We start from the raw sequence: 72089 nt of genomic DNA on the forward strand, positions 1-72089 counted from the left end.
CCTTTCGGCAGGCCTGGTATCAGCTGCCATCATTCTCCAGGATCTCTCCCAGATCATCCATTAGTGAACTGGGAGCGCCGAGACAGCCTCTGCAGCACCAAGAAACACATGCTGGACACAAATGGCCAGCCATGGCCAACCCTGCCGTAGGTGTCATGGAAGGAATCGCCTGGAATGATGTAGCAAAAGTCTCTTCAAGGTATGGGTGGTTTTCAATTTCAGTTCAGTCTTTTTTCATTTGTGTAAAACTTCTGTGATCTTCTTTTGGGCTTTTCTTGGCAAAAATACTAGAGTGCTTTGCTATTTCCTCCTCCAGCTCCTTTCACAGAAGAAGAAACTAAGGCAAGCATAGGTAAGTGGTTTGCCCAGTGTCACACGCATATACATGGAAGTGTCTCGTGTCTTATAACAGCCTCCTAATTGGTCTGCCCAATTCTAGCTTCTGTCTTCTACCTATCATTCATACGTCAGGCAAAGCGCTTTTCTAAGGTAAAGGCCTTCTCAGACCATTAACAAAGCCTTTAGTGACCATTTAATATGTGCCGGACTACAGACAGAACAATAAGACAATCCCTGCCTCGGAGGAGCTTGCAACCTAAAAGATGAAGATAATAGACTGGGAGGTCTCGGTGGCACGTCAGATTTCAGCATCCTCTGCGTGCAGCAGCAGAAGAGACACGAATGCCTCTTCTCTGATATTACTTCCTCTGATAAACTCATACCAGCTTCTGCTGTTGCCCCATTTGGTAGTGCCAAAGGCTTTGGTCCCAGGGTTTCTTTCCTAGGTAGAACTCTCAGGAGTTGTCAGGTTGCATCTCCACAGGGGATGCCTCCCAGGATTTTGGCTGTGGGCACTGGGCTGCAAGCATTGCCATTCTCAAGGCTCTTGGACTTTCTCTGACCAGGATTTGAGTGGAGATGGTGGTGATGGGTAGCCTGATCTGCACAGGGCATGCTGCTTGCACCTTTTCACTCTTCCAGGGTGCCCTGCTGCTTCAGTGAAGTTGGCTTTCCTACCCTGTGGGTGGGTAGCAGTTGGTTGGCAATTGATGGGGAAGTCTGGTCCATTCTTCACAGGGATTTGCTCCATGAATGAATGATGGCTCTGAGGGCTGTTCTGGAAGCAAGATTGGTGATTAGGAGGTGCTGCCACTGCTAGGGCTCCTGTGTTTGTCGAGTGGCACCCCAATGCCTGTCAAATATATATTTACATAAATGTGCACCATACGTAAATTACATACATATATTTCACATACATTTATGTATCTTGGGCTACCATATTTGATATACAGAAGTAGGTACAGTGGAAAGAATGTTGCTTTGGGAATCAGAAGCCCTTCATTCAAATTCCAGGTCTACTACTTAATATTTGAGTGACCTTGGGCCACAGTTTCCTTAGCTTTAAAGCACTGTAATAAATAATCTTGTATATACTTCTGCCTCTAAATCTATGATCCCTGGTTCAATACACTTAATCATTCCTTAATTTATCTTATTATTTGTGAACATGTCGCCCTTTCCCCAACCCTGCTGATCTGTAAGATCTTTGGAAACAAGGGGCTTTGTTTCTCCAAGATCTATCATGGTGCTTTGCAGGTAGGTAGCAGGCATGCAATCGATGTTTGGCCATTTAAATTAAGATATTATTCTGAGCTATTCCTTTCTTCTGTACCGTCCTGTGGTTGCTCCCTAACTCCCTTGCTCCAAGTTGTTCCAGGTCTTCAGTGCTCTATAGCCAAAGGCACCCCAGCTGCAGCTGTCATGATCCTTAATCCTTCCCTGAGAGCTCCTCGCCAACTTTTTACAGTACTAGCTCATTTTAGTGCTGCTCTCTCAGGGGTAATCAGTGGTCTCATCAGGAAAAAAAAGAAGAAGAAGAAGCCCTGGATGACCCTCTATGCCTTCAGGAAAACACAACTGATGCATTTGGGTATGTTTAGACTTACCACCAGATCAATAAGCAGTAGACTTAATGCAAATTTACAGTAAGTGGAGACCACTTTGTTTACTGGAAAGAACCCTGAACAGGGAACTAGGACTCCCAGTTCTGCCACTGATTAACTGTGTAATCCTAGATATGTCTGTAATTTTACCACACTTGTTTCCTTGAACTATAGGGAAGATAATTCCTGTCTCCAACTTAGCCTACAGGGATGCTGTGAACAGGAAGGTGGCTGTGTGGATGGAGTAGTGTGAAGTCTTGAGAAGAAAGGTGCCATTATATCTATGCAAGGTAATATAATCCAAACTTGTTAAAGCCAAGATTGACAATAAGCCCTGAAGGGTTACAATATTGCATTTGTTCACATTTTATGCTAGATTTAAGAAACAAAAAATATTTTTGGTTCTCAAGTCTAGACCAGAGAGAGAAATACAGACAGACAGAGACAGAGACAAAGAGACATAGGGAGAGAGGGAGAGAGAGGAAGAGGAAGAAAGGGAGAAGAAGAGGGGGTGGGAGAGAGATGGAGACAGAAAGAGAGAGAGAGACAGAAAGACAGACAAACAGAAAGACAGACAGACAAAGACAGGGACAAAGAGAGATAGGGAGAGAGGGAGAGAGGAAGAGGAAGAAAGAGGAAGAGGGGTGGGAGAGAGACAGATAGATAGACAAAGAAAGAAAGAAAGACAGAGACAAAGAGAGATAGGGAGAGAGGGTGCGAGAGGAAGAGGAAGAAAGGGAGAGGAAGAGGGAGAGAGACAGAAACAGACAGAGGGAGACAGAAAGACAGACAGACAGACAGGCAGAGACAGAGACAAAGAGACATAGGGAGAGAGGGAGAGAGAAGAAGAAGAAGAGAGGGAGATGAAGAATGGGAGAGAGAGAGGAAGGGGGAGAGAGAAAGAGGAAGGAACTAGAGATAGAGAGAAAGGAAGGAGAGAGACATAGATGGATAGATAGATACATTATGAGAAAGAGTGAGAGGGAAAGAGGGAGGGAGAGAAAGAAGGGAGGGAGGAGACTTGAAGTAAGTAAATGCTACTAAATGGAATATTTGAATATTGAGCTATTTTCTAACAAAACAATTGGCAGGAAATGAACAAGTAGAGGTAAAGGATAGTTTTGTTTGACTATCATAAAAGAAACCCATGTTGAAGCTGACACCATGGTTTCACTAATCTGAAAACCACCACCCTCTCTCTATTGACTTTTTATTGCTGCTAAATTTATCAGGTTTTTATTTTACTAGTCAACACAGAGATGATAACTCCCTGTGGAGGTCTGTTGTGAATGATGTGTTTGTTAACCCTCTCACCAAGAACATCAAAAATGTCTAGGTTTGTTGACTCCTCTTTTTTAAAAGTCATATTTCTATAGGGCAAAATCTATTTGTATTTGGTTTTTTTCTGTTTAGATTTTTAAAAAATTCTTTCCAGATAATAATTTAAAATTTTAATTTAGCCTCATTGTTTGTGCATTATACCAGAATAAGAGGATTTTGAATAAAATTAAGTGTTAAGTATTAATTTTCAATGACTTGCTATTTTAGTAAACTCATTGTATGCCATCTTGTTTAGTCTGTAGAATGGAAATGAAATCACAATGCGTTAATTTATTAACTGATGAAATAATGGAACCAGAAGTTCAGCAAGGTAAATAATGCTTCTCTTTCATTCTATTCCTCTTTAAAAATTCAATTTTATTTTGTTTTCAGTTCCAAATTCTCTCCCTTCAATTTTCTCCTCCCTCATCCATTAAGGAAAGAAAAATAAAATCTTTATATTTCATTATATTTCTTAATCACTCCTAACAAGAGAGTAATTGGAAGTATATACATTTTATCTTTATAATATTTACTAATTTTATTGATGACAAAGAGCCAGCATTTACTAAGTACCAACCACTGCCAATTAGTCAGCCATGGGGGGGGGGGCATAGATGGCAGAAGGGAAGAGACATTTATATAGCCACTACTATGTACCAAGAGCTTTACACATATTATCTCATTTCATCTTCAAAAGAACTCTGGGTAAGTGGTGTCACTCCATTTCTTTTATAGTTGAAGAAACTGAGGCAAACAGGTTAAGCGACTTGCCCAGAGGCAACTAGTAAGTCTCTGAGGCTTCATTCAAACTTAGGTCTTCCTGACTGGAGGCCCAACATTCTATCTACTGTGCCACCCAGCTGCCTCTATTTACGGCTTAGTAAGGGTGTATTAAGGGCTTAGGGTCTGAGCTAAGCTCTGGGAAGGCATTCTGCTAGACGCAGGGGACCCAAATACAAAAACTGAGATAAGCACTCTTCTCAATGACCTTATATTCTATCTAGGGAGGTAAAAAGTGCATCTAGGCATATATATATATATATATATATATATATGTATATATATACATATATAAAGAATATATTATCTATACATACAGATTATATATATACACATAAATATACATGAGCATATATACATATATAAATATACAGGAAAACATCAAGAGAATAAATACAAATAAATATGAGGTAGTTAGGGAGGAAGGACACTCTGCTGTGGGGATCAGGAAAAAATAGAAGGTAGTGCTTGAGCTGTGCCTTGAAGGAAGAGGGAGTTCATGAGGCTAACGTGAAGGCAGAGTGCTTTGAAAGCACTGGAGAAAGCCAGTGCAAAATCATGGAAGCAAGAGTTGGAATGTTGTATATAAGGAGAGAGAGAGAGACAGAGACAGAGACAGAGAGACAGAGAGACAGAGAGAGAGACAGAGAGAGAGACAGAGAGACAGAGACAGAGACAGAGAGAGAGAGAGAGAGAGAGAGAGAGAGAGAGGGAGAGAGACAGAGACAGAGAGAGACAGGGACAGAGAGAAAGAGAGAGAGACAGAGACAGAGACAGAGACAGAGACAGAGAGAGAGAGAGAGAGAGAGAGAGAGTGAGAGAGAGAGAGACAGAGACAGAGACAGAGACAGAGACAGAGAGACAGAGACAGAGACAGAGAGAGACAGAGACAGAGAGAGACAGAGACAGAGAGAGAGAGAGAGAGAGAGAGTGAGAGAGAGAGAGAGAGAGAGAGAGAGAGAGAGACAGAGACAGAGACAGAGAGAGACAGAGGGCCCAGGGCAGAGCCTTAGGGAATATTCATAGTTAGGGGATATGATATGGAATGAAATGATGAAAATACAGCTGCAGATCCTGAGAAGAAACAAATAGAAAGGAGAAGAATCAAGAAAAATCCATGAAATCCCAAATAGCATCTAGTAGGAGTGATCAAACGGTGTCAAAAGCAGTGAAGAGGTCAAGAAGGATGGAATTGAGGGAAAACCGTCAGATTAGCAATGAAGTGATGGTAGTCTCCTCAGAGCTGTTTCAGGTGAGCGATGACACTGGAAGCCAGAAGGCTTTCCGCATACATATCATCTGTCTAGCATCACTACAGTTAACTTTAGATTTAATGCTTGTTTAAGTCTATTTCCATAGCACCCATGATACTGATATCATATACCAATATGTAGTATGATTGGAAAACAAGCTATAAATATAAACAAATAAATATATAAAGAGTACATAGAAATGCCCTCTGTTAAATGTGTAAGTCGTTTGAATATTTTGTTACTTTAAGCCATTGAAAATCTTTCTGGACTGGAGGTCTAAATAATACATTCATGTCTATGAATTACAAAAGTAAATTAAGTTTTGATAAAAGATTGGGATTAAATCATCATTCAAAGAAAACTGCTTATGTAAATATATATAAACATCAGCATGAAAATACATTTATATTAAAATATAAAAAATTATTCATTTGGCATCAAGAAGCACATGTTAGAGAGTTTCCCCTCTTTCTTAGCTCTGTGAATCTCAGAACGTAAGGGACAAATAGCAGAGGTAATGTGGTGTTAATATATTAAACTAAGTGTGAAAGTGTGTCAATACCCCGTTATCCCTGTATAAAATTAAAAAAAGAATTCCCTGGTTGAATGGAGAGGGAAGCTTGGAGTTGGCTAGGTGAAGAGTGCCCGTGTGTATTTGTGGGAGGGCATGCTCCAGGGTTTGGGGGGGCAGGGAATTTTATGTTGTTATTTTGCTCATGCCACCTTAGTAATGGTCCCTTCTTTGTGCTCATTGTATCTACTGGTTGACTTTTAAAGAAAAGCTCACCCTTGTGGGGCTCATGAGCTAGAGTTTTAGGTGTCCAGACATACTCTTGATACCTAGGTTAGTAATTATCCCCCTGGGGACTGAGCCCACCAGTGTGAATGGGAATGGGAAGGAATAACCTCAGAGACTGCTACACAAATATATTTATATATTATATGTGCATTTTATAATAAATATATAATATAGTAAATATATATTTAGTAGATGAGAGGCTTTGTGACCATGGCCAACTAACAACAACAACAAACACTTAAATAATACCTACTCTGTGACAGGCTAAGCATTTTTACAATTATGATCTCATTTGATCCTCACAACAGCCTTAAGAGGTAGGTGCTATTATTATGCCTATTTTACAGACAAGGAAATTGAAGCAAATAGAAGTTAAGTGACTTGCTCAGGGTCACACAGCTAGTCAATGCCTGAGACTGGATTCAAATCCAGATCTTCTTGATTCCTGACCTGACATTTTTCAGTGCCCTGGGGCAAAATCTTCTAAATTGAAAAGCAGTTGTAGAAATACACTGATTGAGAGGATTTTCTCACTAGGAGTTCAGTGAAATCCCATACCACCCTACTCATGTGTGTACATGCTAATGAGTGTTGACTTCTCTTTTAGACTGATTCATGGCAAATACGTATGGAAGAGGTATAAAGAGAGAAAGGTTTTGAAGGACAAGACAAGATGCAAGAGACTAAGCTTTAGAATCTTGGTCTTGATTGACAAAACATGTCCCCAGATTAGTCTCTTGCATCTTGTAGTGTCCTTCAAAACCTTTCTCTTTTCATGCCTCTTCCACATATGCAATATGTTAGTATAGCAGGAAATAGAATTGACTGGATTCAGAGACTGAATTTCACATTTTACCTAAGATGCTTATTACGTGTATGACATGGGATAAGGTGCATATCCTTCATTGGCCTCTGTTTCCCCAACTGTAAAGTGAGGGAGGAGGACTCGATAAAAGCCTGAGCCCCTTCTCAGCTCCAGATCGGTGCTCTTGGGATCCTATGACTTGCCTTCCAGAAGCCGTGAGAATTTTAATTTTGAATTCTATTCTCAGTCTTTGGATCTCACGTTTGGTGAAAATCTTGACTGCGCCTTCACAGAAACACCTGATTGTGCTCTGCCTCTATCTTCCTCCTCAACATGTGGAGATTAAAAGGACAATCATGAATAGCGATGAAGCACAGTGCTGTGAGTGACCCAGAATAATCACAGCAAGCCTGTCATTGATGGGAATGATAAGTGTGAATGATCCGTTCTCCCCGTTTACTGTGTTCAATACTTCTAAGAAAGGGAACTTTTTCTTTCTTCTTTGGTTTCTCTTTTACATCTGGTGGATCTGCTTTGCTCAGGAGGTCTCTTCTGGCCAGTGTAGGAGATTATATGTTTCATGCTGACTTGCCTTGGTTACTCTAATGTGTTTTGGGGCTCCCTGGTTGGAAACTTCCAACAACTTCAGGAAATCTCCCATTGAACTAGCTGTATTATCCCACAGTTCTGTGGAAATTATGAATATCATTAAATGATCAACATCATCCTCTTTGCCATTAGTGGTGGTTAGAGAGCAGTGTGTATAATATCACTTGCAAAGGAAATATAAAAGAATCTAAGTTTGAGACAGGGAATCAATATGAATAAAGATGTTTTAAAAATACTCATATATGTGTCAAATGTAGTTGTAAAAATAGATATATAAGGGAGCAGCTAGGTGACTCATGGATTGAGAACAAGACCTATAAATGGGAGGTCCTGGGTTCAAATCTTATCTCAGACACTTCCTAGCTATGTGACCAGGGCAAATCACTTTACCCTTGTTGCCTAGCCCTCACTACTCTTCTGCCTTGGAGCCTATACTTAGTACTGATTTTAAGATGGAAAGTAAGAGTTAAGAAAAAGTGGGCATATAAGCACCAAACCAAGAGTTTAGGTTTTTTTAAATCAATTTTATTTTTTCTATGAACCAAAATCTATCATTTCCCTTTCCACCTCTCCCACCTATTGAAAAAGAAAAACAGAACCCTCATAACAAATATGCATGGCCAACAAATTACTGTACTGTCCATCTTTGGAAATATTTGTCTCAATTTGCACCCTGAGTGTATCATCTTTCTATCTGGGTAATAGTGTGTTTGATCTTGAGGTCTCTTAGAATCATGATTGATCACTGCATTGATCAGGGTTCTTAAGTCTTTCAAAGTTGTTTGTATTTACCATATTGCTGTCTATGTATCAGTTTATCTCCTGGTTCTTCTCACTTCACTCTGTATCAGTTCATACAAATCTGTCCAGGTTTCTCTGAGACTCTCCTCTTCACAATTTCTTACAGAACAATAGTCTTCCATTTAACTATCCTACAGTAGACAGGCATCATTTCAATTTCAGTTAGAATGACTGTAGCCAGATGGAATTAGTCTGGAAAGGCTTTTACTTACAGGAACATGAAGTACTTTTAAGTACTAAAGCCTGATGACTTTTCCTGCCCCAGTTCTGTTACACTTAATATCTTGTTTTTGGACAGGGATCAGCAAAATCTTTAGCACTGTGTGCCACCAGGACTCATGTTTCATTCTCACTTAGAGCCACCCATGAGCCAAGTGATCTTACAAAACACGGCTGTTCTGCACGTATCAAAGATGTGCCCCGTGTTAGATGCTATGTACTTTCTTTTCTTAAAAAATAATTTTTCCAATTAACTAAAATGTATTTAGGTCCTTTACACAACAAACCAAAAACTATATAACAAATATGGATAGTCAAACAAAAGAAATTTGTGCTATTCACTTTCTGATTTCTCTCTTTCTGGAACCATATCATAGATGTTTCTTGCGTATTAATGCTCATTTGTGACCCTGTCAAGTTTCTCATGCTCCTTCCTTGCCAACATCCAAAGTTCTCCATTCAGCCCTGTGTTCAGCACATCTAATAGGGCATTATGATGAAACCAGCTATATCTGAGTGTCCTCTAACTCAATGCCATCACTGACCCCATATTTACTCAGTATGACCCACCTGGTGAGTTTCTGGGTTCCCCATGCCTTTGAATAATTATAGCTAACTTACAGACATGACCTGCAATAATTAATTTTTTTCTCTTAAATGTAAATCCTTTCTTTCTCTTTTAAAATTGAGATTAAGAATCATTTCCAAGGCAGAAGAGTGGTAAGACCAGCAACTGGGGCTAAGTGATTTGTCCAGGGTCACACCCAGCTAGGGCTTAGTGTCTGAGGCTAGATTTGAACCCAGGACCTCCTGTTTCCAGGCCTGACTCTATCTACTGACCTATGGAAGCTGCCTTTCAAGAAACATTTGTTAAACACTTACTTTGTGCCAAACACAGTGCTTTAGTTTTGTTAAATTAGAACTATGGCAACTGAGTAATTTATGAAGCTGACCAGAACGAAAGGGCAGACAATGTTCATAGATCATTTCAGGAATTGAGCAGGGAAGGAGGGCCTGAGACTTGGACATTGCTAAGTCATTCAGTTTTCTCTTTTCGGTTGGCCGGTGATCTTAAAGGCTGACTTTTTATCTCCAGATGTTTTCAAGAGGCACATGACGTTCATCCTCACACAGACGTCCCCATTGGATGACAGCCTCTTTCATCACCTGGAGGGGTTTCACTCTGAATTTTGCACAGACCCAGATTTCCCTGAGAGCCTCCCCATGGAAGCTTGAATTCACTGGTGATGGCCTTTCAAGTCTCACACCGAGGCTTGAGGGAAAGTAGGGAGCCTTCTGTAAGTCCATGTTTTTGTTGGCTCCACTAGAAACAGGAAGCAGCAGGCAGTGCCCTCCAACATGCATGCTTGCTGAAACCAAACAAAGGAAGTAGGTTCACTATCGAACACGCTTTAATTTTCTACTCAAGGAAATCATCTTCATAACGTGGTAAAACCTGCTAATTTTCACTTCATGTACAAACCCCCTCAAATTCTCAGGAAAACAGGCACACCTGGTAGTCTTTCCTCACCTCTGGGAAAGATTTCATAGCAGAGCGCTGGCGGAAAGTCTCAGGTTTCTAAGACTTCATTACATTAATAAAATGTGCTATCACAAATAATTAAAATGCATTCACCAAAGAAATCCACGAAGAGCGTGCTGTAATGCCTTGATCGTGCGATATTTTAGCTCCTTTATCTGCCCTTTCCAGTATTCCCATGTAAGGGAGAGATTGTTTCTGAGATGATGACATGGAATTTCAGACTCACAAAAACATCTTTCACTTAGGTGTCAGAAATAAGGAAGATTCTAGTCTGGAGGATATTGAAGGCAATGTGACAGAACTGAGGCAACAGATTTAGCGTGGAAGCTGGATTTATAATCCCAATTTGCCTATTTCCACAGGCCTAACTACTAGTTAACAAAAGGATAGTCTGAGTGGAAAAGTAATTTTCCCCACAAAATTAGAGTAGAACTCAATTCATTTAATACTATTCATTGTCAAAAGAAAATATTTGTATTTGCATTGAAAGCAGAAGAAAAATGAATTCATGAAGGAGTTATTTGCCTTGCCAGAGGGCCAAAGAGGTGATTGATCATTCAAATGTCAGAGAGTGGGTTTTGCATGCTGCTTTGGGAGGAAAAAGTTCAACTTCCCATTTGTAGATTATTTTTTAAAATCATGAATTTTTAGAAATTCCCATCTGCTAGGATTGTCTGTTTTGGGCTTCAATTGGGATGAAAGAATATTCACTAAAATACTGCCCTTATAAGAAAGAAAACAAACCTTAAAAACCCCAGTGTTGCAGAATATAGGAAAATGAAGGCTTAAAACCTTTATCAGAAGAGAGACAAGGGCTTTATCATTTTCTAATCCCATAAGTAATTCTAAGACACATTGTAGTAAAGAACTAAAGACCAATCCACTTCGGTCTCATGCTGTTAATAGGCTAATTATTTTTACAAGGATGGCTTCTTATGGGATGTCTATAGTATTCATGATAGTATTTAAATGCAGAAAGGAACATGAATATGAACCATTGTCAATTAAGTTTTATTCAACCTGCCTATAGCTTATGAATTCCAAGTATTACAACATTTTCCATATAAAACATACCGTCCCTCCTGCTTGTAAAAGTTATTCTGCATCACTATATGTGGTAAGCAGATTTGGCTTGCTAATACACACGTATCCTGTATCTGATTTGGGGGAAAACAAATATATGGATCCTAGATTTTGTGAGTATATAGGGCTTAGCTATAATATTGCATCCACATGGGAAAGGTCCCACTCATGTCCCCTCCCCACCCCCAAAGGCAAAGGAGAACAATATAGACATGCTTGGAAAGAAATTATTAGTTATATTTATTAAAAAGAAGTTTTTACCAGTGGAATTGTGTGTTGGATATGGGAGGGGGTCAGGGGGAAAGGGAGGGAAAGAACATGATTTTTGTAATTCTGGAAAAATGCTCTAAATAAAATTTTAAATATTAAAAAAAAGAGATTTTTAGGTGAAAAATAGTGAAAGTTTTGGCAATCATCCCTCTAGCTATTAGTGTAGCTGCACTGCTTTATCCCATGGACCCCCACAGGAAAGTACATTGGCAGAGATGTGAGGTTATCTTGTCAAATGCTCATTGGCAACTTTTTTATATCAAAGACAGACTCGGAATGTAGTGCGACACTTGGGATTTTGTGTGCTCTAACTTCTATCAGTCCCTAAAACCTTGGGCGACATGTCAAACCCTGCTCCCACCTAGGAGTGTGTGTGCACAGGGCCCCAGGAGGACAAGTTCGGATAAAGGTCAGGGAAGCAATTAATGCTCTCTCTCCCCCTAAAGAACTGGAAGAGCAGAAGGTGCCAGAAACATCTTAGCGAAGATGAGTTAATATGGTGAAATGAAAGCCAAAGGTCAAATAAGGCCCTTCAGTGATGCTATCTGTTGCCTGCCAGAGCTGCTTCCCGAAGGTGGATATGGCCAATTATATGGGGGAAATGGAGCCAGATTTAATGGACGAGTTCCCATGGTGATGATGGGGTTTCCATGGGGAACTGTTGGTTCTCTAGACTTTTACAACAGTACCATACTAGGTTTATAAAGGTTGGCCAATTTACCAAATTGGCAGGAAGTGCCCACTAGGGTTCTGCCTTTGGGAAAGCTCATACCAACAATGCTTACTTCTTTTCCCCAACCTTTTGCTACTTTCTGATATCAGAGATGCACTTTTTCACATCAGTCTTCTCCTAGGAATTTTGTATGGTGACAAGTCTTGTAATGTCATTGTCTCTGAAGAAAAGAAGTTGAATTGCCCCAAAGGCAATGGGGACATCAGTGGTGAGGGTGATACAAGCCCTTTCTGAACCTGCAACTTATATCCTTAGAGAGTTGCTCAGATCACTGAGAACTGAAGTGACTTGCTCAGGGTCACACAACCAATATATATAAGAAGCAGATTTGAAGATCATTAATCTAGCCATCATTCCATGTTGGTTCTCCATATATAGTCACATACCATCAATGGATTAATGTACGTATGCATGCAGGAATGAAGTGAGCCATTTTGTTTGCCATGGGCCAGGCAGTGTGCTACATACCAAGGCTGCAAATACTAGGAAGAGTCACTGTCCCTAACCTCAAGGAGCTCATTTTAATAGGGAAAGAGCACCCTCATGGGAGGAGTGATTGAGGAGTGTTTTAGTTAGGGAATGAAAGGGAAGGATGGTATTTGGAAAAAATGGGGTAATTGATTGACAGGCTAATTCTAGAATTGTGGTGTTGATTGGATTGTTCTCTCAGAGCTAAAGTTGGAAATTGGGGGTGTGTAAGTTGAAAGAGAGAGAGACACAGATGATTGACAAGTGATGTGGAGAGTTTGCAGTCTGGGCAACAACAGGGGAATGTGCACTAGTCAGAACCTCAAGGTTTCTAAGGTGGGAGCTTGTGTTTCATGTTAGCTGTGGAAGCCAAAGCACAAGTGTCATGGGATGGATAGGGCCTTTTAAATTGATATTCAATTGATATCTTTTGTTTAAATACAACTTTATTTCCAAATATTGCACTCCCATCCCTCTCTACTCATGAGCCATTCTTGTTAACAAATAAAAGTTAAAAATAATTATAAAACTAAGCAATATCAATCAGGTCTTACAGACATGCATCTAAATCATCTCATTTTATAATGAAGGGGGTAAATTGAATTTTTTCATCTCTTTTTTTGAGGGAATTTTTTGGGAGGTAATTACATAGAATTTAATTTTTATTTTTTTGTGATTTTTTTCAAGTAACGTTGTTTTAGTCAGTGGGAATTGTTTTGTTAGTTATTCTTACTTTACATTGTCTCAGTTCATATTTTTGCATGCTTTTCAGTTTTCTTCATGTTCATATAGACAATAATAGTCCACTTACTTCACATAACACATTTTTTTTTCCACCACATCTCAGTCAGAATGTATCTGTTTTGTTTCTAGTTCTTTGCTACTACCAAAATTGTTGCTATAAATATTTTGGTGTATAAGGGGGCTTTCCTTTTATGTTTGACTCCCACCCAGGAGTGGGATCTTTGGGCTAAAGGGTATAGATATTTTAGTTGCTTTTTTCGCACAGTTCCAAATTGGTTTCTCTAATGGTTGAGTCAATTTGTAGCTCTATCAATAGTGTGTTAAATTTGCCCATCTTTATTTAGCCCCTCCAACTCTGACTATTTCTATCTTATAATCTTTGCTGGATGTGAGGTGAAACCTCAAAGTTGTTTTGATTTGTGTTTCTCTAGTTACCAATGATTTGCAGCAATCTTTCATATAGTTATTAATAGTTTTTATTTCTTATTTGGAGATTTCTTTGTTCATCTCCCTTTACCATTTGAGTGCAATATACCTAGGATTTCAGACCCTCTTTAAAGATATTTGATAGAAATATTTTTCTCTATCAGTGCTTTCTTTTCTTACCCTTCACGCAATTGTTTTTAATTTCAGGAAAACAATTTTTTAATCTTTTATGATTGTTTCTATTCCTTATTTGGTTCCCAATAAAACCAGGAGTGAAGCAAGGATGCTCATTATCATCACCATTATTTAATATTGTAGTAGAAATGTTAGCTTTAGCAAAAAGAGAAAGAAAAGAAATTGAAGGAGTTAAAGTAAGAAATGAGGAAACTAAACTATCACTCTTTATGGATGACATGATGCTATACCTAGAGAATCCACTAAAATTAATTGAAATAATCAACAACTTTAGCAAAGTTGCAGGATACAAAATAAACCCACATAAGTCATCAGCTTTTCTATATATTTCCAACAGACAGCAGCAAGAGTTAGAAAGAGAAATTCCATTTAAAACCACTCAACAACATAAAATACTTGGGAATCTATCTGCCAAGACAAACACAGGAACTATATGAACACAACTACAAAACACTCTCCACACAAATAAAGTTAGATCTAAAGAACTGGAAAACCTTTAATTGCTTATGGGTTGGTTAACCTAATGTAAGGGTTAAAGGAAGAGTTTTGACAAAATAAGAGAGCAGCTTTTAATAACTCAAGTTTTAATGACAATATAGTCTAGTTGTAAATTAATATTATCCCTTTAAGCTCAAGAAAAGAAACCTTCTAGCACTTTTTAGCAATTAACAATTTAGTTTACTGCCTAAAAATGCCTATATCTACCTATAATTGCCATTAATCACTGCTTATATATATATATATATATATATATATATATATATATCTCCCAGCCACCAACTAATCAACAATCTACACCACCAGCAACCAATCCCCAATGACCAACTCATGCCCAGCAGACAACTTCCCCACAATTCCCAGCCCTCATTCTCAGCAACTGACAGACCTAACTATCAACAACTGATCCCCCCTAATTGTCAGCAACTGACAGCCCCACAAACTGCCACTGGCCAACAGGGGGCTCCCTGGTTCCTGCTTCCCGTCGCTGTGGGCTGGTTAATGCCTACACATCTCTATGGTAAGAGGACCTCCAGGTCCCCCATTAAATTAAAAAGGAATAAAGAATTCCTTTTTATACCAATATAATAAAAATGACAATACTACTTAAATTAATTTACTTATTCAGTTCCAAATCAACAAAACTATCAAAAACTTTTCTAGAACTAGAAAAATATCAAAATTCATCTGGAAGAACAAAAGCTCAAGAATATCAAGGGAATTAATTAAGGGAAAAAATATGAAGGATGATGGTCTAACAGTACCGGACCTAAAACCATACTATAAAGCAGTAAAACAATCTGGTATTGGCTAAGAATTGATTAAGAAGCCAAAAACTAAATTTAGCAATCTAGTATTTAATAAACCCAAAGATCCCAGCTTTTGGGACAAGAACTTACTATTTGACAAAAGCTGCTGGGAAAATTGGAAAAAAGTATGGCAAAAATTAAGTATAGATACAATATCTCATACCCTATACCAAAATAAGGTCAAACTGGGTACAAGATTTAGACATTAAGGATATTATAAGTAAATCAGGGGAACATAGAATAGTTAATCTGTCAGATCTATGGAGAAGGGAAGAATTTATGACCAAACAAGAGACAGAGAAAATTACAAGATGTAAAATGAATATTGACTATATTAAATTAGAAAGTGTTTCCACAAATAAAACCAAGGCAACCAAGATTAGAAGAGAAAAAACAAACTGGGAAATTCTTTGAAATATCTCTGATAAAAGACTCGTTTCTCAAATATATAGAGAACTAAGTCAAATTTATAAGAATACAAGTCATTCCCCATTGACATATGATCAAAGGATATGAATAAGCAGTTTTCAGATGAAGAAACCAAAGCTATCAATAATTATATGGAAATATGTTCTAAATCCCTCTTGCTTAGAGAAATGTGAAATAAAAAAACTCTGAGGTACCACCCCACACCTATCACATTGGCCAATATGACAGGAAAGGAAAGTGATAAATGTTAGAGGGATGTTGCAAAACTGGAACACTAATACATTGCTGGTGGAGTTGTGAACTGATCCAACTCTTCTAGAGGGCAATTTGGAACTTTGCTCAAAGGACTATAGAACACTGGACACCAGTAGTACTGGGTCTGTATTCCAAGAACATCTATGGAAAAGGGAAAGGACCTACTTGTACAAAATTTTTATAGCAGCTCTTTTTGTGGTGGCAAAGAATTGGAAATTGAAGGAATGTCCATCAATTATGGAATGACTGAACAAATTGTGGCATGTGATAGTGATGGAATACTATTGTGCTGAAAGGAATGATGAGCAGGATGACTTTAGAAAGAGCTGGGAAGACCTACATAAACTGAAGCAAAGTGAAATAAGCAGAACCAGAACATTGTATGCTAACAGGAATAATGTGGAATGAAAACTGTGATAGACTTAGCTACTCTCAGCAGTCCCATGATCCAGGACAATTTTGAAGGATTTATGACAAAGAATACTATCTACCTCCAGAGAAAAAAATGTTGGAGTCAGAATGTAGATGAAAGTAAATGAATTTTCACTTGTTTATTTGGGTTTTTGTTTTCAGATTTTGGTTTTATATGATTATTCACTTACAAAAATGAACAATATGGAAACATGTTTTGCATGATAATACATGTATAACCCAGATAAAATTGCTTGCTAGCTCTGGGAGGGAGACAACTTGAATCATATAACTTTGAAAGATTTATGTGGAAATTTGTTATTACACATAATTGGTAAAAAAGATTGCTTGTGTGGTTAAGAATTCATGAATGTGAATATCTGATAGTGTTCTCTTCTGATTTTAAAAAGTGGCATGACTTTAATATTTAGGTTGCATATTAATTATGAGCTTATTTTGGCAGGACATATTAGACATTAATCTAGTCCTAAAGGCTTCAAGTATTTGAAGACATGTCATATAGAAAAGGGATTAAAATTATTCCATTTGGCCCTAGAAAGCAAAATCAGGAGCAATAGGCAGAAGTATTAAAGAGGGAAATTTAGATATCAGGGAAAAAAGCTCAACAGCTTCCTATCAGAACTGCCCACAAGTGAAATGGGTTACTTTAGGAGTTGATGAGATTCCCTTCATCTGTGGATGATCAATCACTTATTGGATATTTTATGGTAAGAGTCCTTTTTTGTATATGTCTTAGAGTTAATAGCTAGTGAGATCCTTCATAGTAAAAAATTCTATATGATTCCATCCTTCTTATCTTCTAAATTTTGTACTCTATTTTTTTGGTTAAACTTCTGCACTGAGCTCTGATCTCTGATCTAATGAAACCCCTTGCCTTCTTTTGAAGTGTCTTTTCTCCTGTACCATCCTAGAATTTCTTGTTGTTACTTTGTGATATCAGTCTAGAAAGTTTTCATTTATAGCATACTTCTTTAATACTTATTCCTGTATTCTGACCTGAGTTTGTGTTTTTACTCATTCTTTCTTCTGCCTTTGCCTTTTTCTCCTTGTTACATAGGTTTTTATTTAGGTTTTTCTCACCTGGACATTTGGTTTTCCAACTTATTTCTTGCAATCCTACCCACTTTTCTCTAACTTCCCTTCTCATTCTTTGGCTCCTCCCCTTCTACCAGGGGTACCTGACCCCTGTGAGCTGGGCATCCTCAACTTCGTTGGACAGGGACTTTGGGGGCTGAAGCGAGTTCATGGAGGAGATGCCTCGTCTGGCTAGAGTCCCAATATTCCCCCCCTCAGGAACAGAAGTTCTTCTTATATGCATTCTATGTTGCTTGTACTCCATGTTTCCTTTAGTTTGGAGAGGTTTGTGGAAAACAAGTGTTCCATCCATTTGATCATCACAAGATCTAATCATTTCTATTTTAAAACCAGCATCATGTCCTGGAAAGAAATTATTGGATTTTCCAGTGGATTAAGGCAAGTAGAGGTTAAGCAACATGCCCCAGGGTTATACAGTAATAAGTGTGTGAGACTGGATTTGAACTCATGTCTTTGTGACTTCAGGCTGTGGTAGAGGCATGGAGAGAGAGAGAACTTGTAAACCAAGATGCAAGAAACTGGGGACCTAACCTGCCTATCAATCAAGAAGGAGTTTCCAAAACGTAATATTCCCAGGAGTTGTCAGTTGAGCTGACCAGGGGGAGGGGACTTGGAGTCACTCTTACTGGAGGTGGAACCTGGCTGAAAAACCCTGGTGAGGCTGACTTGGTTTTGGGGTTCTCTGGCTTTGGACAGTTGAAGTTGACAAGGAGAAACTTGGCTTTTGAGTTGGTGGTCTATTTAAGAGTTGAGCTGGCCAGGAGAAACTGAGAGACTGAACTTTGCTTTTCTCTCTGGGGTTGAAGCTGAGAAAGGAGACAAGCCAGGCTGAAGGAGAGATTTTGAACTTTGTTTCTCTCTGGGGTTAAGCTGAGAGACCTTGCTGATTTTGTGAAGAAGAAGAAAGAAGATTTAAAAGCTGTTGTCCTCCATCTCTCTAATTGTCTTAGAGTCACAGTTTGTGACTGGACTACTTTCTCAAACCCTCAGTTTCTCCTCATTTAGGTTAGGAACATCCTCATCCCTCTAACCTCAGTTTCCCATCCTGTTATTCCAATAAACCCCTTGACTTGAAAAAGGAAAAGAAAAGAGTACCTTTATAGTTGTAGCAGTCCAGCCCATAGGTATTGTGGAGAGACAAGGATTGTGAGTGAGCACATGGCCACCCTGCGCATGGCAATGAGCTCTATTCCCAGCGTGGCTGAAGTTTAGGCACGAAACCTTGCTTCCCTTTGTCTCACTCGCCCGAGGATAATAACCCCACCTTCACCTTGTCATAAGTTGCAATTATCCAACAGCAATACACTATGTAACTCATCCATATGTATTGAGGCATCATGTAACTGATCAATATTGAGCTCACTTGTATATCAAAGAGAATAAATGAAGGAGACACAGCCAGCCCACCCACTGGGAGGACACCGACAGGTTTGCAATGGAGCAACTTCTCCCTTTTCTCTCTCCTCTCTATCTTTCTCCCTGAGGCCTGGCCTTGTGGCCAGGCCTCCCTGTTTCTCTCTCTTTTCTAATGCTAATACCTAGCATTATCTACCGCCTTTAGTTTCTGATCTCCTTTCCTTCTGAGCTAGCTTTATCCTCTGACCAGTGCAGTGTTAAATTGAGATCATTGGGTAGGAATAGCCTGAATTAGTAACCACCAGTGGTCGGAGCAGGCTGTGGCTCCTGAAAATCAATAATTGATTACTGACTCGATTATTTACATCTCTAAAGTTGGCTCGTTCACGCCTTTTGCGGGATCCAAAACTTCTATCCTGTTTCTATCTTCTCTCCTTGTAACCTCTCGAGGGTCGGGAGGTTGCAATAGTCCACTCAGTGGGGAGGGAAGAAGCCAAAGGCTTTAAGAAGAACTGGGAAGAGAGGGTTGGAGAAGGGAGGGAGTGAAGGGGGGGAGGGGTTTAAAAACATAGATTGATCCATCAGTCATCAGTAGGGATTAGTTGGCAAACCCCAGAGCATTCCCCAGAGCAGTTCTCTTGTGTAGCAGTTCCCCTGTGTATCAGCATCTCTGTGTATCAAAATCCCTCATTCCTACCTCCATTACAAATAAGCAGCATCCTGTTCCCTTAGTAGTTCTCTAGTCATAGCCAGCCAGAGAATAGCAGTCATTGCAAAAGAAACAGTTTCCATCAATTTACTTCTCTATTTCAAGGTCCAGGACTCTATCCATAGAGCCACTTAACTGCCATATACATACCTATTCTATCTCAAATGGACTGTTGAATTCTTGACAAGAGTGACCATACTATATTTGTAAAGAGTGTTAGATTAGATTTGGAGTCAGAGGATCTAGGTTCAAGTCCTGAATCTGCTTCTTGTGGAATGATGAGCAAGTCACTTTAGCTCACTGAACCATTGCTCAAGTATAAAATGTGGGAGCTGTACTAGATGGATGACCTTAAAGGTCCCTCTAGAACCTAATAAAAATTAATTTATAATTATATGTATCTTTATTGTTCAATGTTTGGGAAGTCAGATGTCCTTAAAGAGCATGAGATGATCATGGTGGCACTAAAGACAAATGTTATTCACTTAATAATTGATTATGACTGGTGTTGGCAGGGCAGGGCTTCCTTTTCACATCTCCCCAAACCTATTCTTCACAGAACCAACTACTCTGCCTATTTACAGTGTAGCATTTTATGACCAATTTTGTCCCATGCTATAGAAAAAGGATACATAATACACATACAAACCCAGTCCTTATTCATCATTCATCTTTTGAGGGAAATGATCCAGTTGAAAATTGTTAATCACAGGATGGAACATCCATGCCCGGGTGATCCTTCCAATTAAAACGAGAAATCAGAAGAGAATACTAAGTCCTATCCCTAAGGGGGGCAGATTTAACATGTCCAATAGAGTGCAGGATACTCTTCAGCATATTTTCATGTGCTTATTTACAGGAAAGATGGCAGTTTATTCCAGGTGTAAGAGCAGCATGCAAAGGTAAGGATGGAACGTTGGAAGAACACGTGATTGGTGGACGAAGACTGTTGGAAGAGGAGGACCATGGGAGAAGAACGGTGACCTGGGAGAGTTCCCAGTGGAAGTCCCGGCTTTTGAGAGTGGATCTTAAGGAAGCTACCACTTGTGAATAGATGAGTGAGTGAGGAAAGATAGGAGTAGAAGTGGAGTGACTCCTCTTGGGTTCTCTCACTCTCTCTTCTTGGGCTGTGGTACAGAGGACATATCTCAGGAAAATGTGGATCCCCCGTGGAAAGCCGGTGTTGGTGAGTTGCAGGGGGTCTTTCCTAATAGATGATGGAGGGGGTACCCCAAAATACCGGAGCACGAACCACCCGGGAAGACAAGGCCCTCCCTTGTCCGCTGCCTCGGCGCGGGAGTCCTGACCAGCACTCAACAATGGCGGATCAGTAACCTCACCGAGTTGGACTTCTTGAATAAATCCCCTTTTCCTATCTGATTGCGATTTGAATAGTTTAATAACATAAAATATCTGGAAATGAGGGGGTTGGTTGGAGGTTATCGGTTTCCCCATTAATAAGTCCCAACGAGGTCCTTCGTTCTGATTGCTTCAGAGCAAAATCAGAATTTCCCCTCCCCTCCCTGCTATCTCTCAAACTAAATTAAAACATTTGGGATTAAGGCAAGGGTAAGGCAGATGCTAATGGACTGGGGCAGGGCGGGAGCTGGGCGCTCCACTACCGTGGAGTCTGCGGCCCCCTCAAGTCCGGCGGACCTGAAATCCCTCTTCAGATGCTGTCAGAGATATCTATCTGCATGTTGTAAAACTTTTTAAGAGAAGTCCCAAGGCTGTTTCTTTTAGATATCTATCAACTGGCTCCTGGCTGATCTCTAGCAAGGCAAGAAGCTTCCTCCCACTCAAAAGCCCAGACTTCCACTGGGAACTCTCCCAGGTGTTCTTCTCCCATGGTCCTTCTAATGGTCTTCGTCTGTCAAACACGTCTTCTTCCACCCTTTCATCCTTACCTTTGCATGCTGCTCTTACACAGGTGAATACATTTCATTTTCAAGTGTGATAAGATTATTCATTTTACTATTTGTTCAGTTGTTTGAATCATGTTCCATTCTTTGTGACCCCATTTGAAGTATTCTTGGCAAAGATAATTCAGTGGTTTGTCATTTCCTGTTCCATCTCATTTTACAGATGGAGAAACTGAGGTACACAGGATTAAGTGACTTGCCCAGAGTCACACAACTAGTAAGTGTTGGAGGCCAGTTATGAACCCAGGTCAGGCTTGATACTTTATCCACTGTGCCATCTAACTGCTTTTTTTTTTTATCTTTTTTATCTTTTTATTTCAATCTTTGGAATGGATTGACAAGGCTACAATAGGGATAGATAATTTTATCATCAGAGTGACTCTATAACTTCCATGATCCTTTTTCATAAACTGTATTGCCACATAGGTGAATTCAAGCTTGAGGATCAGGATTTATTGCACTTAAACATCAAGGAGGTAACTTTAGGTTAAATGATATCTAGTATCTCTATGTACTTTCCAATTTCCTATTGAATCCTAGTCAACCAAAAAATGTATATAAATTTCCTTTTCTTATGGAACAAAAAAAAAAGAAGAAAAAGGAGAAGCAGCTATATCTAACATATTACTTTGATGAAAATCAATTTTCCTTGTTATTTTACTTTCAGGCAAAAATGGAGAAAAGGAAGATGAACAGGTGGTCTCAGAGATCATGGCAAGATGTTTTTTTCCATCTGTGATAACTACCACATCCTGGGAAGGTTTTCATTTTGCTGGACATGAGATAAGAATTACAGAAGCCACTGATTGCTATGGTGCTGTTGTCTGGCCATCGGTATTATTCTCAATATTTAAATATTTTTTCAGGAATTGTTTGTTATGTAATAGAACATGCAGTGGAAAATAATGGGTACCATGATTCCCTACTTTGTCTTGGTAACTGAAACAACACTAAAGGATAAATACCACACAATGGGGAAATTGCTTTTATCGGTCCCATTTCTGGCTTTTGCAAGATTATTGTTGAACATCTGGCAGAAGGCACTGTTTAGATATTTAGTTTTTCATGACTCCAGGTGTTTGGTAGAAAATTAAAGTTTCTCCTTTCATACTAAACTAGCTATGTTCATTTCAAATAAATGAAAATAAATTCATTCATAGTCTTTTAAAAAAGGCATCATAACTTCAAGGAAATGATATTGGGCAATCGCTAATCTGCCTCTTATGAAAGCTAACCAACAGTTAACTCCTTATTCACATGCGAAAGAACCCTTGTTCATAAAAGTTATTCCCTGCCCTTTCTGCTCTACCTTTGAGAACTGATTTTGAACCTAAATGACTGAATTTCAGATTTTTTGATTATTCCAGGTTTTTGCTTAGTTTCCTTTAATGTGATTGGTTCATTTCATTGGATTTTTTTTTTCTGAAGCAATGCATATATGCTTGGGTGGAGAGTCCATGCAAAGCACATTTTCTAGGTCAATAAAAGGAGAAATTTAATTTTCAGTTATGATTGTCTAGCACAATATTTCCTTTTTTTTTTCACTCTGCAGGCTCTCGTTCTCTGTCATTTTCTGGAAACAAATTCAAAGGAGTATAATCTGGCTGACAAAAATGTAATTGAAATTGGAGCTGGGACAGGACTAGTCTCAATAGTGGCAAGTTTACTGGGTAAGTGGGTACTTTTGATTGTCTGGAGTGAGGGGATCTAATGAAAAATAACATGAATGAGCATCACCATCTGGTGAAATATGTTGTGTACCTAATTTTAACTTTTCAAACACTTTTGATAGGTTTCATCAGGAAGATCTGCCAACTTCAAAGTTAAATGTTAATAGCTCCTTCAGATTGTTTTGGGAATGTAAAGTTATATGCCATTTAGTGCAAAGTCACAGAAATTATAAGCCAACAGTGAGTGGGCAGCACCCCCTAAAATATCTGCCAAGAGGAAGGATGGGGAAGGAATTAGGGCCAGGCATAATCTCTACCTGCTAATGATTTTAACATGAAGTGGATAGTAGCCAAATTCCGATGTCTTCTATAGCTCTGCATTCTTTTTGGGGGACTGCATTCCTCATACTTTCTGAAAAAATATTTGTTTCAAAAACCGTGCAAAAGGGTTAAGAATGAAGCTTGTCTTGGGGGCAGCTGGGTGGCTCAGTGGATTGAGAGCCAAGCCTAGAGATGGGGGGGGAGTGTCCTAGGTTCAAATCTGGCCTCAGATACTTCCCAGCTGTGTGATCCTGGGCAAGTCACTTAACCCCCATTGCCCAGCCCTTACCACTCTTCTGCCTGTATTGACTCCAAGATGGAAGGTAAGGGTTTAAAAAAAAAAGAATGAAGCTTGTCTTCTCATAATTTGCTTTTACTTCTACTGTTTGCACTTGGAATTGTTTCCTTAGTTCATTTTCACTTTGCCTTTGTTAGTAACCTATTCTCTTGATTCCTCTCCTTTCTCATCTAGCTGTGTGTACTGTGCTATAGACATGCTTAAGTCTGCTTCAAATTTTCTCTTTAGATTAGAAAAAAATGGTCACCTTAAGTTATTCTTTTATGCATAGGTATTAATCTGTCTTGATTTTGGTGGACTTCTGAAGTAAATACCTGGCACTATAAAAACTTGAGAGGGCCCCAGGTTTTAGTGATTTGTACCTTTCCAACTGGCCAAATGGCACTCTTAAAGTCACATCCAACACTAAAGAAGTTATTGTGCACTAAAATTCTTTGCACAAAACTGAACCGCTAAAGTAGAAATAATAGTAATAGCTAATATTTATAGGGCAGATTACATTTTACCAAGTGCTTTACATTCATTGTCCCTTTTAATCCACGTAACAATTTTGTGAAGAAGTTGCTATTACTATCTCCATTTTATAGAAGAGGAAACTGAAGCTGAGAAAAATAAGGTGGCTCAGGAAGGATTACACAGCTAGTAGAAGCTTTTGAACACAGGTCTTCCTGATCCCCAAGTCCAATCGTCTATGTACTCTGCTATCTAACTCCCAAACATTTGATTTGTACCCATAAGTCGCTGACTTTGGAGGTAGCTTTAGCAAATTGGATATCCATTATTTTCACAAAGTTGGAAGTGAAAATACAAGCCGTGGATCCCTTAGTATGAGCTCATTTTGGTAAGATCTGGCAGTCTTTGCTTAGGCAGGTAATTAGTAAAGAATCTATGCCCCCGTAACTGTTAGTAACTCTCACCATTTCCATAGAAGAACTGCCACTGTTTAACACCATTCATTGTAAAGATCTTTTCCCCCAGCCTATAGTAGACACATATGTGTTAAGTAGGTATTTTTGAATCTGTCTTTCAGTACTATGGAAGTCCAACATTTTGAACTGTCAGATGGCTACTTGAATGGGCTTTCATTGCAGTGTATGTTGCTGGAGTTCTTGGGTCTTTGGGGAATGAAAGCTATTGAGTCTTTTTGGATATTTCTGGCTGTGGGTATGATGACTACTTTACCCCATACTTAAGGGGTGACTTTCACCGCTGTTCCTTTGTGTTATAGGTGCTCGAGTGATTGCCACAGACTTGCCCAATTTACTTGGAAACCTTCAGTATAATATTTCCCGAAATACCAAAATGAAATGTAGACATCGACCTCAGGTGAAGGAATTATCTTGGGGAATGGCTTTGGAGAAGAACTTCCCCAAATCTTCAAACCATTTCGACTATATCCTAGCCACAGATGTTGTATATGCCCACCCCTTCCTGGATGAGCTCCTGACCACCTTTGACCACCTATGTCAAGACACCACTATTATCCTCTGGGTCATGAAATTTAGGCTTGATAAGGAAAATAAATTTGTGGATAGGTTTCAGGAGCTGTTTAACCTGGAGGAAATTTCCAATTTCCCTAGTTTGAACATAAAATTGTATAAAGCTATGAAGAAAAATTGTAAGAGGGCATAATACTCTCAGATAACGATCTGAAAACACTGCCAAGATATACCCAGGTAGGTAAAGGAGGGGGCAAAGGCCATTTTTCATTTGCCTATAATCTGTGCCTCTATTTTATCGTCTTTCATTTGCTTTGAAACCCTCTGCAATCTGACTTCTGACCTCATCATTTAACTGAAATTGCTCTCTGCAAAGTTTCCAGTGATCTCTTAATTGCCAAATCTAATGGTCTTTTCTCAGTCCTGACTCCTGACTTCACTGTAGCATTTGACATTATTGATCACTTTTTCTAGGTACTGTCTTCTCTAGGTTTTTGTGATACTGCTTTCTGTCTCTTTTCTGGCTGACCTCATATCTATTTAACTATACTTCTCAGTCTCCTTTGCCACTTCCTTAACCATGTCATGCCACACTGACACTGACTAAGTGTCCCCCAAAGCTATGTCCTGGGTCCCTTTTTTCTCTATATGCCAATGGGTCTTAACCCAGGGTCCATAAAGTTTTTTTTTAAATACCTTGACAACTTTTTAATATAATTGGTTTTCTTTGTAATACTATATATTTATTTCATTGAAATAAATGTTTGATAAATTGAAAAACATTATTCTGAGAAGTGGTCCATAGGTTTTTTTTTTTAATAACCCTTACCTTCCGTCTTGGAGTCAATACTGTGTATTGGCTCCAAGGCAGAAGAGTGGTAAGGGCTAGGCAATGGGGGTCAAGTGACTTGCCCAGGGTCACACAGCTGGAAAGTGTCTGAGGCCAGATTTGAACCTAGGACCTCCCGTCTCTAGGCCTGGGTCCATAGGTTTTTAAATTGTCAAAGGGGTCCAATAATCTGGGGAAAAAAGATTAATACCCTCTTCTCCATACTATCTCATTTTGTTATTTCAATTCAATTACTATATTCAGATGATTCCTGGCTTCCTTAATGACATAGCTCCTTCCAGATTTCCCTGGTTTCCTTAAGGACACAGTTCAAATCTTACCTTTCTTTAGGAGATCTTGGTCTTTCTAGTCTCCCCAGACATTTATACCCCCTCCTTTCAAATTTCCTTCATCTACTCTGTGGATATCTGGTATATGCCTTATTATTTACATATGATATCCCTCCCTACAATGTAATCTCTGAGAGCAAGGAATTTTTTTTTGTCTTTCTTTGTTTCTCCATAACTGATTACAGTGTGTAGCATATAAAAAACCCTTGTCTGAATCCTTGTTGACTGCTTCTCTGAGCGAACCTTATGAACACACAGAAAACCATGTTAATGTCACAAGAATCCTGACGTTAAAACCCAAATTGAAATACCAAACTTGTATACTATCACAGAACCCCTCAAGGAAGCAATATGGCTCTTTTCTTTTTTTTTCCCCCTTTTAAATATTATTTTATTTGGTCATTTTCAAATATTATTCATTGGAAACAAAGATCATTTTCTTTTCCTCCCCCCCCCCCCAACACCCTTTCCATAGCCAACATACGATTCCGCTGGGTATCACATGTGTCCTTGATTCGAACCCATTTCCCTGTTGTTGGTATTTGCACTAGGATATTCATTTAGAGTCTCTCCTCAGGCGTATCCCCTTCCCCCTTTTAGTCAAGCAGCTGCTTTTCCTCGCTGTTTTTACTCCCACAGTTTTTCCTCTGTGGATAGTATTTTTTCTCCTAGATTCCTGCAGATTGTTTAGGGACATTGCATTGACACCAGTGGAGAAGTCCATTCCCTTTGATTGTACCACAGTGTAACAGTATCTGTGTACAATGTTTTCCTGGTTCTGTTCCTCTCACTCTGCATCACTTCCTGGAGGTTGTTCCAGTCTCCATGGAATTCCTCCACTTTATTATTCCTTTTAGCACAATAGTATTCCATCACCAACATATGCCACAATTTGTTCAGCCATTCCCCAATTGAAGGGCATTCCCTCATTTTCCAATTTTTTGCCACCACAAATAGCGCAGCTATGAATATTCTTGTACAAGTCTTTTTCCTTATTATCTCTTTGGGGTACAAACTCAGCAGTGCTATGGCTGGATCAAAGGGCAGACAGTCTTTTTTGGCTCTTTTCAAATGTTATAGATTGTTATCAGCTACAGAGTCTGATAGCTCAGAAGACAGCTTTTCCCATGGCGGCAATTCTCATAGTTCTAGTACTTAAGTCTGAAAGTTAAGGAGAGCTTGCCTTATTTGAGATACCCACCTTACAAACTGAACTCGGAGCCTCTTTCTAGTTAAAGGATAATACAAAGAAGTCAGACCCAATAGGACATGGTTATTTGGGTAAGGAGAATATACTTTCCCAGCACTCAATGTTTTTACTAAAATGAAAGCTGAATATTTCATACTTCCATGGAATAGTCTAAAATAATTATGGCTTTAAAATAGACATAATTTCCAGTTGATTATATTCAGAAAGACAAGAATATGCTATTCTTTTGGGAGAAATGTTTGACTATATAGTGTTATTGCCACATTGACTAAGGAAGGGGAAACTCATATTTATTTCTCTATTAGATAGATGAAACTTTCTGGTAATCTACTGGAGTAGTCGAGTAAGTCTTTGCATTGCAAGGTGGGCATTCCACTAAGCTCTGGAATGGATCAAACCTGTAGGATTCAGGTTATAAATAAGGACATTTCATAAGTTTCTTGTTAAATAAAACTAGAACTCAAATGTATGGAAAAGTATTTATAATATTGAGGGTTGCTGTATCTTAGGTCCAAATAATTTATTTTATACAGAAACAGAAATAAATATTTTAAAAGATAGGTTAAAGATATTTAAAAGGTAGATTAAAGAGATAGGTGGCACAGTAGATAAAGTGCCTGGCCTAGAGTAAGGAAGATTCATCTTCATGAGTTCAAATCTGGCCTCAGACACTTAGTAGCTATGTGACCCTGGGCCAGCCACATAACTATTTGCCTTAGTTTCTTCATTGATAAAATAAGGTAGAGAAACTCCCCCTGTATCTTTGCCAAGAAAACCCTAAATGGAGTCAAGAAGAATTGTACATGACTGAAACAAATGAATAACAATAAGGTTAAAGATATAGATGGAAATATATAGAATTTCTAATTCTAATCTTCAGTCAGAACACATATGGCTGAACACATTTTAAAGCTTTTCTGTTGAACAAATATAGTCATAGATGTTTGAAGTTCTATGAGAATATGTATTTGTGTCTTAAAAATTAGACTAAAGCCCAAGACAAAAAATACAAAACCCAAACCAAAAATGCTCAGTAATGGTTAAGATGGTACTTGGTGTTAATTGTTGTTTCTAGGTGTTTCTAGCTCCTTCCTTTCTTTGATAATACCATAATTGTTTGTTGATACTTTGACTTTTCCTATTGTTGATAATCATGGTTTCACTGAAGATGGGGATTCTTTAATCAATCCACAAATGGAAATGATGGAAGACTGTTCCAAGATGTCCTCAGCTCTAATATCCTTTGTAAAGTCATAATCAAAAAAATACTTCTTAGATATTAAAAATGGGGGAGGAGCAAAATAGATAAGATTTCACCTCCTCCACCTAGCTTCTTCTAGTACAGAAATAGTGTCCACTTGCATATATAGGAAGGAGTAAAAACCTTATACTATACCTAAGGCACTCTGCTTTTGATTCAGTTTTGTGGACTCTGTGGAGAAAAATGGATCTCTATTCACTTATGGGAGTGAGCCTCCAAACCAACATCTGTTGGCAGGTTTCAGTGTGGACAGGCATTGAGACATCTCCAAGATTCTAATATGGACAGGTATTAAGCCTCTAAGGAGGATGACTCAAGGCTCGACTTCCTTAGGCTGAGCAGATAATCTGTGAGGGATTGTGTTTTTATTTTATAGATCTTGTTATTGATAAATGTATATGCTGTCAAGCTAAGGATTACTCTGATTGCCTATGGTGCATGGTCTAGGTCAGTGATGGTGAATCTATGGCATGAGTGCCAAAGATGGCACACAGAGTGCTCTCTGTGGGCACTTGGCCACCCTCCCTCCCCAGCCCTCAGACCCAGAGTTTGTTACTGGAAAGGCAGAGGGTCTCGGGTGGATTGGCTCCTCTCCCCCTTTCCACCATACCTGATACATTTTTTCACATCCCTGCCCCGCCCCTCTGCCCAGCACTCCAATGGGAGTTCACAGAGGGGTAAGGTGGGTGGCTCATAGGTGGCAGAGCTGGAGGGAAGCAGAGTGCTTGGGCCATTCTCCTCCCCCTCTCTATACTTGCTAAGGATATTCTTCACTTCACCTACCTCTCTGCCCAGCAGTTCAATGGGAGTGCTTCCTCCCTCCCCTGTGTGGGGCAAGGTAGGGGGTGTACCCAGCATGTGGTGGGAGGGAGGGGCATGACACTCCATCTCTAAAAGGTTTGCTATCACTATTCTAGAAAATTCAATTTAGACTGGAATGCTTATTATTGAGCTAAGACTTCCCTCGTAGTCTCTATTCTGATAATTCACATTAAACACTTCTTTCTAGAGCAAAACTGTAGTTATTTTCTGAGTTAAGCTTTGATAGTATGCTTAAAGACCAGTCCTAGCACCCTGATAGATTTAGGAGTTCAGCAACCTTAATAGCTAATTGAAATTGGGGGTTGCCTTTAAGATTTCAAATTTTAGGTTTATTAAAACTGTCTTCTTTCAAAATTAATCATTAGGAATCTTTTTTCCACATGGTGCAATGGGAGAAAATTGCTGAAAGGACCTGGATTCAAATGCTTTCTCTTCTGCTTACTAAAAGAAATATCAAAATGGGTTCCTTTTTCTGAAAGGAAAGATACAATTGGATGAACTAGTAACAATGAAACAGGTATAATGTTTCTCGAGGGCTTTGAAAATCCTAGTTAAGCATCTCACATATTCTCTGAAGTCATCACTGCTCATGAATCAAAAGGAAAATTAAACTTAAAGGAGTCCGATTGCCATTACTTAACAAAGGTGGCATAGTTCATCTTTACTAATTCATTTTCACCCGATAATTTTGGCCACAATATATTCCAACCAACTCAGTTCTCCTACCCTTGGTTATAACTGACATATGCAGCAGTCTCTACTTGAGATCCATCAAGCAGACATTGATGATAGTGAGAAATTTCTTACATGTGAATGGAAAGCTGAAAATTGGGCAGTGGAAGCCTCGGATTCTATGTCCACACTGATTGCCATAATGAAGCCAACCTCTCTGAGCTCAAGGCCCTTAATCACTCTAGCCCTCAGTTTTCTCTTCAGGAAAGTAAGGGCTTTGGACTGAGGTGATCACCAAGGTCCATTTATTTCAGCTCTAAATCTATGTTCCTATTATCCTGTGGTTGCTTGGACAGATTCCTATTTTTATTTGTGCCTTTTGTTTTTGCATCAGATTCATTTCTGAATATGTCCATAGAGTCTCCTTTATACAATGAATCATACCTAGAAACCAAGTTTAAAAAAGAAAGAGAAGAAAAATAGTTCAATAAAATTAACCAAGACATCAACATTAGATGCAATATTCCACCTCTCCAATCTCCCACATGGAATGAAGGAATGACGGTGCATTTTCTCAGCTTTTGTCTGTTACTAAGCTTGGTCATTATAATTAGGGTCATATAGTTAGTTTAGGAAGGGACCCCAGAGGTCCTCTATTGATTGATCAATCAATAGATAAAAAAAATGGAGGCTTAGAGAAATAAAGTGACTTATGCAAAAATCACACTGGGAGTTGATAGTATAGGTGAGATTTGAACCCATTTCTCCTAACTCCAACCCCAATAATGTGTCATTCTCCTTTCCTCACCCCCTTCTTTCCATTTACGATGGTGTATTCAGGATACCAATTAGTTTACAGGTTGATATCTAGCACAGAAACCAATCTTTTGTACCCTGTGGAGACATTTACTGACAATTCTTACAAGGTGACCTAATTTAAATTTACAGTGGGGATCCTGTACCAAGAGGACTGATTCTTCTTTAGTTACTGAGGTACAATGGAAATATTCTGAAAGCCAAAGATCTGAATTCTTTCTCTCTAGAAATGGGACCTTGCCCAATTTGCCCAATAATTTGAACCTCAGTTTCTTCATCTATAAAATGGAGACAACATTTCTAATAGGATTTTTTTTCTTTTAGGAGAAGCAAATTAGCCAATATATACAAAAACATTTTGGAGTGCTCTACAAAAGTAATGTGGTATATTGGTGTCATTTCTCCCTACTCTTGGTACAAGAAACTGAATTTAGACCAGAAAGTTGCTTGGTGGATATAGAGTCAGAGATGAAGGTTTTAGAAATATCTTAAGGGTTTTGTTTTGTTTTTGTTTTGTGTGTTTTTTAAAAAAAACAATACAGGTTGTATAAGAACCAGTTGGAAGCTAACATGTTAATCCTGCAGGGGACTTGTCTGCCTGATAGACTGCTTTCCTGAAAGAGAGACAGGACATCCCTCCCTCTCCCAAGGACAGCCAGGATCACATTGGCTGTGTCACCTTTCAAAATTCACCTTTTTCTGTATTCCAAAGCTGTCACCCCAAACTCAAGATCTCCATTGTTTCATCCTGTTTATAGCATTCTTTTTTTTTCAAATTGCAACACCCACACACTCCTTCTGTTTTCAGTGTGTCACCTAATTTCTGGGTACACATCTGTTCTTTATCTTCAGGTTGTTACAGTCTCTTCCCCCTTTCCTGAATTCTAATTTGCATTGATTTAATTTCACCAGCCTCTATTTCGAGAAGCTCTCAACAGGTTTCTCTTAAGCCACATTGTTTTCACCTGCATCAAAGTCATGGACTGGTTTATATTTACGTCATCCCAAGGGAGTTGTCGTTGTGTGGGATTTCCTTTTTTGGCAAGCTAGGTTTGAGTGAATCTCTCCAAGCCTCGGTTTAATTCTTACAGTCTCTCTCTGAGGCTATAGTACTATGAACATTGTTCATTGTCGAGGTTTCAATAGAGATTGTTACCTGATTTTTGCTTTTTTGTGTTCGTAGCAGACAGGATTCATCGGTGTGCTGGCAAATGTTTTGATGAACGTTTAACAACCGACTGAAAAAAATATGCCTGACACACTTTCATATATAAAACTGTGTCTTGCTCGTTTCTATTAATTGATTATTTCTCTGGAAGCAGACAGACCAAGTCATCCTTCAGTGTTTCTGATGCTGTTTATAATGTTCTCTTGGTTCTGCATGTGAAAGAGTATTCCATCACCGACATGTACCACAATTTGCTTAGCCATTCTCCAACTGATGGGCATCCCCTCAATTTCCAGTTCTTTGCCACAACAAAGGGTGCTGCTATAAATATTTTAGAATGTACAGGTGCTTTTTAATGTTTTCTCTATCACTTTCTTAATTATAGACCATCAACAAAATAATAACTTAAGCCCTAATCTGTAGCACTCTAATGTTCTTGAGCATTACACTTTCTACCTCCTACTTTTAGCTGTGAAGGACGCAGGCTGTATTAACAATCCCTGTTGTGCCAACTAAACCACAAGAAACAACGTACTGGAACCAAAACCTTTGTTACAGAATTGACTAGTTTCTTTTGTTTTATGTATTGCTATTTTTGTCTCCTGGAATTTTTTTTTAACGCTTCCCTCATTTCATACATAGTCCCAAGCCCTAGCTTCTTGCTATATGAGGAGTTGATGGACCTGTGAAATCTCATAACAGACTAAGCAGCTGGTTGAGTGAGTTCATTAAAAGTTGAACAGAAGAACCTACAACAACGGATGCTTTATTTTTGTCCTCACAGTCCATATTTCAGGAATTCGGTCTCTAGTCTCTTGATTGTTCTCTGATTGTGGTCCAGAGAGTCTTGGCGGTCCCTGAGACTCCCTCAATGTCAAAACTATTTTTGTAATAATTCTACGATGCCTCAATTTCGGATATGGTGAACACTGATAGATATAACCCACATAAAAGTTCTTTGGGGAGTTAGTAACTTATAACTACTAGTTTAGAGCATCACTGGGAACTTCTGGACCAGAGATTCCTAACTTGAACCTATGGATTTATTTTTAGAATTAAATATATTTTGATAATGACATCTGGTTTTCTTTACAATCCTATGTGCTTTATTTTATGCAGTTTTAAACATTATTCTCAAATGAAGTCCATAGGCTTCACCAGATTGCCGAAGAGGTCCAAGACAAAGAAGAGTTTAAGAAACCCTGATGTAGGTGTATTGGTGATGGCATCATAATATTGAGAACCAGTATGGACCTTGAAGATCATTTGAGCACAATTCACTTGTTTAGTAAAGTTATACATGTATTTTAGTTGCCAAACCACGATAAAAGCCCATGTCTAGTTAATTTACTTTCAGCAGCATTAGTTCACAAGGGCATTTAAAAAAACAACTGATAACATAAAGCAAAAAAGCATCGCTAATGAATTCAGTTTGGTTGCCGGACACCTTGCTGTGAAAGAAAAGCCTTGCCTATATCCATTATGAAAATAAAAAGTGGCTACTGGGTTCCATCTAATTATCCTTGGCACTTCAGTGGATCTGTGATCTCTTTGGTATGGATGTTCCCTCCATTGTGCAGACTGCAACTCTTGTGGAATAAAGACTGTTCTTCAGGTGGTCAGATTTCATCTAGTTTCTATCAGACAACCAGACAGTTATCTCACTTTGAAGCAGACAACTGCCTCAAAGGGTTTCAGTGCCATAGATTTTTAAGGAGAATGAGAATGTCTGCAAGTTAGACTTCCTCAGTATAGAAACTGGAACATCTTGAAGCTACTGAAACAAAGGAAAAAGGGCAGGAATTTGCTGAAGAAAAGGGTAAGGGTTGCCTAAATGGTGCTAAGCTGGTTTTTATAGAGGGTAACCCTCTTTTGCAGAGAAAGGCAGCTGGGGCTCAGTGGGCCTGGAGTAGGAAGATCTGAGTTCAAATCTAGTCTTAGGCACTTCCTAGTTGTGTGACCCTGGGCAAGATGTCTCAGTCTTTGCTTGGCAAAAGGATCCACTGGAGAAGGAAATAATAAACCACTCTAGTATTCTTTGCCAAGAAAATCTCATGGATAATTATGGTCCATGCTGTCAGGGAGAATTCGACATGATGGAACAACAACAACAAACTCCTCTTGAACACTTTATGGTGTTCCTTTAATAGTCACTACAGAAAAATTGAACACACTGAGGTTACCAAGATATGAATAAGAACCTCTACTTTGTGCTCCTTCACTTCAAGTCTGATGGATGCAAATTTTTCAAAAAGTGGAATTTATTTTTAGTTCAGCTGGCTTCTACAAAGCCCATATATTCCTTCTTCTCCTGTGTGATTTTTATGTCTTTCTAGAAATCCTCCACGGTATTTGAAGTCTTCTACTGGTTCTTTTAATATTGTATGCATGAGTTCTCTATAAAGTGATCAACTAACCTTTTCCATTCATATATATATATATATGTGAAAAATAAAGCATATATACATTTATATTTTTACTATTATAGTTTAAAAATACTTTTATTGATCCATTTTTTCACTTCTTGCACATGAGTGATTGTTAATATGCTGTAGGGTATTTAACAACCCTAATGAGTTTAAAAAGATTAACTTTTGGGGGCAGCTGGGTAGCTAAGTGGATTGAGAGTCAGGCCCAGAGATGGGAGGTCCTGGGTTCAAATTTGGCCTAAGATACTTCCCAGCTGTGTGACCCTGGGCAAGTCACTTGACCCCAATTGTCTAGCCCTTACCACTCTTCTGCTTTGGAACCAATACACAGTATTGATTCCAAGATGGAAGGTAAGGGTTTGAAAAGAAAAGATTAACTTTTGTTAATGATAGAAAACACTATTTAGTACATTGAAATTAACAAATATTTTGGTTTTATGGATATAGTTAGGTGGTGAAATGGCTCCAGGTCTGGATTCAGGAAGATCCATCTTCCTGATTTCAAATCTGGCTGTGTGACCCTAGACAAATTACTTAAGTCTATTTTGCCTCAGTTTCCTCATGAGAGAAGGAAACAGCAAACCTCCTACAAAACTCCAAATGGAGTCACAAAGAATCAGATACTATTGAAACAAATGAACAACCATTGCCCCTTGGATCGCCTGTGGACAAAGTGCTAGACTCGGAGCTGGGAAGACCCGAGTTCGCTGCCTCCTCAGGCACTTACTAGGTATATAACCTTGGGTAACCCATTTAATCACTCTTTGCCTCAGTTTCTCCATATGAAAAATGAAGATAATAATAGTTCTTAACTCGATGAGTTATTGTGAGGACAAAAAATATATAGTATATATAAAGTGCTCTTTGCAAGCCTTAAACTGCGTTATCTCTTATTATTGATCCCTCCCCTTCTTTCCTACCACTGTGACCTGTGTTCTTGAAAAAACCGGGGCACCTGGACAATATATTCGCTCGCTCCTCTGGCTCATTTCCTCCGGGAGCTGCTCTTCAGCTCTTTTTATCGAGTCTGGGCTTTGCAGGCAGGTCCGCTCCCAGATGCTTCCTGAATGGGGTCCATCTGAGATGGGCTGGGCTGGTCCACTGGGGCAGAAATACCATTCCTGTCTGACACCGAGAAGCCATTCTAGTACTGTGAGGAAGCATTCCCGCTCCAGAGATGAACTATTGCCACAGTGCATAACTTGGGATCACTGAAAGTCCTGCTGACTTCCCGACACTGATGGACACCTCTGGTGGATGGACACTCTGTGTCTCCCTTTTCACGCCTCCCTTTATCTCTGTGGACCCCTCTGGTACGGGATCTTCAGTGATGTCAGACGTGAGGGAGGCTTCTCTGGCGAGGACAACGTTGAGGGTTTCCTGTCCTTCTGCCAAGGCAAATATATTTTTAGGCTTGTTGTTGACCGATCTACAAAAACCTATTCTTTTTCTCCCTGGATCCCACATCTCCCCTCACACACATGTTTGTTTTTCATATTGAAATGTTTCCCTTGGCACGTCCAACTCTTAAATTCCTTCAGTCATTTGTAGGGCTATGAAGGAGATGTGGTCTCTTGTAGAAAACCAGCGCTTAGAGTTTGCCCATTCCCTTCCTAGATTTTTTTATTAAGGAAGTCCATATATATATATATATATATATATATATATATATATATATATATATATACATATCCTTATGTGTGGGTAGGTAATAATAATAGCAGCTAATATTTATATAGCATTTATTACATGCCAGTCACTATGCTAAGCAGTTAACAATTATTATTTTATTTTATCTAGAACAACCTTGGGAGGTAGGTGCTATTATTTCCCTTATTCTACAAATAGGGAAATTGAGACAAACAGAAATTAAATCATTTGCCCAAGTTCCTATAGCTAATGAGTGTCTGAGGCTTCCTGACACCAGGCACAACACTCTTATCTACTGTGCCACTTAGATCAATGTTTTATGAATTAGAAAGGAGGCATATGATACAATTAGTGCCTTTTCTGGGAGATGTGTTGGGGTAATAATAACTAAAACACAAATTTGATCATGTTGTCCCCCTACTCAATAATCTGCATTGGCTCCCTGTTGTCTCCAGGAATAAATACAAAATGCCTTTTTTTTTTTTGGCATTCAGAGCCCTTCTTAAATATAGACTCCCTCTGACCTTTCCAGTTTCTTATATCTTTACTTTACTTACATCTTTACTTCATGATATGTGCTCTTAGATCTAGTGACACCAGCCTCCTGGCTGTTCTATGAACAAGACACTATCTCTTGGTCCAGGCATTTTCCATGCCTAGACTGTTCTCCCTCTTTCACTTTGACAACTGATTTCCTCAGAGTCCTTTAAGTCCCAGCTAAAATCCCATCTTCCACAGGAAGCCTTCCCTAGCCCCTCTTAATTCTAATGCTCTCCCTCTTCAAATTACTTCTGGTTTATCTTGTACGTAGCTTGCTTTGTATATATTTGTTGGCATATTGTTTCCCCGAGTTGATTGTCAGCTCCTTGAGGTCACAGACTGTTTTTTGCCTCTCTTTGTATCTCTAGAGTTTAGCACAGTGCCTGGCACATAGGAGTTGCATAAAAAATGTTTATTGATTGATTTATTCTGGAGCCAGCTCTAACCAACTTGCAGAGTAGATTGCTAAATTTTCAACATGAGCATTTACACCTCAGAAATAGCCAATAACTATAAATCAGGGCTTGGTTTATTGTTTGGTGATTGCTTAGACTTGAGAGTATTCATAGTACAAATTAAATTGGAAAATATATGTATATTGTCCCCCTCTCCACTGCCCAGGGAGCCCAGATGTTAAACATTAACCATCACATCCCTGTATTGCTCTGTACACAGTGTTTGAGCTCAAGGGGAATATGGTAGAAAGCTTAGGGAACAAAGTCATCACCACACTGTGACTGGAAGCTAATAATTAATAATAATAATAATAATAATAATGTTATATAGAGATGATATAGAGATATATCTATATCTATATAGATAAAGCCAGTGCTTTAAGACTTACAAAGTGCTTTACAGCCACCATCTCATTTAACCGCACAACACCCCTGAATGCTAATTATTGTCTGTGGTCTTTTTCATTCATTTCAAATCTTCCTGAATTTGATTCACAGGACCTTGGAAATTGGTTTCTAAGTGCTTTTAAAGTTTGAGGATCTTCATTACAGATGCTTTTCTGCACTTATTTTATCAGGTCCAATCATAGTTCCTGATTTCATCTTAAAGGTCTTGCTATTTCCTCACCTGGTATGTCAAATACCAAAGTGGTGCCTTTCCAGAGTCTAAACATGGAGATTCCATTATTATATGGGCAGCTGGGTGGTGCAGTGGGCAGAACACTGGGATGGGAATTGGGAAGACTCAGCTTCATTAGTTTAAATCTGGTCTCAAATACATACTAGCTGTGTGACCCCAGGCAAATCACTTAACTCCCCCTTGCCTCGATTTCCTCATCTGTAAAATAAGCTGGAGAAGGAAATGGTAGTATCTTAGCCAGGAAAACCCCAAATAGGGTCATGAAGTGTCAGGAATGCCTGAAATATGACTGAACAACAACCGCACTATTATTGCCAGAGAAGTACCTCATACCAGCAGATCTTATTTACTTCACATCTTTTATTGTCTTCTTTTCAGAGCTGTTAGCATAAATTCTTTTTTTTTTTAAACCCTATCTTCCATCTTAGAATCAATACTGTGTATTGGTTCTAAGGCAGAAAAAGAGTAAGGGCTAAGCAATGGGGGGTTGTTGTGTACTGTCCAGGGTCACACAGCTAAGGAACTGTTTGAGGTCAAATTTGAACCCAGGACATCCTGTCTCTAAGTCTGGCTCTCAATCCACTGAGCCACCCAGCTGCCCCTCATGTAAATTCTTTTAACTGCATCTGATACCAAGCTTGCTGTGATCTTCTTTCGCCCTAACTAGTTTTATTTGCTTTGTGAGTCAATTCTGTTTGCAATCTCCACTGTGAAATCAAAGGAAACTTTCCAATATGAAAAAAGTGACAGGTAGCATATTTATGTACACACATGTACTTTATTGCACATATGCTTTAGACACATGTATGCACACGACACACACAACACACATGCCCGTACAAGAACAACAAATGTTGCCCTCCACATGTACACACATTTAACACACATGTATGCGTGTTGGTTGTGTATAATTAATGTCTGCATTTATACCAACATATGCATGTCTCTCCTTCAGTAAGCCTAGAAGGACTTCACGAATAATTAGAATAATGTGATCCTTAACTATCTATGTTTTGGCATGTTTGTGTTTGGGATGCAAATTTGAGTCTAGGATATTACGTACAAGTCCAATTTCCCTATTTGCTTAGCTGCATGCTCTATACAAAACTGAAAACAATATGCCACTTAATTGACTAGCAGCACTAATATGCAAGCTGCTTGTCAGGTGGCATTAGTTAGTACCAATTAATTCCATGGCCATATTAACTCCTTTCCCCCCAGGTTTCCTGTGCTGTAGCATGACTGTTTACTCAGGACTGTACTTAGCAGGGCTGTGTTTAGATTTCTTCTGGGTACACACACTAGTGACTGTCTATTCTGTTGAACTGGCCTTTGCCCTTTATTATGTTTGACACTTTATTGGCCAGGCTCAAAGAGCAGTGTTCTTTCTCTCGATCACGAATTTGACGGGAGGCTTTATTTTAAGTTCTAGAGCAACTCCCTCAAGTTCAACCTTGGGTCCAGAATCGGAGCATTTAACATGATGCCCTAAAATGCTGGGAGGTTGGAGGGATGCTTATAAAGGCATCAAAGATGATTTGATTTGATTTTTTTTTTTGCAAATGCTTATTCTTTGGGATTTGGGCATTGAAGGAAAATAAAAGGGCTGGGCAGATGCATTATTTTATTTGTTGTAAATTTTTCAGAGAGAGAATAGAAGACTAGTATTTTTTAATCCAAGATGAGCTTGCGTTATCTAGGGACTGATGGTTTTTTGTAAGGAAATACCCAAGAGGAATAAAAATGAGCATGCACTATTCATTTCCTATATTAGAAATGGAAAATTCTTGTTTCATGATATAAAGAAATATTTGATATGAAAATACACTTGGCAAATGCTGTTTGGGGGGATTTCTTAGTATTTGCAGTATTGCTTTTTAAAATATTTCCTCATCTACACAGACCACAGTCTATATATTTTTACCCTTTCATCATGTTTATTTTTAATTCCTGGGTGGCCCCTCTGCCTCCTTGGATTTCTTTTGCAGCCTTGATTTCAATTATGTTTGTGAGTCTTTCTTTGTGTTCTTTTTTGTGGGGGATAGCAAGCCACAGTGGTACTGGTGGGTTCTCGGCACAATCCTTTGTAAAGAAGCCTAAAGAAGATGCTATGATTAAATTCCTTGTGAGTGGAGTTTTTGGCCCACTAGATAAAAGTACACTTTATAACTAGTCAATTATTAACATTCCTCTATAAGGGATCGTCTCCATTCCTACTCTCCCAAACTATTGATAGTCAGATGAAAAGTGAAGATGACCAATAAAGAGGAAATAAGTCTATTTCATACTTGAATACTGGAAAAGGGAATTGAGTGGAACTAATGAGAAGAAATATTACACCTTTGGCAGGGGGGAGATGGTGATAAGGAAACTATTGGGAATAAACCTAATATTCAGAATATTTAGAGATATAACTAAATGTTTAGGCAGCTAAGTGGATTAATGGCTAGGGTCCTTGACTTGGAGTCAGAAAGACTTCAGTTCAAATCTAGCCTGACATACTTATTGGCTGTGTGATCCTGATCAAGTCACAACCGCTCTTTGCCTCAGTTTCCTCATCTACAAAATGGGGATGATAATATTATCTACCTCCTGATTAGTTGCAAGGACTGAAGCCACTTTGCAAACCTTAAAGTATTATATCAATGCTAGCTATTACCATCTTAACTCAAGGAGGAGGGTGTCTAATGCAAAACTTTGAGATGAAATAGTGCTTATTCAATATAATTTTTTTAAAATAACTTTTACTTTCCATCTTAGAATAAATACTATGCATTGGTTCCAAGGCAGAAGAGCAGTAAAGGCTAGGCAATTGGAGTTAAGTGACTTGCCCAGGATCACACAGCTAGGAATTGTCTGAGGTCATATTTGAACCCAGGACCACTCATCTCTAGGCTTGACTCTCAATCCACTGAGCCACCCAGCTGCTCCCTGGCATATATAATTTTAATTGTCCTTAGTGCTTCTGACTTTAGAGGGGATGTTGTTCATTTGTGTCTTACTCTTTATGACCTCCTTTGTTTTTTGTTTTTTTTTTGGCAAAAGTACTAGATTAATTTGTCATTTCCTTTTTCTAGTTCATTTTACAGATGAGGAAACCGAGGCAAACAGGGTTAAGTGACTCACCCAGGGTCACACAGCTGGTAAGTGTCTGAGGTCGGATTGGAACTCAGGTGTTTCTGACTTAACATTGTATTGGCCAGACTCAAAGAGCAGTGTCCTTTCTCGCAATCACAAATTTGGTGAGATATTTTATCTGACCTCAGATTCCATCCTGGGTTGAATCCACTGTGCTATTTTAAAGCTGTCCTTTAAGAGGGTAGGAAAATATAAACTTAAGGAAGAAAACAGAAGATGTAGTGTAGTAGTGTAGGTAGTGTAGAGGATAGAATGCTGCTAGCCTTCATGTCAGGAAGGTCTGAGTTCAAATTTGACCACAGACATTTAGTTGCTAGCTGTGTTACCTTGGGCAATTCAGTTACCTTCTGATTCTCTCAGTTTTCTCATCTGACAAATGGAAATAAAAACTGGCACCTACATCCCAGGATTGTTGTGGAAGTAAACGAGATAATACCTGTAAAGCGCTTTGCTATCTCAATGCTAGTTATTATTGTCCTTATTTCAGTGAAACGGGGAGCGCCTGGAGAGAACACCACCTGCGGGTACATCTCTTTCCAGTTCAACCCCTCTCCGTACAGCTGTACGGGAGACACTTGCCAAAGTTCAGTTTCTACACTGGTTAACTAAAATTAAGTCCTTTCAGCTAGTGTTTACACCCTCTCGCCACTTGGGGGCTGAAGCCCAGTGACTGGGGCAGGGTGGGAAGAATTCATGCCAGCTCATCTGAAATCTCTATCAGGCTTTTACTGGGTCTTAATCTCCCAGCGTGTACTCGGAGTACTAGCCGATGGAATGAATTCCTGTTGGCAGGAGGGTTCTGGGAGAGCCACCGTGCAAGTCCATTTCATAACACCAGGTGACCTCACGTCTGCACACGGGAGGGAAGGCGGCTTTTGTAAAGGAGCTGTCAGAGCAGAGCTTTCCTTCCAGGTGGCTCGGAGAGAAAGAAGCAAATGAAGCATTAGACGCTCTTGTCTTCGGCTTTTCAGTGGTGCGAGCCAAGGAGGGGCTGAGGCTCCAAACGCGCCGCGGATCTGTCTGTGCCCGCTGTCCGCGGACTTCACGTTAACAGGTCTATTTCTACGTGGGGCGGCTCACCACGTCAGCGGAGAGTTAATCCTGGAAACGATGTGAGAATACCAGCGCATGGAAACTGCCTCCGAGTCATCCCTCACTCTGACAAAGTACCTGGCAATGAGGCCTTCAAGAGAGAGAAAAAGGAGGCCAAAGATGCTGGGAATTCCGAAGTGCGGCGGCATGCTAGGGAGAAAGATGCTGCCTTAGTAGAAATGGTCCCTTCGAACCCATTTTCTGGAGGGTCTTTATGGAGAGGGATCTCATTTCTGCTTGGCCAGGGCCAAGAGTAAGCCCCATCCTGAGCTGAATGAGGCACACAGGAGTAAACTGATACGGGAATGGCAGCCTCAGCTTCTTTCCCGAGGTCAGAGGACTGAGCGCTAGGAACAGGATGTTTTATTGAAGGCAGAGGGCTGTGCCAGAAAGCTGCGTAGTAGGTCAGAGAAGCTTTAGGAGGGCACAGAATTCTGGAACAGAGAAATGCTAAGTAGGGCCAAAGGAGTGTCCAGGAGGCATGATTCTGATGGCCTAATGAGAAACCTTAGAAGACTCAACTTTGGATTCTGGAAAACTGTGGAATGTTTCTAGAAAAATCTCAAAGTCAACCCAGTCAGGAAACTAGAGTCTGAGGTATTCCCCAGTGTCCCATATTATCCTAAGGGTGGGTTTTTGTTTTATTTTTGTTTTATTTTTTTAAACATTGTTTTATTTGGGCATTTCCAAACATTATTCATTGGAAACAAAGATCATTTTCTTTTCTTCCCTCCCCCCTCCCACAGCCCGCGATTCCATTGGGTATCACATGTGTTCTTGATTCAAACCCATTTCCATGTTGTTGGTATTTGCATTAGAGTGTTCATTTAGAGTCTCTCCTCAGTCATATCCCCTCAACTCCTGTAGTCAAGCAGTTGCTTTTCATCGGTGTTTTTACTCCCACAGTTTATCCTCTGCTTGTGGATAGTGTTTTTTAGATCCCTGCAGATTGTTCAGGGACATTGCATTGACCCAAATGGAGAAGTCCATCACCTTCGATTGTACCACAGTGTGTCAGTCTCTGTGTACAATGTTTTCCTGGTTCTGCTCCTTTCACTCTGCATCACTTCCTGGAGGTTGTTCCAGACTCCATGGTATTCCTCCACTTTATTATTCCTTTTAGCACAATAGTGGGTTTTTGGTTTAAACCCTTACCTTCCACCTTAGAAATACTAAATCTTGGTTCCAAGGCAGAGGAGTGGTAAGGACTAGGCAAAGGAGGTTAAGTGACTTGTCCAAGGTCACACAGTTAGGAAGTGTCTGAGGACAGATTTGAACCCAGGGCCTCCTGTCTCTAGGCTGCCCCAGGGTAGATTTTTATACAGGACCAATAGAGACTTATCTGCCAAATGAGTGGCCAAGAGAGTTTAGCAAATACAGGAGCCCCTGTTTGTAAGCCACCACCTGGAGGGGTTTCAGCTTCGATATAAAGGAAAAAGACTATAGCTACAAAGATGGGCTTGATTCTGTTACACAAGCCCCCTAAAGATTTGGTTCCTAAATCTAAGCCTGAAATTGCACCAGATCACCACTGGGAGTCCCCAGTGATCTGTGGAACAAATTCATTCTCCTGAATAAATATCTGAAAATGAAAAAAAAAAAGATTTAAACAAGTGAATTGAATTATGAAAGATTATATGCAAATGTATCAAAAGCGGTAAGGGGTAAATACACAACAGTATAATGTGATAAATATGTGGTGCTTTCTTCCTTAATTAGGGATTGTTTAAATTCCACCCCCACCCCCTGTAATATGAACATATTATGAAATGAATTCACTGGGAAAAGGGGAATGAAGGGCTAGTTTCCACATAGTTTATTTGTAGATCTTTTAATCCTCCCGAAGTATCCATCTGGTTCTGTGGGTGTTTGTGTGTGGGAGAGAAATAGAATGAAAAGGTTATATGAGTGGTCAGATCACTCTTATCCTTACAGCCTGAGAAATGATGGCTGACTGGACTTGGCTTCCCTGTGGTTCATTAGCTTTCAACAGCTCTCAGTTTGAACCATTTGAGATTGACTGTGAAGCCTTTTGCTACAGGCTCATTTCAGTCAACATGGACTGGAGTGAAATGATTTTTCTCCTTATGCCTGTTTTTGGTTTAAGAGACAGTGCAAAAGAGGCAGCATCCAAAATCCAATCCTCATCGTTTAAAAGGGAGAATTAAAATGACCTCGAAACTGCCCAAGCAGCCATTTGGGACTGGTGCCTTGTGGGTTACAAAACGAGTGAGGAGGGAGCTGGAGTAGACAGGCACAGTGTAAAGAATTCTGGGCTAGTGGTGTTTCCTAGCTGTTTACCTGGTTAGTTGCTCTGGATCCAGGGCTTGCATTTCAGCTCTTTGACCTTCGTAAGTCATTTTATCTCTCTGAGAAATTTTTTTGTGGGGAGACTGACTACATCATGATTTAGCAACTGCATGAGGAAAAAGAGATGTAGTAATATTTTTAGGTCCATGTCACATTATATATCCAAATAAAGGTGAATAGGCATATATATAGATAATGTTGTCTGCACATAAATATTTAATGTCAGAGAAATATTTTCTATTAATCTTATTCAAGGGTATGCTAGTAAGGTTCTTCCCTCCCCCAAATAAACCCACATTATACTTTTAAGTTTAATTTGCATTATTAACATTTTCTTTATCACTTTTTAAAGTCTTAACAATCAACAAAACAAATTCTGATTTATAGTTTGCTGATTCCCGAGATATAAAGGCTAGACCTTGAAAATTATTGATCGGGAGTTGGTTTGAGCCAACTCCAGCATATACACGATCTCATTTATATATACTGATGTGTACATATTTGTTATTTTATTAAATTTGTTCAAGTTTAATGCAACAGTTTCTACTGAAAAACCAGATCATAATTTATTGTTTCCAGAAGGCCCTTGTTAAACTGTACATATTCTAGTTTGGGATTGGAGAGAGGACCCCAGGAGCTCCTGTAGCTTTTTTTCTTTAGTTCATTAGTACAATGAGTGATCAGATCAACTATTAGCTATTGCAAGGTAGGGAAAATCTGTCCCTGAAGGGATGAGGTATGGAGATAGAGCAAGAAGTAAACAGGGAAGGAGAAGGAAGGAAGCAGCAGGAATGGAAGATGGAAGAACCATGGCCCAATGAGGGGGTGGCTGAGGAGAGACCCCTGTGGGGAATCCTGCAGTAGGAGTGGAAGGACTCTCTGATATGATGTGGGTGGAAAAAAGCATGAAAGATAAAAAACCTGAGCTCTTCTCTCCTTCAGGGTTAATAATCCATAATATGGATTATAAAGTGATAGACAACCATTTGTTTTGGTTAAAAGAGCTACACATATGTACTCACAAAACACCTGTTGGTTATTCCTGCATGAGATGATTGCTAAAGCTCCTTCTAGCTCTATGATTTTAGGATTCTATGAAATATATATGGAAAAACATAAGGAGCCTGAGAGCCATTATGCGTCAAGCTCAGGGGATATGGTTTGGTAGAGATCTGGGGAGAGGAGTCTTGTTGGAAATTGAGTCTTATTCACTGACTGAGTATGGGGACTAAGTTTAACTCTATCACCAAAAGAGTACTTATCTGCCTCCTTAAACAACACCTGCTCCCAGATTTCTCTACTTTTGTGAGTGGAATCACATGAATGTTGAAAATCATTGCATCATCTTCAATCTGTCCTACTATATACACAAAGACTTCCATCCTTAATTCTGTTTAATCAAAATATATTACATGTGTGAATTTTAAAAGTCTCCATCTTGGTCTAGCACCCAAAAATTGTTTGTATGTATACTTTTATGCCAAAGGGGACTGCCCCCTAATGGCTTTTTGTCAATGTGTTCAGAAATTATTGGTTTTATTCTTTTTTCTCTTATCCTCACACTATTGTAATCTTTTAAGTTGATTTTGTTTTCATGATCCTTTGGAAAAAAATTAATTTTTTTGCAAATGATCACACGGGGGAATGTGAAAAATAGACTCGAATACAGGACTACAATCCCCATGAGCCTTTGCTCCACTTCCCCAGAATGCCTTGTAATCTCACCTGGGCCGAGATCGAGAAGATATTTAAGCAAAGGCTTTTGAAGGGCTCGGCCTTTTTTGGACTTGCGTTTTGGAGCAGAGGTGTCTCTTCCATGATGTGAGGTTATTTTGTCTAGGCCTCTGGCCTTGGCACATGTTTCTTACTTGTATATTCTTAATCTTTAACCTTTAATAAACCTCTAAAAAATATAGTACTCCTTGCAGAGAGAAACTAATTTCTACCTGCCTCAGTCTCCCCATCTCCCCTAAATTTTAAATGTTACACATGTTTATGACATGTAAGTCACTGTACTAGATATCAAGGGAGATAAGAGCTAAAGATATGATTCCCACCATCAAAGAACTTATGGAAAGACAAGAGGTATACAAATAATACTAATACAAAACAAAATATAAGGATGAAAGACAAGTATGATCTAAGTGTTTTTAGTTTTAAGAGAAGATATCTGTAGCAGTCCACCCCTAGCTATGGGCAAGGGAAACTGTTGGTATGTATGGATTGCCTTAGAAGAGAGCATGCTCAGTCTTGAGCATGCTCAGTATTGCACGTGGCTGGGGAAGCCTCTGACCCTTGACCCCAGCTTCCCCCAGGTTAGGTGGGAACACAGGTTTCTTTGTGCTCACCTGGTTAAGAGAAACCACACCTATACCTTGTCATTAACCAATGAGAATCATCCCTATGTACTGTGTATATTTGCATATCAAAGATTATATATAGCCCAGCAAGCTCCGCCTCTCTCTCTCTCTCTCTTTCAGGCTAGCTGATGGCTGTCCTGGCAGGAGCTTGGCCTCTGGCCAAGCTCCATCTTTAAACCTTCTCTATCTCTCTTTCATCTCTCTGACCTGTGTGGTATTAAATGTGGATCTCTGGACTGGTATAAGCCTTTGGAGTGGTCCTTTGATCAAAGCTTGGCTGTGGCTTATGGATAATTAATAAAGACTCATTCCTGCCACCTCATATCTCTAATTTGTCTCTGTCATCCCCCTCATGGTATCTAAAACTTCTATCCTGTCTCTATCTTTCTACCTTAAAGCTTCTCTCCCCTCTGAGGAAGCTTTAATATCATTTCTGGCTTGGAATATGTCAAGGAATAATGACATTAAGTAATGGAGAAAGATTAATCGAAGATATCATAGTTGAGCTAATTTTTGAAGGATGACTAGAACAGCAACAGACAGAAATGGGAGTGTTGATGGAGTAGAAAGCATTTTTGGTATAGTAAACAGCATGCATAAATTGCATAGAGGTGGGAGAATTGGGGAGCTGTTTGGAGATTGGGGAACTTTCCAGTCTAGAGTGCATGAATGGAAGTAGAATGAGAAGAAGATTGAAAAAGTAGTTGGGGATACATTAAGCCTAAACTTAAATACTTCTCTATTGAATTTATATTTTATTTGCATAAAATGGGTAAGAATTGAAGTTTTTGAGTGGGGGTAGAGTGAATGTCAGATTTTTTGCATCAGGTAGATTAGTTTAGCAGCAGTATGGAGGATAGATAGCAGAATTTTGGAGAGAGAAGGTTATTGCAAAAGTCCAGAAGAGAGGCACTGCGAGTTAGGGCTAGGAAAGAGAGAATGGAAATGTAATGGAAACAGATAGCTATAAGGGGCAATGGAGATGAACTCAATTCAAGTTTGAACCAAGATTTCTCAAATTCCTGTTTTATGCAAGGCATGAAGCTAAGTCTACCATATATAAATATATCAAGAAGAAATAAAAGAATTGACAATCTCTGCCTTTTAAGGGCCTTGAATGGAAACAAATAATATTATAAGTTAAAATATAACAAGTGAATAGGAGTGAACAGAGGCTGTAGAGATTCTGTGAGAAAGGGAACCTTTCTAGCTAGCAATATCTGGAAAGACTCCCTTGAGTTGGGTCTTGTAGTAAGGAAGGATTTTTCAAAGGTGGAGATGCCTGTGAAGCAGTCTATTCTAGGCAGGAGGAAATGACACCTTCCCTCCTGCCTAGAATAGACTCCCTTCTATAAATAGAATCCCCCCATAAGTTGAAAATTCCTATTTCTTTATTAACTCTCATTGATAAGGCCCTATAAATGCAAATATTTGGAAGAAGTAGATTGGCTAAGGGTTTGAAGGAAAAAGGACAGGATTAAGCAACTAACTTAGTGCAGAAAGAGATGTATCATCATTCTGCTGCTTAGGAAGCCAATGACATGAGTCAAATAAATAAATATTTCTTGAATTTAGTTGTCATACTTGACTTGTTGATGAGAAATAGAGTTCCATATGTCTTTTAAACAGAGTACTATATGGACCTTGAACTATAATCCAGGTAAAGAGACTAAAACCCAGCTCAATCTAATGGGCCCAACCTAAGTGCCCATGAGGCATAGAGAAGACAAGAGAAATCCTCTGCCAACCTAATCACAGTACCCAAATTCCCTCTTCCTGACCTTTGAGGTGACAGCAAGATCCCATCAAACCTCACCTGTCCCTCTGTATCCCTAATTATTAAGCCCCATTTGGTCTTTCCATTTTTATTGGACAGGCACAAGAAGTTCTGCAGCTTCTCAAAAGAAGATGCCTTCATATTTTATAGTAAGAGAATGTAAAAACACAAAAAAGAATTTCAAATAACTGCCTTCATGTGGTTTATGACACTTCTCTGACCATCAACATGAGGTTTTCTAAATATTCTAGTTGAAGCCATAATAGTTGAATGTTAAGTACTTGGTGGCGGGCATTGTTTTGTTTTATTTTGTTTTATATCCCTACTGCTTACCATAGTGCCTTGCACCAATTGGCATTTAATGAATATTGGTTGAATTTAATAGAACAGAAGATAATTTTGCTTTCCATCTCCATCTTGTATAAGTCCTAATTTGTTAAGTTAGAAGCATTGCCAGAGAGATTCAAGATAGCAGGAGTATCTATGGCAACTGAGTAGACTTTTACCCAGACTTCAAAGGACCTGTGACATTGACCTTGGTGCTGAGATAAACTCAAGGGAGAGGCACAGGATGAAATGCATCTTGATGAAGCTACATAAAGAAATGCAGAGATGGACTGGATCTATCACCTTTAAGGTCCATTCCTGCTCTGAAATTCTGTGATTCTGTGACCATTCTCTTATTCACAGAGGCTCACACACACACACACACACACACACACACACACACACACACACACACACACACACACACACACACACACACACACACACACCCCTCCCTAGTCAGTTACAAAATCCGGCCAATTCTACCTAAATTTCTCATGTATGCCTCTCTTCCTCTCCACTTCTACTGCAACCTGCCTAATTTAAGCCATCATTACCTCTCTAGCCTCCTGCCTGAACTTTCTGACTGGTCTCTCCAGTATACTCTCTAGGGTATTCATCCTTTATGTCTGCCAAATAAGTTTTCCTAATGTACCTGTAAAAATATGTCAGTCTCTTGCTCATGAACTTTCAGTATTTTACAAAGAACACTGGTTTGGTTACTGAATCTGTTGTTACTGAATCTGGGTTCCAATTTGAGTTCAAATCTCTACCTCGGATGCTTACAACTTTGGGTAGTAAGTTTCTCTAGACCTTAAATATCCTCATCTATGAAATGAGGGAGAGATAGACTAGCTAACCATAGGGACTCCTTTCTATCTCCAGATTTATGATCCTGTGACACATTTCTCTTGTCTTCAGGATAAAATAGAACTTCCCTAGCCTAATATATACCTTCACATATTGGGTTCCAGCTTACCTTTCCAGAATAATTTTGTACTTCTCTACTCCCTACGGTAGCCAATTCAGGCTACAAGCTGTTCCCTTTTCTCACCCTGTTCTCCACATCCATGTCATTGGCTTCCTAAGCAGCAGAATGATGATACATCCCTCTATGCACTAAGCCAGTTGCTTAATCCTGTCTTTTTCTTTCAAACCCTTAGCCAATCTACTTCTTCCAAATATTTGCATTCATAGGGCCTTATCAATGAGAGTTAATAAAGAAAAAGGATTTTTCAACTTATAGGAGGGATTGTGCCATATGCACATTTGAAGTAGAGTTCCATTAAGTGGCATATGACAATACAAATATGGGAGAAAATAGTTTATTGATAATCTTGTCCAAAAATAGCAAAGGAGGTTATAGACAGATGGACAGTGATTCAATTAGGGCTAGAGTTTCATGGGGCAATATAAGTGGTGGCATAGCCCAGCAATGGCACATACACTCTAGTTGAAGGTCCAGGTTTTCTAGGGCTTGGGTTTGCTTAGAGTTTTTAGACAAAGGTTTGTGTGGTCGCTGCCATATTGTAGGAGGAGAGATAGGGTTAGGGAACATGGATCCTGTAAAGAGAGTTCTCTAAAGATTATTAATTGGGAGCAGCTGGGTAGCACAATGGATTGAGAGCCAGACCTAGAGATGGAAGGTCCTGGGTTCAAATTTGACCTCTGACACTTCCTAGCTGTGTGACCTGGGCAAGTCACTTAACCCCCATTGCCTAGCCCTTACCACTCTTCTGCCTTGGAACCGATACACAGTATTGATTCTAAAGTGGAAGGTATGGGTTTAAAAAAAAAAAGATAACTCATTCAGGCTATTCTAACTGTCACAGGACATAGACTATAAGAGCCTTGAGGATGAAGAGAGTGAGATTATAACTGTGACACATCAACAAATTTTCTGGAGACTTCCAGCAGCTGGATTTAACTAGAACTGGGTGCAGGTTAACTACTAGGCCTATCAGAATGGAGTGAAAGGAAGAGAATATAAATCTACAATGGGCCAGTCATTGTTTTAAGCCCTTTAAAAATTTCTCATTTAATTATAGTATCAAATATAATCTCTTTTGGGACCATAGACTCCTATGTCTATAGAGAGCATAAATTCTTACTGAAGTGTGCATGCAGGCCAGAGCTAATAACCTGCAAGAGAAGGGCATTGCTACCTCGAACTGAGTATATACCCAGTTCATAAACAGTTGCTACCTTGTTTGGCCCAGTGACTGGTTTAAACCTGCCTAGACAGAATTTGCTGCCACACTGAGACCATATTAATTTATCCTTATTGCCTTTCCTTCCCTATCCCCTACCCCATTTTGCCTTGGGTGTCATTTACCCTCAAATCTTGCTCATTTGCTGTCTGTAGTTTCATAATGGGTTTTGTCTCCCAATAAATATCATTTTTTATTGTATTCTCCATCAGTATTTGCTATAAATGAGTGGGCTACACTATGGGGTAAGATAAAAGGGAACTTCTAGACCAGTGATCCTAGAATGAAGTTCTCTGTCTCTATCTCTACTCTCCCTCTTTCTTCTCCTTCCCTCCCTTTCTCTGTCTATCCCCTGCCTCTGTCTCTCTCTCTGTGTCTCTGACTCTGTCCTTTTCTCTGTCCCCCTCTCCATCTCTGTCTCTCTTCCTATATCATTTTGGTCCATGGGTTATTGTTCTCTCCTTCAAATTTTGAAGGAGGGTCAAGAAGTAAAGGAGGGAAGAACTTGGAATCAAGAAGATGAGAGTTCAAACCCTACTTCAAATACTATGTGATTCTGGGTTTCACAGTGCCTCAGTTTCCTCATTTTAAAAATGGGAACAATAATAGGATATTTCACAGGGTTGTTGTAGGGATCAAATGAGTTATCATATATAAAGTACTTTGCAAACCTTTAAGTGCTATATAAACTCTAATTATTCAATGTTTCCTGTTATTCCTTAATATTAATGATGGAAATTACATCTTTGTCTTCACTGACCCTGCCATACTATTCCCTCTGCATCCTGGAGGAGGTAACTTCACCTTGTATGGGAGATCCATCAATTAATAAACAAGTATTTATTAAACTCCTATTTTATGCTATTATCCTAGGCTCTAAGGCATGCAATGACAAAAGTGAAATGGTCTCTCAAAGAGCTTTGATTATGTGAATAGAGACAACATGTACTCATAAGTATTTACAAAACAGATATATGCAAATTATTACAAAATAACAGAATACAATTGGGCAGGAGGCAAATAGTATCTGGGGAGGAACAGGAAAAAATTTATAGAGGAGAGAGTTCTCCAATTGAACTTTGAAAGAAACCGTGAGAAGTAATGTTGAAAAGAGAGTAAATTCTAGGCATTGGAGATGGCCTGTGCAAAGTCATGAAGATGAAAGATGAAATGCTACATATGGTGCCAGTTTGGCTGGATCTTAGAGTGTGTGAAGGAGAGTAATGTTTAATAAGGCAAGAAAGGTAGGTTAGAGCTATGTTGTGAAGGACTTTACATGCCAAATGGAGGAATTTATGTTTGATTATAAAAATAATATGGCGTCCATTACTTGAATTTATCAAGCAGGGGATTGTGCTATAGGATTATCATAGGGTAGGTCTATTGTTGGAAGTACTCTTAAGAGATCCATTTATTTTTCAGCTAGAAAAAAGTAGAGGCAGTTTTCCTGAAACCCTTGTTTTGGTTTTGGAAGTGTTGCTTCCCAACAGAATGTAAGCCCCTAGAGGGTAAGGGTTGTTTGATTGATGTTTTTGTATCTACAAGGCCAGCCCCAGAATTTATATTGGTTGCAAGAGATTAAATGACAGATATGGAGTACACATAGGATCATAGATTAAGAGATAGAAAGACCTTTAGAAGTTATCCAGTTCACTTTCTTTATTTTATGGATGAAGAAACTGAGGCCCATGAAGGTTAAGTGACTTGGTCAAGTCCACACAAATAGTAAATAACCAGTTCTTCTGGCTTCTAGACCCAGTGATTTTTTGCCCTGTAAATTGCTGTCTATCAATCTGACTTATTTCAGTGCAAAACTCAACATAGCTCCTATATACATCTGCATTATAGAGAAAATATTATCATTTTTTAACAGTGGTGATGATGATCCACCTTACACTCAAGATACAACCTCCATACTTCTGGGGCCTTTGAATGCTCTCTCTGCCACAAACATAGAGATGGGGTTGGTGGCTAGGTCAGCACGGCAAATGGGAAGATGATTGATTCCAGTCAGAAGGCTCAAGTTCAAATTCCATACCAGAAGCCTACTAACTGTGTGATGGAGGATAAATTGATGAATGGATTCCCTGAGCCTCACTTTTCTGATCTGTAAAACAAAGGGGTTGCATTAGCTCCAGCTCTATGTCTACGGTTTCATGATCTTTTGATAGCCTGCCTGAACAACCAAGGCAAATGCCGAGCTTGCTATTTCCCAGACACCCTGTTGGAAGGAGCAGCCAGAGCAGCTGCTGCTAATTAGACTGGAAGTGAGGGCAGAGAGAAGTAATTAGCAAACTATTTCCTGGGCTTACTTTGGCATCAGGTAGAATGGTCCAGGAGTTGGGCATAGTTTCTATTTTCAACTGAATGTGTGACTAATCAGTGTCGGATTCCTCTATGAAACAAACAAGAATACTTACTACCATCTAAGCTCCGTGAAGTAGGAAGGAATGTGAAATCCGGGGATTCATCAACATCATTATCATCATCACCATCAAGGACATAAATAAACTACTTGGCAAGAATGGTATTTTTTTGGAAGGAGGCAATTTTTAGCCTCAATTTAAAGAAAGGAAGTAAAATGTCAATTGTTTAGTCAGAAAGACTTGGATGTAAGTTCCTGATACATATTGGGAATGTGACCACAGACAAGTCAATTAATTTCTCAGTGCTTTAGGCAAGCCTGTAGTTTACAGATGATTTGTTGATTTGTCCCAGGGAAGAGAGTTTCCACACCTAGAGTTCATCATGCTGATGAAATCTTAGAACAAGAAAATCCCAAACATAAGAAAAACAATCCAATGACAATTTTCATCTCGTATTTTTTTCTGTCCACAACTTACAATTTATCAAATTATTTCTGAATTTTGGTTTTTCTCTCATAACTAATGAGAGAATTTTCCACATGAAAGACACCCAATATATTGACAAACAACTTCAGTCACATTCTTTGATCCATTTTTCCAAGAGCACAGTCAATACAGATTAATTAGTTATTTTCTGAGGATAGAAAACCCACCACCTGCCCCCTGCTGTAGGTTAAATTAATTGTTCTAATCAATAGGAATGAGAATATTACCATGTTGACCATAAAGCCTGTTGTCTGCCCAATGAGCCACAGCATCAGCATTTTCTTAAAATCCTTGAAGTTCAGCCTCAGTGAACGCAGATTCTATTTTCTCCACAAAGTACTGAGCAGTTGTTATTCAGAAAGTGATCTTTAGCAGGGCAGGAACCTGTGTCAAGGGAAAGGGAAAACTCAGGGTAAGGAAGAAAAGATAGAACTAGATGCAGATCTCAGGAGAAGGGGCCCTCATGCCTTCTCATAGTCTTGCCTGCCCTTGCCAGGTGTTACTTCTTTAATATTGTTTTCTTGATGTTAGTTCATTCCCAAGTTTTGGATTGTAAGGATACAACATAAAATAACAAAAAATGAAGAAGTAACATTCCTGGAAATTGGGGTTTTGATTTTGATTTTTTCTTTTAAAAATGTAGTTTAGGGGACGTCTTGGTGGCTCAGGAGATTGGGATCCAGGCCTAGAGACAGGAGGTCCTAAGTTCAAATCTGACCTCAGACACTTTCCATCTGTGTGACCCTGGGCAAGTCACTTAACCCCCCATTGCCTAGCTCTTACCTTTCTTCTGCCTTGGAACTAATCCATAGTATTGATTCTAAGACAGAAAATAAGGGTTTAAAAATGTAGTTTGGCCAATTAATGGGTAATGACCATAGTCATCTTACTTTCTTTCTCTACCTCCAGACCAGATGATGTAAGGGTTGCACAGAGAAAATATGTCCCTGGGCTGGAAAAAAGTGACCTCTCTGCTGCTACCCAACTTTTTCTTTTCTTCCAAGTTACCTCTGAGGGTAGCTTTGATTCCCAAATTCCATCCCATGAGTCCAAACCAGTCTTTTTCGGCACCCTTGGAACATGTGCTCATTGGGCAATTTCATTTTGAAAAGCTTAAGTTAATATCTGAAGGCCTCTGTTGGGCTCCTCATTTTTTTTGGTTACTAAAGAAATTTTAAAAAATGTGGCCACATAAAGATGAGGCATAGTGTAAAAAAAAAAGACTACTGATTTGATGGCAGGAAATTTGGGGATTTTTAAGTGAACTTTTGAAGTAGACTTTGAAGAGGCTGAAAGTCCTGTTCTTATTTGAGCCACTAAAGTGTTTAGGAAACATGCATAAGAGAACTGAAGATCCCTGTTGCATCTGTGGGAATTTTCAGCTGTCAGAAGGCTTTACTTAAGTGATTCCTGATTGGGTGGTGGTAGTGGTGATGGGGATTATGTGGGAAGAGAATTGACTTCATTGGCCAAGAATTCCGTGATATCTATTGCCCAACTTCACCTATATCCTAGAGGCAGAGAGGTGAAGCTTCTCTTTTTGCTCTCTGATGCCACTTCTGGCTTGAGAAGAAAAAACAGATAGGGTTTTGCAGCTTTGATATCCTGAGTCTGTTTGTGTGGCATAAACAAGCAGCTTGAGTTGAGTTACTGGGACCATTGGACAACGCAGCATCTGGGTCAGTGAATACTGAGATGACCTAGTCTGTTTAACTCAGGGAGACAGTTTTATGAGTTTTGTTGTTCTCTGCTTAAAGAATAATCATCCTTACCAAAAAGAATTGGCTAAAAAGATAATGCTTCCTAAATGTTCTTTAAAAGATGATTGTAAATTGATAGCGTTTGTATAAATGCTTGTTCCAATAGAAAAGAAGAGTAGGTGAGGATGACCAGTCAAACAGTGAGCAAAGTAGCTGTGTTTTGTGGTGTGATATTTTGGAATGGCTTACTATAACATCAGAGCCAGAGCTGGGAGCTACCTTAAGCACACAGGATTTCCTTACATCCTCCTTTGTCAGGTTCCTGTAAGTTATGTCCAATTTTCATTACAATCATTTCATTACAGTGGGCGGGTTGGTGGGAGAGTGATGGAGGTTTACATTTAGATTTTGATGTTTATAATAATTATAATATTTATATTATATGATAACATTTGTTATCTTAAATTAAAAGTTAAAATGCCAAACAGATTAATTTATTAATAAATCATATTAATTTAATAAACTAACATGATTGAATTAATAAAGTTTATCAATACATTTATTAATAAATGAATAAATTAAATAAAATTTAATTTTCAAATAAAATTATTTACATTATGTAACAAAGATATTATATGATAATTATACTATTTATCATCCTTTTGCTTTAATATTAACTAAGCTTTAATCTTAATTATTAATTATTTAATTAATTCAAACATAAAAAAAATTAAGTAAAATATTAGATATCTAAAAGTGCCATCATGGTTAGTGGCTAACTATGTAAATATCACACTTTGTGTGGGTATTACATCGATTGGTCGCTAGTCACAAATATAATTTACTATGATGATTTCTGTTGTTATGTGACATAAGCTAAACATTTCTGATTCCTTAAACCATTTCTTATATTACAGTTTTCAGACTCTTCCCTGGCCTGATTGCCCTCATTTAGATGGGTTACAATGTATATATCTGTCTCTTAAATTTTGCTCCCAGAAATGAAGAGAGTAGAATTATTTCCTCTATTTTTAAAAGTTACATTTCTGGTGATGTAACGCAATCTAGTAATCCTGCAAAAAATTAAATAAGATTGTTTTGTAGACTTGCTTAATAGAGTGCCTGGCATGTAGTAGTCACTTAATAAATGTTACTTGATTGACTGACATGGACTATTAATAGTGAATCAAAGCTCACTTTGGTAATCACTTCTAGTGGTCACTGATCCTTTCTCTATGTGTTCACAACCTATAATAATTCATTTGAGAGTTTTCCTTGAAATTGGCATCTACTTTCTGGATTCCAGCTTTTTCCCCTTTTGGAAAAATGGTTCTATGTTTTCCTATATTTAATATTTCAGCATTGCAACCAATTTTGGTGATATATACTGACAGTGTCTTTGGATCACATCTTCATGTTCTTCAAATACATTAGGATGTACTTTGGATCTGAAAACCTGAATTTGAAGGAAGCAGGTCCTCTTTTATTAATGATCTCCCTACCTATCTTGTTTTTGAGTTGGATTTTAACAATATTTGTTCTATCTTTTTCCATTTGGAATATCATCCTATTTGATGAAACAAAATTAGAATTACATTTTTTATTACTTTATTATCTTGCCATTCCTCCAAGCAATGGCTCTTTCCTACCTTTGTTCATTTCATCAGGGATTTAATTGACAAAGGGCTAAAGAAATTCCCATTGCTTTCCTTGGGATTTTATTTTATTTTTTACAGGCCTCTTCTTATTCTGAGTTTTATATTTCCTAAGATTAGTTTTATTTTATGTTCATCCTTGCTTAAGTACACTTCAATGCACTTTTGTCATGACTTCCCTAATACTTCAATTAGACTTGTTTCATTTGACAAAATATGCTTTTTCTTTGCTTTAAGTCATAAGTTCCCTGCCTCCTTAACCTGTGGATTCCTGTTCTCCTGGTATTCAAATTTTAAGCTGACTTTCCTTATTGCCTAAAATCTATTGATTGGATGTAGATGACAGAAGCCTTAGTTAACTGTTCTTAATTCATTTCCCTGTTATTTTCTACTTAGAATCATTGAGCAACTCCTCTCTAATGATCCCACTGCATTATATGTCACCCTTTACAGTAGGCCAGATTTACAGTTTCAGCTTGACATTTTTCTGCTTTTCTTTTGAATTTCTTTTCAAAACATAAGCCACAGCATTTCTTGCTTAGCACAATTCCTCGCATATAGTAAGTTCTTAATAAATATTTATCGATTGATGGATTTATTCCTGATCCTTTCTGGGAGCCTGCTATCTTAATAATAATCTGTAGTCTTTAAAATCTAAACTTATTCATCAACATTAATGACATTGTTATTTTAAAATCCACATATCTGGTTTTCTCTTGAAAAATGATCACCTTTAATTGGAAGAAGACATGAAAGCAACAGCTATGAATCCAAGGACATATAGGAGCCATTTTTGTTATCTTGTTTTCAAACAGTCAGAGGCAGAAGTGACCCAAGACTTGAGGCCCAGTATTTTTTTTTTTTGTTGTTGTTTGTTTAGGATATCATCCAGAAGGGAAAATTGAAATAATGAAGTGAAATTTCCTGGAATGTTCCTGAAATGGATTTTTATGGAACATGTGATAGATGACTGAAATAGGATGTAAAGTGTGAAAATATTGAGTTGTATATCAGAATGCATCATTTCCACTCATCTCAAGGTTCCATTAACCCCTACATTTAAGAAATAATATCCCTCTGATCCTTATGTTTGAGAAATATAATTAAAAATGTATTATTTCACTCTTGATGAGAGAAATGCAAATTAAAACCACTCTGAGCTACTATCTCACACCTATCAGATTGGCCAATATGACAGAAAAAGAAAATGATAAGTATTGGAGGGAATGTGAGAAAATTGGGACACCAATTTACTGTTGAAGTTGTGAACTGATTCAACTATTCTGGAGAGGAATTTGGAACTATACCCTGAGGGCTTTAAAACTGTGCATATCCTTTGATTAAGCAATTCCATTACTAGTTTATATCCCAAAGGGATTAAAAAGAAAGAAGAAAAAGGATCTATTTGTACAAAGGTATTTGTAGCAGCTCTTTTTGTGAGAACAAAGAATTGGAAATTGAGGGAATATTCAATTGGGAAATGACTGAACAAGTTGTGGTAGATGATTATAATGGAATACTATTGTGCTATAAAAAAAATGATGAGGATGATTTCAGAATAACCTGAAAATACTTATATGAACTGATGGAAAGTGAAATGAGTAGAACCAGAAGCACACTGTAACTGCAATATAGTATAAACAACGTTGAATAACCTAGCTTTTCTCCACAGACTCATGCTGAAAAATGCCATCTGCCTTCAGAGAAAGAATTGATGGATTCTGAATACAGACCAAAATATACTATATTTCTCTGTATTTTCCTTCCTTCCTTCCTTCCTTCCTTCCTTCCTTCCTTCCTTCCTTCCTTCCTTCCTTCCTTCCTTCCTTCCTTCCTTCCTTCCTTCCTTCCTTCCTTCCTTCCTTCCTTCCTTCCTTCCTTCCTTCTTTCCTTCCCTTACAAAAAATGACTAAAATGTTTTACATGATTGCACATGTAAAATCTGGAGGTAGAGGGTAAGAGAGTCTGAGTAGGAGGGAGGGAGAGAATTTGCTATACTTGTAACCTATATGTATTTCACTACCACTGTACTCATGCCAGTTCAGTCTTTCCAAGGAAGTTGTGTGTATTTGTGGGATGCATGGCTGCTGCACATCTCGTAAGTACAGGTGACTATTGGGTGGACACCAAAAGTGGATGACAAACCCTTGAAAGGGCTGGTTATTCTTCCACATCAGAGGTTTTAGTTCTTCCTGAAGAGCATGCAGAAATATGAACTGCAAAAATCCAGAGGCATTTCTATCCCAACTGTTCTAATGAACTACTTGTGCCCAACTTGGGGTAGAGTTTTCTGAACTCCTATTGGATTGATTAGCCACAGCTGTACACACTCTACCTCACCCCCAACAACATGATGGCATTTGTTCTCTTTGAAAAAGAAGGATGAATAACAATATCTGTGGGAGAGTGTGCCCAAGATTTTGGGAGGGGGATATTTGTACTTAAGAAACCCCAAATGATATCACTTCTGTAAATGCTTTTTCCAAGAGCTAATTAAGTCTACTGGGTGATTGTTAATAGGAAGTATACTATTAGGGGCTCAGGATCTAGCCCAATTCCTAATTTTATTAGACCCTAGAACCTGAAGAATAGCAGTTACTCCTTTGTGAGTGTGAATGTGAGTACAAGTTGACAAAGTAGCCCAGTGGGGATACTAGAGAGAGAAAAAAGTAGAAGCCCTGATATATAGCCTTTGGGTACTCCCACAGTTAAGAGGCATTCCAAGGATGATGAATAAGCAAAGGAAACTTGGAAGTGATCAGACAAGTTCTTGTTCTGTTTCTCCATGTCTCCTATTAAAGCAGCTTAAGGCCTGGTTAGCTTTTTTGAATGCTAGATCACAATAACTCATTTTCAGTCATTTTCTAACCATTCCCTCTTTATTCTATACTTGAAAAAACTCTTGAACCTGTATAGTACTTTATATTAACTACTTATTTAATCAGTAAGACATGTATTGCTTCTGGGAGAACCAATGTCAAAAAGATGCTCATGAATGTGATTTTTATCATTTAGTAATAAGGACAGGATTTTAGAATGTAGCATTCAGCACATTTCTTGGGCCTGAGGCTCTTACTCTGAATCTTGAAGGTGATATACAAACTTTTTCCTAGCAGCCTTTAAGTTTAATTTCAGTAATCAGTCTCCTCCAGCTCAAGTGGTAGCTATAAATATGTCTTTGAGTTTTCTTTTTGGAAGGTCACTTTCACTGTCCTTTGCATCATTACCATGCCAAAAATGGATTGTCCAAAAGGTCAGCCTGTGCTGTATATGGAAAGCTGTGTTTCAAATCAGAAGCACATGTAAGCCTGTGGCATCAGGAGGCCTTTAGGGCTGATTTCTTGAATCCACTTAGTTTTATTCCTTATCATGACTAATAAAATTTTGAATGAAACTGGTCACATATATAATGACTTCTATGGCCCCTTCCAGTTTGAAATCTATACACCTATGAAACACACAAATAGACATCCTCTTTCACAAGCTTAATGGTCAACTGAGCCCATATCTCTGAGTCCGGAGGGGAAAGGAGAACAGGATATATATGTAATTTTTTATATATACTTGGACTTACTTATCTGTTGCAGGTTGAACCCCATCCTCCAATCCTGCATACTATAAGCTCTGTGATGGCAGAGTCTGTTTTCATTTTGTCCTTGAATCTCCAGTGTCCAGCATGGTACCTAGCATAGAGCATAGAGAAGATGCTTAATGAATGCTATTGAGTAACTGTTGTTAAGAGGTGGTCTTGCTATGCTGGCATTTCTCTCTCTGTTTTCCTTTCTTCTAATAATGATTAATTTCAAAATAAAGCCTATAGGATTTGTACTTTACACATCTGAAGTGGTTCTCAGCATTTGGGCTGCATTATCAGCAGGGTTCTCCAGGATTTCACTATTTGCACATATACATACACTGGAAAAAAAAAACTAATAAAGAAACTAAGAAGTTAATTTGTTATTTTAATAGAATATCAGCTATGAACACTGGCTTGGCAGCTATGATTAGATGACAAGAAATTTGTTGGATTGGAAGTTAATTAGACTCTTAAAGTGTTTTGTGTGGCATTTAAGAAGCAAATGATGTTGCCAATAACATGTCCTTTATAGTCAGCGCTGTTCTAGAAGACGAGGTGACCTACATTTTAAAGGAGCTATGAGCTGAAGAGGTAGAATTATGAAGGGTATTATTGAAATATATTTTTTAAAAATTTGAACTTAAGGAACAACAAATAAAATCAATTTCATATATTCAGTTGAACAGAAAAAGGAAAGTTGTACCTGAAATCACAAATCTCCATAATTACTTGTTGATTTTCTTTTTAAGTTATATAATGAATTCAGCTTGTAACTTTCAATGCTAGCTTGCTGATTTGACAGTTGCTTTTATTTTGAAATGTACAATGATTTTAACATGTTTACAAAACGCCTTTTTTTTCCTGTTCTCAAGAAGTTTACAGTCTAATGGAGGACATACATCATATGTCATAGGATTAAATATTTAAAGCCAGAAGGGACTTTAAAGATTGTCTAGATCAATATCTCATTTTAGAGAGGAGCAACTGAGGCCAGAAGAAATTAAATGACTTACCAAAATCATACAGATGGGAAATGGTAGATTCCAGATCATTTGAATCCAAATTTTGAACTCTTTCCACTGTATCACACAATAAATATGTGAGGTATCTTTATTGAAGAGAAAAGCTACATTTTAAAGGAAAAATGATTATGAAAATTTAATTTATTTATCCTGTCTACCTAGTCAATATATAAAATATGAGAAATCAAGTGCTTCCACTATTTGCATTTAAATACAGAACATGTGGAAGAACATTAAAGTCAAAAGAAGCGAATCTTTGCAATGTGAACCTACCCATACTTTGTAGTAGGCATAAAAAGGCATTTAAACCAATAGAGAAATCAATAAGATTATAAGAATCTTGAAATTTCCTGACTTTTGTATGTTTAAGATTACAATATAGACATCATCTTATCAGGAATCTTATTCTTAATTTCCTGTTATTTGTGGAACAAAGGAGGGGGAAAAAGAATATAACAAAATTCTTGGTTCTGCAATAGTTAGGAAGTCTTAATAATTGTGTAGTCTGGAACTGATAATAGTTACAAAACCTTCAAATAGTTTATTGTGCTTAAATGGTGCTTAAGATGCTTATAACTTTTAAGTGCTTTTTTCTTCAGAGTTGAATAAAACTCAGCTAGGTACACTTGGTTTGAAGTTTTTGAATTTACCTGCTTTGTGGGTTTTGAGCAGCACTAAAATGCCTAAGGGGAAACTAGAAAAAAAGTAATTTTAGGGATGTTTTTGCAATGTGGAAGTGCCCATCAGGGCAACTGTACCCATCTTTTGTCCACATTTTTGAAATGTGTGCACTCAAGGTGCCAAAGGCAAAAGGTATAAATAATGTACATGTGTGTTTTCCCCAGGTAAAAAGCAAAGGCAGGAAAATTATTATGAGGCTGATGGAGGGGTCAGGGACTCAGCCCTGAAACTAGTTCCTATCACTTGTAACTGTCTGACATGTATAAAATGCATTTAGAAGTGAGATGTGGTCTACTTTTTTCTGCTTGTTCAGTGTTTCTAGATAGGTCTTGAAGACAATTAAAAAAATAAGAACATTAATTCTGATAAGAAAGCTTCCATTTGGGTTAAAAGCAAATAAATATGGAAAACATCAGAAATGCAATAATGAACAAAAGTCAGATTTTATTATTGAGACACCATTTCATCCTTACCTGTAGTATAGTATTTGCTTTCATAAATATCACAGATATAGAAGTAATATAAAAAGCAAATATTTGTTATACTATGAAAATACTTAACTCTCCCCTGATTGTGAAGATTAAATTGTAACCCCTGTCTATTTTTAGAACATGGTACTTAAAAGTTAAGTAAGGAGATCTACCCATTTTTTAATTTAATTGCTGAAATGCACAATACCCCATTTCACACGTTGAGTGGGTAAGGTCTGTGACCCATGTGTGTGATAGTGGATGATGAATCAGAATCGACTGACTGCCTTCTGGGCAGTCCTAAAACAAAGCATCAACTGTGATTGATAGAGGTAAAATTAGGGGAAGACACAGGAAGTGACACAAAAGGAGCTGTTACTTCCTGTGAGAGGGAGTTCTTAATTTTTTGGAAGTGGACACTGGAGGAATTCTTCATGCTTTTGAGTTGAGGCTGGTGAAGAGGGGCAGAAGGATCTCCTGACGACCTGAGACCCTATTTTCTTTGTGAGGCTGATAAAGAATCTGCTGTTAGACTGACATGTGGTGAGTGAATAGCTGCCTCTTAACTGCTGGATTTTTCTGAAAAACAAACAAAAAAAAACTATCCTCTGGAGAGACCTACTCTTGAGAGACACTTCCTGGGTCCTGGGAAAGCTGAAACTAATTCTCCCTGCCCAGAGGGGCTGGAAGTAAATTACTTAATGCTCAGGCTAGATATCTTACCTTTTTCTCTCTCTGATTTCTTGCTTCACTCTTTCTACATTTTGTAAATAAATTGTAAATAAAATCTCTTTGGAATTAATTAAATTCCTGGAGACAACAGTCTTAAATAATCAAGTCCACCCCTTGAAAATTAACCCCATTTCCCTCTTACAGTAGGAAGCTAATATCACTTAATCAATTAACATCAAATAGCTTTTACAAAGGGATATTTATTTTGAAGATGAAGCTAGTATCAAAATATAAATGCTTTTCCTCAACACTTCAGGGGCACACTCTCACATAATGCACCCTGGTCTTTGGGAAGATTGGCTCAGGCCTAGCACCATTTCTGCAAATCATTAGTCTCACAAAGTTCATGTCCAAATTCTACATTGTTCCAGAAGTGCATTGATTTAGCTCTTAATAATGTTGTTTATGATGATCTTGCTATAATCTACCCACTCCTTCTTCTTGTCCTTGCTCTCAGTCCCCTGAATTGTTCTTGATCTTGAGCAGAATGAAAAGGAGGATCTAGGTCTATGGAGTGGCAGGCTGTCATCATTTCTTTACCTCTCATTTTCTTGTGAGTGGAACCAAGCCCATTGGGTGGTGATGCACAGCAGAGAAATGGGCAGTTATTCATTGTTCTCTGATAATTCTTCATTTTATTCAAATCTCCAATTTTAGGAGACTAAAAGATGATATTCAGTTTGAAAATACAACCTTATTTAGTAATGCAATTTATTGGTAAATTCTATTATTTTTGTATTATACTACAATATGAATAATAATACAATTAGCAACATAATATAATTTGTTATATTATATGGCAATATGATATAGTGTATAGAGAGACCAGTCTTTTGAGGCAGGATGACCTGCATTCCAGTCCTAGTTCTGATACATAACTGGTTTTGTACCTGGATAACTCAACCTTTTAATTCTCCGGGCAATTTTCTAAGAATTGCAATTGTATAGTACTTACTCATTTGTGATGATAGACAATATTTTTTCATGAGGAATTAGTTCCTTATAGCAAAGAAATGATAGATCAGCATCAAAAATAATTTCATATCATTATATAAGCTCATTATCTATCTATCTATATATGTGTGTACATATATATATATATATATATTTTAGACTGGACTCATGATTTCAATTGTGTAGGGAGTTCCTGGGGAAAAAACCCTTTTATCAATTCAGATTTCTAAGTTTTATCTAGTTTGTACTTTCTCGAGAGTTGCTTGGGGCAATCAGAAGCTAGGTGACTTGCCCAGGGTCTTTGAGATAGTATACACCAGAGGCAGGATTTGAATGCAAATTTCCTTGACTCTAAGGTCAGCTCTCTATTCACTATTATATCCTGTCTCATGATTAATTATATAATTTAGGAGTATAATAATAATTCCCTATAATGATGAAAGTTGTTCACAAATATATTTCATTTATTTTATTGTTTTTCCTTTCCCTTTCCCACCATACCAGTTACGATTAATAATTTATAAGAGAAGAAGCAAAGACTAAATGATAGAAATCAATTATACATAGTTGTGAGTTCTCTCCCCTATTAGACAGTAATCAAAGACTGTCTTATGTTCCTTTGTATCTCCATTGCTTAACACTATGCCTGATACATAGTAGATGCTTAATAAATATTGATTGACTGACCACATCCTTGGCTACATGCTCTCTGAGTTTGATTATAAGGATTTCACATAAATAGATATCCTAGAAGAGTTAGTAAGAAAGAACGCTGACAATATTTGCTCTTTGATAAGATTTGTAATTTTGCAAGGGACGTGAAAGAATCAAAAGTTAAAGGAAGAGATGAGAAGAATAGGGGCTCAATAAGAGATGGATTTTAGGAACTTATGGTTGCTTAGTAATAGCATCTAAATTGTATTCCTCTACTCATTCCACTTTAAATGGAAAAAGATGAATCTGTATTTGATCATAGAAGTAATAGGGAGCCACTATAGTTTTTTGAGTCAAACAATTTTTTGCTGTTTGCATGAAAATCCTGGAAAATGGAATCTTTGCTACAGATAATATCACCAGCAATCTCACAGATCTGCTATTTCATCAATGAGTTTCCCTTGCAAAGTAAGAGGGTAATTTGTTCTTCCTGTTAATTCTACCATTGACCTTTCTGTGAGTCTGCTAGCCAGGATACCAATTAGTGCTAATTGTTGTCAAGGGTAGTGAAGGATTCGGTGCCAAGCCTCTGTTTAAGAAGAGGGCTCATGCCCCTGAGTCATCTCACACAGAGTGAATTGGTCAGAAAGGTTGCTTTGGTATAATACAACATTAAGCCTTTTTTTTTTAATAGAAAAAGGTGATGCTACTGAGAGCAAATGTTTTCAGGAGTGTTGTCTCCTTATACTTCAGCCTTGTTCTTGAAATCTATGTGTTAAAAAGAATTCAGCATTTTATTACTTCTTAATAATATCTTACTTTGTTATCAAAGGACCAAAAATTATCCTAAAGTAAGAGCCAATTTAATTATTTCTGGCCCCCCCCCCAATATGGTTCCCAGCCTCTCTGAAAAGCAGCAAATGCTCTTTGTACTCAAACATGCATTCTTAGCAGAATTGCTACATATGTCTAATGTTCCCATAGAAAGTTAAGCTAGTATACACTTCATTTAAGAATTTTGCAACTTAGTGAATAAGAAAATATCCATTGTTTAAAAAGAGGTTTCTTCTTAAGGCGTTATAATTTATCACATTGCTATGAGTGAATATCATTTTAAAGGGAATTGGTGGTCACAGTGTCAGATTTTGGAAATGAATTCAGAACTATTTTGTAAAAGAGAGAAGTGGAAGTTTGATAATATAGTTGGTTTACTTAAAAGATTCCATTTGGCAGTTAACCTCAAATATATGGAAACTATCTATGGAAAAACTATGGAAACTTTGTTACAACAATTGACATCAACCAAATGTAATTTTTTTATTTCAAGCAAATTACTTTATCTTTTAAATTATTATTATTTTTTAAAGTTTAGAATCTTTCATTTCAGTTATACTCCAGCTATTTTCACTCCTTAAATCCAGGCCCAGATGCAGAATAGGCATATTTCTAGTCTATAGGAGCAGTGCCAGCACCATTTTAAAAAGCAAAGTAGCGTTAACAATAAGTTGATATTAGTAACTTATATTTACAAAGAACTTAAAGTTTAAAATGTGTTTTATGTAAATTACCTTATCTTATATCATGTAAAATAGCTTTTAATTTAAGTAGGTTGTATTACCAACATCCATTTGTAAATTAGTTTTATGGACTTGGATTACATTTTCCCAAAGAGACAATATAGGGGGCAGCTGGGTAGCACAGTGGATTGAGAGTCAGGCCTAGAGATGGGAGGTCCTAGGTTCAAATCTGACCTCAGGCACTTTCCAGCTGTGTGACCCTGGGCAAGTCACTTGACCCCCATTGCCTAGCCCATACCACTCTTTTGCCTTGGAGCCAATATAAAGTATTGACTCCAAGACGGAAGGTAAGGGTTTATTTAAAAAAAAGAGAGAGAGAGAGACAATATAATAAGCCATTCTAAGTTTTCTAGGGTAGCTCAAAAATCTTTTTAATATCACTATTTTTCACTTGTAATGAAAAATAGAAAACAATGGTACTAAAATAGCAATAATTAAACATATAGAAAAATAATGAAATTGAACAAAATATTTAAGTTTCTCTTGCTAGTCTGTTTTTGTCAATACCTTATTAACATTGTTCAAGACAGAATTGTTTTAATTTTATCATTTGTATAATTCTCATTATTATTTATTCTTCTTTATTTTTACTAAATCTGATCACAGCTTTCACTGGGCAATAAAACAGTCTGACTGTACACAGATTGTTGATTCACATCAATTACAAGTCCTTCATCATAACAGAATAGACTTTATTTTGTTTTCTTTTCAATTTTTTTCTTGCTCTCCAAATTTAGCACCTACCAACTCTTTTTTTTTTTTCCAAGAAAGTGTTCAAGAAAGAAGACATGAGACTTCTGTGTAATTTACAAGTCTCTGGTCTCTTCTCATACTTTCTTCTTAACCCCTTCTTGCCCATGTATTTCTTCCCACTCTCAGTCTTTGGACTGTAGTCACTGAATATTAAGTTTATGTCAATTTCGGATCTAGGTAGACTTTGTCTATAAATCCTTAGAAACTGATCCTATTGTATAAACTGTGAATATTTCCATGGTGGCCTTTTTGGAAATATTTGTCACTAGCACTGAAGTACACACCCCAAGAAATAAAGTTTTTGTCACTTTCAGTCATATGAGAAAACCTGCTCTGAAAGCTTCTTTCTCTGTTTCTCTTAAGTATTTTTGAGTCTTTCTTCCATTTAGTTTCAATTTCCCTCTTTCCTTCTGGTTTCTTTATAGCAAAAATATTGAGCTTGATTTGATTCAGATCTTACAGCAACATTTCTATTCATTAGCCATTGGATGAAAATCTCAAATTTAGAGAGCCAATAGTCAAATGAACATTTATAGATAGTCTAAAGTCTATTTAATTTTTAGCACTTCCTGTTCCTTTTCTCAACAGACTGCTTCAATCACTGAAGAAGTGGAGGGAATCCATTCAGACTGCCCTTTTATATTTTCTTTGTTTCACAGGTTGCTAAAGATAAAACAATTTATGATTAAGTACTCAACCTAGTAGTGATGTGCCTTTCCATACTAGACAGGTTGGTCTTTTGAAGACAGACTAGATCCTTGCAGGACCCATACTTGAAAGTTTTCTAGCACAGAAGTTACTATGTTACTAGTACATGCAAGCATATCAGCCAAGATTTATGTAATTTTTTTTGGCTTTCAAATAGAATAAAGAAAGGGACAGAAAGAAAGGAACTGGGAAAGAAAATGAAAGATTTTCCCCAGGGCAAGAAGAAAAGGAAATGGGGATGGGTGGGGGGGTGTATGAAAGAAAATAATCTTCTATTGTGAAAAGATTACCTGAGGCATATGGGTAGAAGACAAAGGAAAAGGAAAGAAAGACAAGAGAGCAGGTAGATATGGAAGAGATATTGGATAGTACCCATGATAGTGAAGCTTATTTGTAGTAGTTTATTTGTTCTTTGTTTGAGTGTGTGTATATACATATCTGTAAAAATGATGGCAGTATGCAGATAGTTGTCCATATGTGGGGTACCTTTATAAATTGGATTTTTCCTAATTCAGTGTGCACCTGTATTTAGGTAATGCTTTGGAAAATTAATGGTTTAAAATTATTTTAATTTATAGTAAATTAGTTAAAGCTTAAAACATCTTTTTTTTTAATTGTACCTTGTGTTTATTGAGGATGGGATTCTCAATACTTGGCATATTATTTTCTACTAATCAGATTCCAAAACATTTTGGCATTATATATATTAATTTAACTGTTATCATTCACCAATATTTTCCATTAAATAGACAAAATAAAAAGTTTAAATTAAATTAATATTAAGGAGACATCATATGGACTTATAAGTTTCGTATATTGGCTGGAACTCTCTCCTTTTAAGTAGGATGCAGCTATTCATTGATATCCCTAATAGTAATTAGGTCGATGTTGAGTTTTCCTTTTTTATGCATTGTTCTGTTTGCCATGGCTATGGAGAGTCCATGGCTATGATGCTACTAGTGTTGGTGTGCTGGAAGGGATCAAAACTTACTCTTAATGGCATCAGGTATCCTCTACTGTGGTTCCTTTTTGTACTCCAACCCCTTACTTTCAGTTTTACTTATTGTTCCATTTGGATAATTCTAGTCTTTGCCCTTTAATCTCTGAACTGCTGTATTTAGGTAAGTTTCTTGACTAGGAGGAGAGAGGAGATACAGGTAGGAGATAGTTTTATATTGAATTCCACTCCTGCTTTTCATCCTCCCTACCTTTTCCCCTTCTTTTTTAAAGTCGCCTCTGAGTTATTTTATTTTTTATCCAGATTTTCAAATATATAGTTAGCAAGAGCTCTGTATTATTTATGAAAGGGAGGAAAAAATGACCAGACATTGTAGCTTTATAAATTGTGTTCAAGTAATACCTAGGTATTGATTTCTTCTTTGTCCAGATAAAGGAGCCCCACTTAAGTTAGCTGCACTATTTTTCTCTCTGGAATCTGCTTCTTTTTGGAGAGGAGCCTGTTCAAACTCAGTCCTCAAAGGACAGCAGTTATTATAATAATGCCCTTCATTTGCATCTCATGTTGGGCTTTTCAAAACAGTTTCACATTCATTCAAAATGGTATTAATAGAGTGAAGTAAGGATTTTAAAATAACTAGTGATAGAATCACTGCAATTATCAAAATCATTAGTAGCAAATAATAGCCAAGAAATATGAAAATATGTGGCAGTACTAGGCTCGGTGATCTCCTAAATGAGATAGCCTCGCTTTCCAACTCAGAGTTTACTCTCTAAAAAGGAATGGTTTTTGAAATTGGACAAATGTTGAAGCTATGGCACCCTGGATATTCGGTAGGGGATCATTGTCGACTAGAGAATTCCAGACTCCTTTCACTAAAGATCTTGGAAAAACCCCCAGTTAATCAACAAGTGTTTATTAATCTCCTGGTATGTATCAGGTTCTTTGTTAGATTCTGGTGATACAAAGACAAAACTGAAACAGTCTCTCAAGAAACTTCCTTTCAGGGAAGACAACTTATACAAATATATATTACATATAAAGATACACACACATATGTTATACAGAGTGACTTTTTTTTCAGGAGGGAATGTTAGCTGTTGAGAGGACCATTAAGACCTCATGTAGAAGTTACCCCTAAAGGAAAGTTTTGAAGGAATCAAAGAATTGTAAGAAGAAAAGGTGAGATGGAAGTTCATTCAAAGCATGGGGGGGGGGGACAAAAGGTGCGTTAATGAGAGTATAAGAGGAAGAGAAAGAAGGTTGAACTCTAACTTGGATGAAGGGGACTAATGCAAAAATAATTGGAAAGGTATATTGGGGCAGGTGGTGAAGGCCTTTAAAATCTAAACAGAATAATTTATGTTTGACCCTTGAACCATTAGAGAGTCATAGGAGTTTGTTGAGGAGGGAGTGAGGGAGTGACTTGGCCAGACTGTACTTTAGAAAAAAATATTTAAGCAACTGTGTGGAAGAGGGATTAGAGAGGTGGAGACTTGAGGAATGGGGCTCAGTTAGGAGGCTATTGACAAAGTCTAGAGAAGAAATGATAAAGAATGAAAGCAGGGTTACTGAGGTTATAGATAATAGAGGAGAAAGAGATAAATAGATAGAGATATTGTTGAGGTAGAAATGAAAAAGATTAGGGAGAATGAGGAGTCAAGGATAATTAATTCCTTTGCAAATTCAGATGACTAAAAGAATGCTGCTGACCTCACCAGAAGTAGTGAATTTCTGGAAACGAATAGGTTTTGAGGAAAGAAAATGAGTTCAGTTTTTATACATGCCATATATGCTGTTGAGTTATGTACACTATAAATTTAATTTGATTGTTTTGTTTAGGGTTTTTTTTAAGGGAAACTATCTAGGTTAGAATTTGGGATGTCCAATCTGAAGTCTGACTAATTGGCGAGATAGTATCAAAACCCAGATTATCCTTAGCATTTTGGACTGCCTATAGTGCATACATCTGGGATAGATATAATGTATGCACAATTAATCAGGTATAAAAGTGAATGGGACAAAGAGAATAATTCAGATTGCTTTTGGGAGACTGACCCAAAGTTTTCTCTTGAAACAAAAGTTTAACTTTTTCAGTACTTATATTATTCCAGTGATACTATCATTGTTCTGAATAATAATATATGGTTGCTAAAGATTTAACATTCAGGATTACCCTAATGCAGTGAAGATGCTCATGATGCCTTGAGTAGATTTCAGGATATTACCAACAAAGCATTGAACAGGAGGAATGCTATAAACAATGTCATCTTTAAGATGAGTAATTGGAACAGAGGTGGGCCAGTCATATGATGACAGTAAAGGATAACTTGTGGTTGACTCAAGACTTCCCCTGGTGAACATGAATTGCCAAGGAATTTCAAAGAAAGCATGAAGCCTTTCAGGGGATACCCTTTAGAGGATTGTGATGGACAATAATTGCAAAAGATAAGGAGTCCAAAGAGATAATAAGGAAAAAATATGTGAACAAAAATATTTATAGCCACTCTCTT

The 72089-nt window shown here is 38.1% G+C and overlaps 1 protein-coding gene across 3 annotated transcripts; it reads left to right on the forward strand.

Moving 5' to 3' along the window:
• The first annotated feature begins 1794 nt into the window (after positions 1-1794).
• On the forward strand, positions 1795-26762 carry LOC100025412 (protein-lysine methyltransferase METTL21E-like). 3 transcript variants are annotated; one of them, XM_056806867.1, is made up of 6 exons: positions 1795-1930; positions 2145-2233; positions 3520-3594; positions 22167-22333; positions 23052-23169; positions 25017-26762. In XM_056806867.1, exons 2-6 carry the CDS (start codon positions 2227-2229, stop codon positions 25418-25420), a joined length of 771 nt encoding a protein of 256 aa, XP_056662845.1. In that variant the 5' UTR covers positions 1795-1930; positions 2145-2226; the 3' UTR covers positions 25421-26762. The 3 variants fall into 3 exon arrangements, with proteins under 3 accessions (XP_056662845.1, XP_056662847.1, XP_056662846.1); XM_056806868.1 differs by having other exon boundaries at positions 1815-1930; positions 2152-2233; XM_056806869.1 differs by lacking the exon at positions 3520-3594.
• The last annotated feature ends 45327 nt before the right edge of the window (positions 26763-72089 follow it).

The sequence above is a fragment of the Monodelphis domestica genome, chromosome 8, assembly GCF_027887165.1.
Source record: "Monodelphis domestica isolate mMonDom1 chromosome 8, mMonDom1.pri, whole genome shotgun sequence".
In the NCBI taxonomy this organism is placed as follows: domain Eukaryota; kingdom Metazoa; phylum Chordata; class Mammalia; order Didelphimorphia; family Didelphidae; genus Monodelphis; species Monodelphis domestica.

Bases quoted from the DNA above. Each gene is read 5' to 3' on its own strand.
- LOC100025412 (XM_056806867.1), top strand. The intron at 22,334-23,051 runs GTATTATTCTCA...TTCACTCTGCAG, and splicing joins GTGCTGTTGTCTGGCCATCG to GCTCTCGTTCTCTGTCATTT. The intron at 23,170-25,016 runs GTAAGTGGGTAC...TTTGTGTTATAG, and splicing joins AATAGTGGCAAGTTTACTGG to GTGCTCGAGTGATTGCCACA.